The sequence below is a fragment of the Muntiacus reevesi genome, chromosome 2 (assembly GCF_963930625.1).
Source record: "Muntiacus reevesi chromosome 2, mMunRee1.1, whole genome shotgun sequence".
Classification (NCBI taxonomy): domain Eukaryota; kingdom Metazoa; phylum Chordata; class Mammalia; order Artiodactyla; family Cervidae; genus Muntiacus; species Muntiacus reevesi.
Window position 1 is genome coordinate 173,396,622 of NC_089250.1, and position 72,089 is coordinate 173,468,710.

General features: G+C 41.8%; 1 protein-coding gene and 1 pseudogene across 4 annotated transcripts; one reads left to right on the forward strand and one right to left on the reverse strand.

Moving 5' to 3' along the window:
- Window positions 1-4,562: 4,562 nt before the first annotated feature.
- LOC136160236 (frizzled-5-like) lies at window positions 4,563-7,070 on the forward strand (annotated as a pseudogene).
- Window positions 7,071-12,019: 4,949 nt separating this feature from the next.
- LOC136160237 (cyclin-Y-like protein 1) lies at window positions 12,020-49,501 on the reverse strand. 4 transcript variants are annotated; one of them, XM_065923621.1, is made up of 10 exons: window positions 48,906-49,501; window positions 40,595-40,669; window positions 38,759-38,793; window positions 33,322-33,422; window positions 30,165-30,200; window positions 27,969-28,020; window positions 27,007-27,126; window positions 23,016-23,182; window positions 19,545-19,707; window positions 12,020-16,061 (listed from the first exon to the last, which is right to left on the reverse strand). In XM_065923621.1, exons 1-10 carry the CDS (start codon window positions 49,129-49,131, stop codon window positions 15,978-15,980), a joined length of 1,059 nt encoding a protein of 352 aa, XP_065779693.1. In that variant the 5' UTR covers window positions 49,132-49,501; the 3' UTR covers window positions 12,020-15,977. The 4 variants fall into 4 exon arrangements, with proteins under 4 accessions (XP_065779693.1, XP_065779692.1, XP_065779691.1 ...); XM_065923620.1 differs by lacking the exon at window positions 12,020-16,061 and adding an exon at window positions 16,346-18,422 and having other exon boundaries at window positions 40,595-40,663; XM_065923619.1 differs by lacking the exon at window positions 12,020-16,061 and adding an exon at window positions 16,346-18,422.
- Between the last annotated feature and the right edge of the window lie 22,588 nt (window positions 49,502-72,089).

The window sequence follows — 72,089 nt, forward strand, 5'->3', positions numbered from 1 at the left end:
TCTCATGAGAAGAGGAGTGATTAAAAATGCTCTAGGACATGAAAAAAACTAGTCTGGAAATACCCAGTTGGCTTATAGGTATTTGTTCTGTGCCAGCCCTGTGCAAGCTTGCACACTTTCGGGCTGATTGCTGATGTCAGGTGAATGTACTTTGTACTTTGATCCAGAGAAAGTGAAATGATCCCTGCTTTGGCATAAAATCTAGCTAATATCTAAATACTAGAGACAGTTGGTGACAGCTGGAAGTGTGCTTGGACATAAAGTACAAGCCTACCTCATTTTACTGTGCTTCGCAGATATTGCTTTTCTTACAAACTGAAGGTTTGTGAAAGCCCTGAGTTGTCAGATGATGACTAGTATTTTTTAGAGAGAAAATATTTTTTAATTAAGGTATGTGCATTTTTTAGACATAATGCTATTGCACACTTAAGAGACTGGAGAATAGTATAAACATCAGTTTAGACACTATTGGAAAAGCAAAGAACTTGTGTGATTCAGTTTATTATGATATTTGTTTTATTGCAGTAGTCTGGAATCAAACCCATAAAATCTCTGAGGTATGCCTATACATCTAAAAACTGCAACTTTTTTCCCATTATTAAAGTGACACAAAAAAGAAAATAAAGAAGAGCACTGTGCTAAGTCACTTCAGTCATGTCTGTCTCTTTGTGGCTCTATGAGCCTGCTAGGCTCTTCTGTCCATGGGATTCTCTAGGCAAGAATACTGGAGTGGGTTGCCATGCCCTCCTCCAGGGGATCTTCCAGACCCAGGGATCGAACCCACGTCTCTTATGTCTCCTGCATTGGCAGGTGGGTTCTTTACCACTAGCACCACCTAGGAAGCCCAAAGAAGAGTGGAGAAACAGAAAAATACAATAAAGCCAGTAGAAACTAATAATAGAATTACATAGCGTTCGTTACAAGGTGCAAGGCATGGTTTTAACCCTTTACTACGTAAATGCATTTACTCCTCTCTACAGCTCTAAGAGGTAAATAACTATTTGTGACTCCACTTTACAGATGAAGAAAGAGGATCTGGTGCTGTGTTAGGCGACTTGTCCAAGGTGGCACAGCTAGTAGAGGGAGAGCCACGGTCTGGACGCGTGTTGCATTCACAGGGCCTGGTCAACCTCAGAGACAGCACATAATATAAGCTTTATTCACGAATTCAATACCACTTGCTAAAGTTAAAAAAGTTACTCTCAGTTGCCATTCACTCATCCATTTATTTCACAAATATTTATGGAAGGCATCTATGGACAGCATACTGTTCCACACTGGGTTATCAAGATATTGAAGAGTAACAGAGGCTAATCGTCCAGTCATCCCTATAGCACTAAACTCTCAAGTGTCTCCCCAGAATAATTACACAGTTATAATCAACAAAAGTCTTAAGATTAGAAATGCAGTAACTATTCCCTGAATACAAAATCCAACACTGATAACTTCAAAACTTTTGGAGTGTTACTAGATGGAATGTTTAGCTTACTAGACGGAATGTTTAGCATGACCCTCCGTATTTTCATCAATTAATAAGTACACCTGGGACAACAATTTAAGTTGAATCTCATAAATTTCACTTTGGAGTAACATGCTTAATATAGCAGTAGTGTCTTCAACTCAGAAATTTGATGCTTTTGGATGGATGGATAGATGAATGGATGGTTAGATGGAAGACAGATAAGTGAATTAATAGGTGAAAAGGCATGGCAATGTTCTAGTTGCTTAAAAATTGCATCTTTAAAAATAAAGATGTGTTTTCCAGTTTTGTTAAACAGTAACTATTACTCAGGAGAAAAATCAAGATTTCTGCCCTTTCCATGGACTAAATATGTAATTTCAAGCAAGTCATTATGGTGCCAATTCCATCAGATTGTTGTGAGGATTAAATGAGCTAACTGAAATGAATTATGTAGCACCTAACTCATGTTAAACAGCATATTTTAAACTGCCTTTAAAGTGAGGTAATATAGGTGAAAAAGCAAAAATTCAAATGACATGAAAAGCTATACAATGCAAAATAACTTTCTTTTGGCAAAGTTTTCCCACTGTTATTACTATTATAATACTATTATTAGAGAGCTCCAAGCAAAAATAACACCCTGTTGACTGAAAAGGGAAAAGTTTACAGACCAGGAGATAACATCCTTTGAGTCAGAACCAAGTGAAATAACACATGTATTCTGGCTAAATTCCAGCATGAGTGATTAACATTCTCCAACTTCAGATAATTTTTATTATTAGCCAACACTTGTCCATTCCCAATAATACACACTTTGCATAAAGCCCACAGAACGAGGCAGCCTCTCTTGGCATGTTCACAATCTGTGCATACTTTCCACTGAGGGTTTCCCTTTCTTTTGGATTGCTATTCCATAGCTGAAAACTCCCACTACTTTCACTCCTGGGATGTTTGCCAACACTGACTGCCAAGTAGTTCCCCAAAACAAACAAACAAACAAAATATAAGCACAGGTACAATCACAGGGAATGAAATAAGTAATATACATTTTAAACATATTTATTAATAGTTTTGATGTTTGTGAAGCGATTGATATTTAACTTTGAGGCTGGAATTAACACACATATTCTTCATTACAAGTCTTGTTGATAAGCAGGGAGGAGAGGACTGTTCTGCAATTTAGTTTCCCAGTCTACGTAAGTAGGATCCAGGACATAAGAACGACAATAGCCGTGGTGGGTCTCGGTCCTTTAGTCCAGTCCTGAGTATTTTGAGAACTCAGGCCCTCCTGCCCTTTTTTTCAGCCTTCTTCCCAGTAGAAGGAAGGGGCTGGGGAAAGGGAAACAATTCAAACCCTATTTGTAAGCGTGTGAATGAATTTCAAGAATGCTAAACACCTCAGTCTTCCAGCCTAATTAGAACACGTAGAAAAGAGGCATTTTCAGGACATTTAAAACTTGCAGCATAATAACCCATCTGGAGAGCGCCACAGTGCATCCCAGTGGTTGGGGCGCCCAGCAGGTCTTCCCGTGGGCTCCCGCTGCGCCGTGTGCCCCGGATCCCTGGCGGCCAGCGGTGTAGGCCGGGGGAGCGACCGGGGCTGGCGGGGTGGGGGTAGGGGGTACAGCCCCGCGCATTACACCGCCGGAGCCAGTGTTGCTTTTCTCTGCAGGCAGCTTCGGAACTGCCTGGATTTTTAACCCAATAAACTGATAAAGGACTAACATGTTTGGAGTCTTCCAAAGACGGAAAGAAAATCACTTTCTTGTTGCAACAGTAAGATTTTGTTACGAAATGCAAAAGTAAAGGTTAAAGCCTGGGAGATAACCGGTAGAATATGAGGCGGGGGGGGGGGGGGGGGGGGAGGAAGAGGTGGTAGAAATTGTGGATGTCGCGGCCCAACTATCTCCATTCGAATCCCGGGTTTCCCATTTGAGCGCCTACTCTGCGCCAGGCGCTCGGAATACTGTGCTGAACAAGATTATCTACGTTGTGGTTTTCTTGGGGGGCATTAACATTAGCTCGGTTGCCTTGGTCAAGTTTCTAAACTGTTTCTTCACCTGTAAGGAGTGTCTGATTCATAGAATTATTTTAAAGATCTGAGACATCCTGTATTAAGATGTGAATGACAAACGCGCTGTCCGACACATTTAGGACTCGGTAAGTGTTTGTTCCTCTTTAAATCTGAGCTCACCGGGTGTGAGCGTGGCTCAGAGTGGAGACAGGTGACACGGTTAAGAGTGATTCTTTGAGCAGTCTTCTAAACAAGCGCTGGACTGTAAGGATACTTAGCTGCTGAGAAGAGATCTGGTAGGTGCCCTGGGAAAAAGCGTTCATAAGCTAGAACATTACGGGAAAGTGAGCCCCGCATAAAGCGGGAATCAGCAGAGAACTCTGGAGGGACTTCTAGGGTTTCCCGCTTAGGGTCTCAAGAAGGCGTGATTAGCATTCGCCCCGCCCCCCATAGCTTCCCGGCCGGCGATTGGCCCGCGCTCCTCGGCTACCCGCTCAGGGCTGGACCCGAGGGCTCCTGGGGCGAGGCCGAACCGGCGGGGCAGTGGGCGGGGATGCACGGAGAGTGTGGCGGGGCGGCCCACCAACCTAGCCCCAGCGCGAAGGGGCGGGGCCAGGGCGGAGTCTCCCGGCGGGCATTAGAAGCAGGTGACCCGGGCGGGGCGGGAGAGGCCAGTCCGCCCGCGACCGTGACTCTGCTGTGGCCACCGCTGCCGCCGCCGCGTGCAGTTCAATACCGGGCGGAGGTGGGCGAAAGGGTGTTAGAGTGCGGGGGAGGAGCCGAGCCCGGCGCGTCCTGGGAGCGCCGCCACCGCACCCAGGAGTCCGCTTGGAGCGCGGAGCCCCCTGCAGGGGAGGAGGCCAGCAGCCGGCGGGCGGGACGCGGCGGCGGGCGAGCACCGTGCAGTCCCGGCAGGGCCAGCGCTGGCTGCTGGCGGTGCTGTGAGGCGGCGGGATCCGCCAAGCGCCTTCCTCTCGCCCAGGTGCACCAGGCGCACTCGCCCCTCTGTCCACCTCTCGGACCCTGGTGGAACACACGGCCTGTCCCCGCCCTGCCCTCGCCCGGATCGTGCGGGGGACCCCGGAGGAGGAGAGGGCGAGTGACTGGTCTGCGGCGACCTCGATTAGGGGGCGACCCCCCTCTCTGAGACGCCCCCACCTGCTGCCATGTGCTGCTTCCTCGGATACCCAGCCTCTCGCCAAACTTTCCCGATGCCAGTCCCTCTCTGAGAAACGCGGAGTGTCCAAGAGACGGGGGACCCAGGCTGGCTACGGACTATCTGCTTCTCTCGGGATTCTAGGAGGTGAGAGCCCGCGCCTTCCCCTTCTCCTCCTTCTTTTCCCTATCCCTCAGCCCTTTTCCTGGGGGGCTGAGCGCTATGACCTCGGCAGGCCCAGGGAAAAGGGAGGAAGGGTGAGGGACGGGGAGTCTGTAGTTGTGTTCCAGGAGGTGAAGGGGAGGGAAGGGAGAGAGGTTAACTTAGAGATTTGGAGACCGCTTGCGGGATTGTACCATTGACGCCCCTCTAATTGGGAGTGGTTGCCATTTTTCTTCTCCCCCACTTTTTTTTTTTTTTTAAGAGTACTTTCCCCAGAATCGGAGCCTAACCGTCCCTCTCCAGCCCTGTCCAGCGAAGAGCTGAGCGCTCCCTGCGGAGGTAGCATCCTCCCGAAACAGTTGGTCTTTGGACGGATTTCTTGAAAAAGAAACCAACAGGTTGCCAGCCCCGGCGCCACACAAGTCCGCGGAGAGGGAAGCTCCGATCCTGGTTTCCTCCTGCCTGAGCTGGCCCCGCGCGGGCTGCGGGAGACGCGGGGAGGAAGGGGGCTATGGCTCGGCCTGACCCGTCCACGCCGCCTTCGCTGCTGCTGCTGCTCTTCGTGGCGCAGCTGGCGGTCCGGGCGGCCGCCGCCTCCAAGGCCCCAGCGTGCCAGGAGATCACAGTGCCCATGTGCCGCGGCATCAGCTACAACCTGATGCACATGCCCAGCTAGTTCAACCACGACACGCAGGACGAGGCGGGCCTGGAGGTGCACCAGTTTTGGCCGCTGGTGGAGATCTACTGGTCCCCGGACCTGCGTTTTCTCCTGTGCTCCATGTACACGCCCATCTGCCTGCCAGACTACCACAAGCCGCTGCCGCCCTGCCGCTCGGTGTGGGAGCTGCCAAGGCTGGCTGCTCGCCACTCATGTGCCACTACAGCTTTGCCTGGCCGGAACGCATGAGCTGCGACCGCCTCCCAGTGCTGGGTCGCGACGCCGAGGTCCTGTGCATGGATTACAACCGCAGCGAGGCCACCACGGCGCCCCCCAGGCCCTTCCCGGTCAAGCCCACCCTCTCCGACCTGCCGGGGTCGCCGGCTTCGGGGAGCGACTGTGCCGCCGGGGGCCGTCGGTGTGCACGTGCGGCGAGCCCTTCGTGCCCCTTCTGAAGGAGTCACACCCTCTTTACAACAAGGTGCAGAAGGGCCAGGTACCCAACTGCGCGGCGCCCTGCTACCAGACGTCCTTCAGCGCCGGCGAGCGCACGTTCGCCACCTTCTGGATCGGCCTGTGGTCTGTGCTGTGCTTCATCTCTACCTCCACCACAGTGGCCACCTTCCTCATAGACAGGGAACGCTTCCGCTACCCGGAGCGCCCCATCATTGTCCTGTCAGCCTGCTACCTTGCGTGTCGCTGGGCTTCCTGGTGCGCCTGGTGGTGGGCCATGCCAGCGTCGCCTGCAGCCGCGAGCACAGCCACATCCACTACGAGACAACGGGGCCTGCGCTGTGCACTGTCGTCTTCCTGCTGGTCTACTTCTTCGGCATGGCCAGCTCCATCTGGTGGGTCATCCTGTCGCTCACCTGGTTCTTGGCGGCCAGCATGAAGTGGGGCAACAAGGCCATCGCGGGCTACGCGCAGTACTTCCACCTGGCCGCGTGGCTCATCCCCAGCGTTAAGTCCATCACCGGGCTGGCCCTGAGCTCCGTGGACAGGGACCCGGTGGCCAGCATCTGCTACGTGGGGAACCAGAACCTGAACTTGCTGCGCGGCTTCGTGCTGGGCCCGCTGGTGCTCTACCTGCTGGTGGGGACGCTCTTCCTCCTGGCGGGCTTCGTGTCGCTCTTCCGCATCCGCAGCATCATCAAGCAGGGCGGCGCCAAGATGGACAAGCTGGAGAAGCTCATGATCCGCATCGGGACCTTCACGCTGCTCTACACGGTGCCGGCCAGCGTCGTGGTGGCCTGCTGCCTGTACGAACAGCACTATCGCGAGAGCTGGGAGGCCGAGCTGACGTGCGCATGCCCGGCCCGGACTCCGGCCAGCAGTCCGCCAAGCCCAAGTGCTGGGTGCTCATGCTCAAGTATTTTATGTGCCTCGTGGTGGGCATCACGTCGGGCGTCTGGATTTGGTCCGGCAAGACTGTGGAGTCGTGGCGACGCTTCACCAGCCGCTGCTGCTGCCGTCCGCGGCGGGGCCACAAGAGTGGCGGCGCCATGGCCGCGGGGGACTGCGCCGAGGCAAGCGCTGCGCTCACGGGCAGGACCGGGCCCCCAGCCCAGCCGCCGCCGCCGCCGCCTACCACAAGCAGTTGTCCCTGTCGCTCGTGTAGGAGGAGGCGGCCAAGGGACCAGGAGCCGGGCGGGAGTTGAGGGAGCTAGGTTGTTTTCCTTTGGTAGCTTTGCCAAGGTCACTTCCGTTTTACCTTCATGGTGCTGACGCCCCCTCCTGGGGCAACTTGGAGAGGAGGGGAAGGGGCTGTTTCCAGGGGGCACCTGTCCCAGGACTTCTCAGAGGGGCTCAGCTGACGTCTGCTCTATCTTCCTGCCTTTTTGAGGGGAACCATGTTTTTAATTTATATGTCCTTTTCTTAATTTTTAACTTTGTTGCATTTTGGCAACAAAATTTACCTTTGCTTTGGGGGGGGGGGTGTTACAATCCTGAGGTTGGCATTATAATGAAGGTCCACTTGGTTCAGGGCTCTGTGAACTGTGTGTCTCAACTTGGAAAATGTATTTCCTATACTTGTGTCTTTAAAAATAATGTGAACAGTGAAAGTTTAGGTTGCTGTGAGCGGGAAGTTTCCCGTGGGCTTCTCCAGCTTACTTCTCCTTCCACTGCTTAAAGTGTCCCAGATGCTTTAAGATGAGCTGCTTGGCCCTTTCCCTAACTTTGGGGACACCCTAAGTCATACTGAGGAGGGGGAGCATAATGGGTTTACGCCTCCGGAAAGTGACAAGGTTAGGAAGTGTCGAGAGTTTCTGTGTGCGTCCTAGCTTTGTTTAGCAAACTTGAGTTTCTTTTCTGTAGTCCTTGTAATCATTCTCATTCTTAACGGTGCCAGCTTTGCTTGAATGACTTAGAGGTAGCATTGTAAGTGTCCAAAATAAATGTTTGGAATAGTGCTAACCTAAGGGATGGCGATTGGTTGAACTTCAATTCCAGACTGTTAAGATGGCAGCTTTGTGCTGGAGGAGTGGGTGGTTGTTAATAGACTCTAGTGATCTTACTTAAAAAAAAAAAAAAAACGTGTTATATTTTGGTAAAAATGAGCCCACTTCCTTCTTCTGAAAGTACTTAGTGATAGAGCTGAAGGGGTCTCCTTTTTACATTTAAGGACTAAACTGGATATACCTCCTGTAATTAAGTAAATTTCCAACACTTCTCTTATCTGCTCCTCCCCCATCCCACCTCCTTTATCATGTTAAACAGTCCTTTTGCTTTTCTTATTCCTCCTCTCCTGGAGAGCTGTGATTAGAAACCACACCCATCCTTGAATGAGGTGCTTGAAAGGGAGGCTGGCTACCTGTGAACAAATATTGGCAGCAATGAGGGAAAATGACTGTCCCTGGACATTGGACTAGATTACAGCCAGATATTTCAAAAGCAGCGAGACACTGCTCTCTGCAGTCTTTGACAACAAATGAGACCCATAACACACTTGCTTAAGCTTTTGAAATGTGAATCAGTGTAGCAAAAGGAAAGCCGTTTTCCCCACCCCACCTCAATATATTTTTCTTTTCCTCCTCTTCTGAGAAAGCCTGTATATTGGTGAGCACACCCTCACACACTTTACTGTTAGAGAATTCTGTTTGCTTTTCTAATCTGTTGAACCATCCCCTCATTCATATATGAAAGCCTACGTATTGTTGAATACACACGTACACACACTACACACACACACTTTACTATTAAAAATGCTGTTTGCTTTTCTAATCTGTTTAACCATTCATTCAAGAAGAGTGTGAGGCTATAGTTGGGGAAGGGAGTGACAGTGCATTTTCAGGTAAAATACTGGGGACTAAATTTAAGAAGCTAAAATGGCAAATGCAATTAAAATTTGGGAAGGCCTCTCTAGAAAAATGACAAGTATAACGATTTGCACTTCATTTATACCAAAGTTGGAAAAGTAAGATTTAAGCCCAGGTCAGCTTTTACTTTATGGATATTAAGTAAACAAGTGTGTATTTTCCACAATGGATTTAATCACTATGCTGATGGAAAGAAGCATGATGTTAATAGTTTTCATGAACTTTCAAAGGCTGTTCATGTTTATAAAAATGCACTGCTCTTACACACTCATCTAAATCAAAATTAAATTTCAGTATATTTGACAAAACATGGTACACCGAGCTACAGAACTTTCTGCACATCTAATTCGTCTGCTTTTTCTGCAGCTGCTTAGAACCTTGAAATAGATCCCCTGCCTGAGGGCCAGTTCCTCTCCTGTTTTTCAAATGAGGACCTTTTCTGATCACCTTGACCTCTTCTCAGAAAGTACATAGATTATTCTGCTGCCTTCAGGCATTGTGTCTAATTTGAGTTGTTCCTTTTCCTTTTTTTTTTTTTTTTTTTTGTGGAAGAGTGTAAAGATGATGCAGAATTTATCTAAAAGTTGTGAGAGGATGTGGTTGAAGTGATTTAATTCTTACTTTTAAAACAATTATTTTTTTATTTCGGCAACATACCAAACCTAAAAAGAACAACCAATTTACTTTAAAAACAACTTAAGACAGTTAAGAGAAAGGATACTAAGGCAAGAGCAGTAATAGAGGTAATGCACTGGAGGTTTTTTAGGTTCATCCCAGTTCTTAGCGTTGCCTGTTTTCAGTCTATCTCTCTCTCTCTCCCCTGCTCTCCCTTCCCTCAAAGATTAAGCGCACCTGCTTCCTGAAGTCTTGCATCAACCACCCCTCCCCCTACCCAGGCAGAGAAACCCATCTATTTATGCTCACCCCCTGTTTCCATCTCATACTCAGTTCTCTCCTGATTTTTATTTTCATTAGGCAGACCATCCATACTCATGAAAGCAATGATAAAATGAAAGGTTGTGAGGTCGTTTACCAGCTTCTTTACAGCCAGCTCTGATTTTAGTGAGGATTTAAGGCCCCGTTTAGTCTCACACACAGCTTTTGGGCTGTCCCTTTCGTGCTTCAATTTTAAGCAATGGCTCTCAGCATAGATAGGAGGGTGAAGATTTAGAAGGAACTAATATGCGACCTATCAGTGAATCAGCTAACAAGAGCCTTAGGAAGTCTTTTTACTATGTATTATTAACCTCACATTCTGAAGCTGTCTAAATTGACTGGAAGAAAGTTCTCTTGGTGCCTTATTGGTTTATCCCTGCAAACCTCTGTCATACTTTCTTGCCGTCGCTTCCAACGACGGGCCCATGTGTGTGTTGTGTGCCACTGTGCACATGTACAGGCTTAAATAATGTGCCAGCAGCCCTGTTTCCAAGTTGGTATTCATTAGGCCCTTTCCTCCTGGGCTAGGGCTGCACTAATCCTGACACCGGCTGCCAGGAGAAAACCTCGTGGATCCCACACCGAACCTTAGTAACAGCATCCGTGACCTGCAGTCTCAAGTACAGAATGGGAACCCCAGAGCTAGGAGACGTAGTTGTATATTTTAATGAACTGCCACCCCTGCTAAAGAAGCTTCTTTCACTTTTGTGCTCTACAGAAAGACCAAGGGGGGTAGGAGGGACAAGTGTTTGAATCACTGCTTTCTAACACCGAATGGGGCCAACAGGACAGAGAACATCACAAATCTAGGCAGGTGTGAGGTACAGTGGCAGAGAATTGCCTGCTCCCTCTGCGTGCCCTTTCTTGCCTGCAAAGTCCAATCAAGTGATCCTGGGAACGAAATCTGCCTGGGTTGAGGAGGGTGGTTCTGAAAGAAAAAGCTACCAAGACATGAAAGCAGGGTGAAGGGTAGGCAGGATGAAAGTAACTAAGTAACCCGACTCAGAACTCTGAAAAGCTTCTGGCAGCTTGATGACAACTACAGGATTTATTTCAGCCAGGATAATGTCTGTGGTACATGATTTGAAGACAATATTACTTCATGTTGTTAAAAATTGTATGTATAGTATGTATGTGTTGTGGGTGTATATAATTTATATATATGGGAGATTTAGTGACTTTTGATATGGGTTTGGTGCAGGTGAATTTATTACTGAGCCAAATGAGGCACATACCGAGTCAGTAGTTTGAGCCCAGGGCATTCACTACTTTTTCTGATTTCCATATATGTGTATTGCCTGTCCCATGAGGTATTGTCGATGTCATGTCAAATCCAGAACTCATAAAGCAATGCCAGTGGTATTTTATTTGTAGACAATCAACTCAAATCTATAAATTATTACTGGCAGATGATTATAATATTGAATCTCTTAACACTAACAAAAGGAAATCCAGAGCATCTTGATAAGAAGTTTTTTGTTTTGTTCCTGGAAGTCAGTAGAACAGCAGTTGTATGTGGTTATGTTAGTTTCAAGGTACTTAATTTGCTGACACTATTTCAGATAAAAAATCTGTATGTATTATATTTGTGGGAAGCTAAAATAATGGTTTGAGGTTTTATCAAATATGGAGAGTAGTTATTTATGAAAAACCAAGAAATGTCTGTTTTTGTTTCTTTGTTCCCAATTAATAAAGATAAATTTTAAAGTGCATTAAAGCAATGGTAAAGTAAGTAAAAAGATGCTACACAAGTATTTTTCTCTTCATGCTTTTACAAAGAGACACACTGCTTTCTAAGTGATTCCCTGGAGTAGGAAATGGCAAACCACTCCAGTATTCTTGCCTGAAAAATTCCAAGGACAGAGGAGCCTGGTGGGCTACAGTCCACAGCATCTCACAGAGTTGGACATGAATGAGCATGGGCTGGCTGAAAGCGCTATGTGGATTCTAACTTAATTATCAGATTTCTCAGATATGAGTGGCAACCTTTTTATTGATAATGAAATTAAGCAAACTCCAATCACAGAAGCAGAACTAAAGAAAACATGTTTTACTTGAATATACTTCTTAGGTTTCTCCTGCCAATCCTGTGATTGTTTTATGATTCACTTGAAGAAGGGAAATACACAAGAACAGAGGCACTGCCTGACATTGTGTTGTTTCGTCAGCTCTGTCTAGACTGCTGAAGCAATTTGGATGGAAGTGGTGCTGTTCTGTGTGTGTGCTTGGCAGTCATGAACTCCCCAAACTTGATCATTCAATTTACAACTTGGTATTTAGGCCTCCCAGGTGGCTCAGCCTACAATGCTGGAGACCTGGGTTCAATTCCTGGGTCTGGAAGATCCCCTGGAGAAGGAAATGGCAACCTACTCCAGTATTCTTGCCTGGAGAATTCCATGGACAGAGGAGCCTGGCGGGCTATAGTCCATGGGGTCACAAAGAGTTGGACATGACTGAGCAACTAACACCTTCACTTTCATTAAGGTCTAAACACCAGTCAAGGAGCCCAGATAAGGAGATATATATTCTCCCTCTATATTTGTGGAGAACTGGTTCCAGGAACTTTCCCTCCTGCAAATACCAAAATCCACAGATGCTCAAGTCCTTTATGTAAAATGGTGTAATATTTCCATATAACCTACACACAGTCCTTCCGTCTTCCCCCTGCATCCTCCCATATACTTTAAATCATGTCTAGATTACTTCTGTCTAATATAAATCCTCAGTAAGGAGTCGTTTTAAGTATAATGCAAATGGTTGGTGGTATGCAGCAAATTAAAGTTTTGTTTTTCGGAACTTTCTTAAATTTTTTCCCCAAGTATTTCCAACCCATGGTGATTGAATCCACTGATCAGAACCTGTGGATACAGAGGACCTATTGTAAGTTGATTTAAAGTTGCCACTTCCCTAACAATATGGACAGATGCTTAGCAAGCCTGAGAGAATGTAGTGTCAAAGTAAGATGAGCATTGTTAGATTGGTACACATTAGGGCATTTGAGAGAATAGAAAATACAGCAGTTGAGCTGGATCCTGGTAGAAGAGCCACTGTGCCTTCCCCATACAGGTCTCCATAGCTGACACATCTTCCTGATGCTTTCTCATTGCTTATTCCCCACCAGTAGGAAAGGGGCCTGTTAGACTTGGGTGGCTAGAGAAATAGGTCATAATGCATTGTTAGTGGTTTAGTTGCACAGCTCTTTAGTTGGTCACATCCAACAGAAGGAGAGGCAGTATAATTGTTCTATGCATAGATTTGGGAGCTAGACTGACTAGGGACTCAAATTCCAGCTTCATCAATCATGGGCTGCTTGATCCTAGACAGATTGCTTAACCTTTTAGTACTCTCATCTTAGTACTTTCTCGTCTATGAAAGGGCAATAATGATAGTATTTATATTTTAGAGTTGAGAGGATCTGAAGGATTAAACCAGGTTAAGGTAAGTATCAATAAAATGAGGAGGAAGCAGCCATTCAGGCATGGGATGGGAGAGAATTGAAAGACTAGTTTTCAAGTTTGTGTCTGTGTAAGAATCATTGGGGGTTCCTATTAGAAATGTAGATTTCCTGGCTTCGCTCCAGGAACTGAGATTCGTTTAGTCTAGGGTCCAGGGAGTGGTTCTTTTTGTTTTGTTTGCTTGTTTAAACTTTTAGAATTACTTTAGGTTTACACAGAAGTTGCAAAAATGTATACATCTTGCCCTAATATTAACATATTATCATAGCACTTTTGTTAAACTGAAGTCAAGATTATCATATTAACTCCAGACTTCATTTGGATCTCACCAGATTTTCTACTACTGTTTCTTTATCTGTTCCAGGATTCCACTCATTTCTTACAGGTTTTCAGCCCATGAGAAGCAGATGGTCTAGGGGCCACGTCTTGTGAGATACTGGGACACGTAAAGGACCAAGCAAGGTCAAACTGCCCTATCCTCATGTTGGGAAGATGAATGCAATTTTGAAGCAGAAGGGAATAAACTGGTGAGGCTCTGGAGGGGATGGGGGTGGATATAGCAGTTTGATTTTAAGCCTTGGGATGGAATTGCCTCCGTTGGATGAGAGGGGTTACCTTAAGAGTGAGGCATCTGTTCCTAACGCCAGGTGAAACAAGTTGTGGAGTCTGGAACGTGGGATTGCTGCTTAGCCTGAGGTGATACGTCTAGAATTGTGGGCAGGTCAGGGGACTGAATGCAGCAGATGGGGATCAAGCACCTTGAGGAGGGCCCAAGTAGTTGATTAAAGGGGATCACAGGGACAAGTTAGCCTGTGAGCCATATAAATCCTGTACTTCCTGGAACCTGCTAAGGCTTTGGAAGTGGATCACAGTAGTAACCAGCATCAAGCACTGCCACATTTGGCACTAGCAGAAAGTTAGAGGGTGAAGCTGAGATGATCCTCTTGAGAGAGGCCAGTGGGAGGTGACCAAACACTGAACCTTTGCCCTTGGAAGAGTCAGTTCCCACAGGGAGGAAATACAGGGCAACCGCCTGGGGAGCCAGAAGTAAAGGTTGGAAATGAGAATGCTAGGATGAAGGAATAGATGTTTTAAGAAAAAGTTAGGAGAACAATCTGAGTAGATATGGACACATTCTTGAGTACCTTAGGTTCTGAGGCTGTCGCTGAATTTTTCTAATATTCAAATTACTAGCTCCCTTCACATTTACCTGGGCCTTTTTTAAACAATGTTAACCACTTTTCATTTGACTCTGGATTCCTCTTAATTTCTATTTCACTTTCCTAGTTCTTTCTGCATCCTAGAGTTCCCTAAACCACAAAATGGTATTCTTAAAAATTTGTTTCACATTAAGTAAATTGTTCTCTCATCTGCCAAACCCATTTAAAATAGACTAAATTGCCTCAGAAACCAGACTGCACCTGTGTACAAGGGACCAGACTTTGCTGAAGGGCTCCTGGGTTTTATTTTTGCTGGCAGTGTCAGGCTGGCCAGGGTGGTAAGTGGCCAACAGTTGAGATCTTAGGTGATCTAATCCTTGGTAGATGCTAGGGATAATCGATAGATTCTGCACAGAAACTAGCGCTTGCCTGAGAGAGGCTCTGCCAGCCATCAGGTGCTTTACCTAGTAGCTCTGAACTCACAGACCACAGCTTCTGGGCGAGGAACAGTCCTAGTCACTCTACACGTGGTTAGAAGGCTTGTGTGATCAAAGAGTCCAGGTAACCTACATGCTGTATGGAAACACTTCCCAAAACATTGCATAACCTGAAATATAGACTGAATGATTTTCCAGTAAATACTGACTTCATCAGCACTTTTAAAAAATCAAGTAATGGTATAACTTATAAAATGGGAAAACTAACAAATGAAACATGAGTTGTTATAAAACCAGGATTTAGTAATGTTGAATTTCAATAATGGGCATACAGGGTACTTTAGATGTGATAGAATAGGGTCATGATAGAATCTGATACAGAATGGAAAAAACTTCTCAGAAACACTGGGCCCTAAGTTGTCTTAGGGTGAACCACGTGAATTTAATGTAGAAAAATGACAATTTCATTTGGTTCAAACATAGATTTGAAACCTTTGTCTTGTCCTTATAAAGTTCATTCACAGTATTCCAGTTAAAATTGCACCGTCAGTATATTCCAAAAACTAAAAATGAAAATAAATTTGAGTTGAGGTATTCTTTTATAGTCTTAGTACTTTAGGGAATAAACTCTTCCTAGGTATAAACTCTCAACACTACCCTATGGCCCCTACTAGGAACTAGTTTTCATGCCCTATAGTACTTATGAGAACCTTTAAGTTTTCCATTTATCAAAATGGCTGTAATTGTCTCTAGAATTAACACTGAAAGAGCACTTTTTAGTGATTCTAACTTGTCTTCAAGCTACAGTCGTGTCCAAGCAGTGTTCCTACCCCCACTTTTTTTTTAACCTTTGACCACTCAAGATGTGACAGCATTTCTGCTTAGTAAGTGGCATATTATTACATGGTACAAGCTATCTTAGTGATTTGTCATAGTTTTTCTCTCCTTCTGCACTAATTCAGATTATTTCTCCTAATCAACAACTTACCAAAAACAAAGTTAAAAGATCTGACCTTAGGTAGTGAATTAAGGTGGATGAAGACACAACAGTACTATCAGGAGTGATGGAATATTGCGAGAGTGCAGTGACTAGGGTCTTAAAGAAACCTTATGGTGATCTGGTATATTACATGGCTTGTTTAGCAGTCACCCTCTTTATAACAACCGCAGTTCTACCTCCTCTTCTTCCACTTTCTTTCCTGTTCAGTGGCTTGAAATCCTCAGTAACTCACGTTCTGATTCACCAGTACTTCTGTAACTCTTTCCTGTGTTTTACCTTTTATCTTCCAATGTGCTTTTTTCCCCTGTTGGTACAATAACACACAATTCCAAAGTGCCATCGAATGCACTATGCCACTGAGCGCCACAGCCAGTGATTTTAAGTGTACTAAATTATCTTCTGGTTGAAAAGAACATAAGCCAAAGAAATAAATGCCTCTTAACTAAAGGCAAAGGTCAAAGCGACTTTTGAATGCGTAGTCGGAAAATGCTTTCAGGCCTGCCTATCAGAGCGGATTGAGAACATTTGCGCTGCTAAGCAGAGCCGTGATGTTATGTGAGCAGTGAGAAGGTGCACAACAGCCACGTATTTTAATTAAAATAGAGTTTATTAGCTTTTCTTTTAATATAAACATGAGGAAGAAAAACCACACAAGTTGGAGCATTCTTTTCAAAATAAAACTGCAATCGATACTTGACTCTCCAAGCTCCATAAACAATATTTTTTGAGGTGGTAGACTGTAGTATTTTATATCCATTATTTATCATTTATGTCTCTGTCCTTTAAAAATGATGGAACCTGTGGCACTCAATATAATGCGAAGCCTTGCTATAAAGAGAGAAAATATTTCTGGCCCAGAAATGCTTTGTTTACAGGCAAAATTCCTAGGATTATGTTTGAGAAGGTAGGAGAAAGATTTTACATAGTTGAGAACACTTTTTTGTTTTTAATGTTTCAAGTTTAGGTGACATCATTACCAATTTCCTAAAAGACCAATTACTGGACCTTCCTGTCTTTTAATGGGCTTCCTGGTGGCTAAGGGGTACCCTGTGTTTTAAAAAGCCTGAAGTAAGGGTTCCTAAGATTTATCTTTCCTCAAGTAACAACTTGAAGTGACAGACCTACAGCCAGGTTAACAGGCAGAACAGAAAAGCTGTTTCATGTCGCTTACTTTCCTTTCACCACTACTAGGGTCCAGTTCCTTTCAGTTTATTACCGAGAACTCATGCTATTGTTCGTAATTCCTTTACCAAACCTAGAAAAAAGAAACTTCCGTGCTCAAGCAGATCAACAGCCCAGCCAGGCAAAGGACTATTTTAAAAAGAGGAGGCCAGGTCTATAAAGATCCAAGATATCCTCCTGAAGTCTTTGTGCAATTTGAAGCTGTGATACTTGTAGAAATATAAATGCTACAAACTTACAAAACATCACCTGAGAGTTTACTTGAATTTCTTCTAAACTCATTTAGTTTTGTAAATTTTAAACATTAAGCTCTTAATTTTAATCTTTTGTTTCAGCCTATTTTTTGCCATCTTCAAGAGGGACTGAAACAAAAAATTCAAATTAAAAGTTTAACATCCAAGATTTACAAAACTAAATGAGTTTAGAAGAAATTCAAGTAAACTTTCAAGTGGTATTTTGCGTCTGTAGCATTTATACTTCTGCGGCAGTGTCCTGGAGTGTCCAAGCACACTGTATTAAAGCTTAAAATTGCACCAAGACTTTTGGGACACCTTCTATTTCACTATCTGCTTATTCCTGGACTAACAGGTTGGCTGTAATTACGAAAACAGCCTTTAATACAAGTATTTAACAAAGAGGAAAATAATCAGAAAATGAGAAGCACCATTAGAGTTAACAAGAAACGCAGCACGGACCCAACAGAAGTAGGTAGCAGCATGCTTTCTCTGCTTATGATCCCAAACATGCTAACATGCTAGTAAGCAGTGCTTACAAAAGACTGAATGACAGGTGTTATTCAGCAGCTTTTTGGTTTGAACTGATTGCCAAAAATGACTAGCAGCTTCAATGAAATAGGGAGGAAGAATCCTTCAAAACCTAACAATGCTACAACAGGCTGTTCCTAAGTGGCTTTATGAGTTGTTAGGAGTCCCATGTTTGAATGGTAATACTGCATTGATTCTAAAGGATTATGTAGCAATATGGGTGAGAAAAATAGGAAAAAGTAAAAGTTATATAGTTAGTGTCTTTAAAGTCTAAAAATTTAAACTATTTAAAAAACCTCACATAGTTCACAGTTATGGGCCTACACAGTAAGCAATTATCTGTGGGTGGGTTGGGAGCTTTTAGCTTTGGAGTGGTTTTTGTAACTCTGTTTACATTAAAAAGGACAGAAGAGTGTGTTGCCTTGACAAGGTCCAGTTTTTTCCTATGACCATAACCTTTGCTGTCTGCAAGTCTCTTGAATTCAGTGTCTTTCTTCTAGGTGAAAATACTAACTTTGCTGGTTTCTCAGCAGGAGAGGTGGTATTTCTTCAGTCCTTGTTACGAGGGGTTCATGATCTTACAACCCCTCACCTCTCTCTGTTCACAAGAGGATGGCATTGGAGCGCTGAATACCAATGAAATTATCAGCGCTGAAAGACCTTCTCACAGCAACTCTGCCCAAGTCTTTGTATTCGTCTTCACACAGTCTGGAGATGGCCTAAGAAAGTCAATCAGATAGAACATAAGTATAATTGGGGGGAAAAGTTCCAACCTTAAAGAAAGCAGCATTGATAAGCCACACATCTGCATTCATTTAGGTTGACAGTTGCTGCTACTTTGGATAGCTCATATCTATACTGCTGATTCCCGAAGATAATATTCTCCAAGGGCTATGATGAGATTGCTGGGGCAGGGAGGAACATATTTAAAAACTGGGTTCCCAAAATAGGCCCCATCTAACAGCAATATGATGTTACCTACATACTAGAGCCTTAAGCATAATGAACACACCTGAGCAAAATCAGTGTTTACCCAGCTCTTCAACCTCTATTCAGTCTTCACTATTTACTTCGCACTAAGAGCATTTCAATGAGGCAGGTGTGTGCTGACGGCAAGAAAGGCCTAGTGATGAAGCACTACAAGGTGCTATCTCACAGGCATGTAAATTATCGTGGAAAAATGTCTTATTTCTAAAGTACCAAGGTACCGGAAAAAGTGTCAACTTTCTATGTATTCATTTCAGTTTGTAAATTTTGCTGTATACCCGCCAGAAATCACAAACTACTTCAAATTACTCTTCAAATCACTACTACAAATTACTTCATCCCATGTATGTTACCACTTCCATTAAAAACCCACCTACTTTCTACATCTAGTTTCTGAACCCACATTATAATTTCCAAGTATAGGTCTCACAGCTTAGCCCCTGATGCTTCTGGTCTAATAAACTCATGGGGCTGAACTGTGATACAAACACACACTACAAGCTCAGGCAGTTCAGAGTGGTAAGTAATTATCAATGTACATATGATTGGGGAAACAATTATAAGAAATTATTCCTGTATGGTTAAATGTAAGTGTGGAGGTTCAAATGGAAAACCATTAAGAACAATTAAATCTGATTTAAAATATTCTGAATTATGGTTACATAAGAGATATCTGTAATTTTTAAAAAAAAAATAATGTGAGATCTCTGTCTAACCCATAAAAGACACAGGGAATAAGATGCCAATGGGTTAATAAGCTGTTCAAACTGTTAGTCACTGCGTAGTGTAAGTCAGTCACAGATGCTGGCTTTGGTGGCTGACAGAAAACCCAGCTAGTGAATCCCCAGTCTTACCTCTAGGCTCTGTGCTCTTTCTTTGCTAAGAGGAGCAATTAGAAAACTCAGGTTGTTGTCATCTGCTAAGGAGCAAAGGTCAAAGTAGTATTTGGCATAAACACTGGCGGGAACATGAATATTAAACTGAAGGAGCTCCAGAAAGTGCCTTTGCATCTCATTCCTGGGGGAGGAGAAGACAAACCAACACAGGACAATTTTAGTCAACTGGGCTGTCTTCAGAACCCCATTCTGTGCCACAACAGCTCTAAATACAGCTTGGAAACAAACAATGGCTCCCCAGCTGGATTAACACACTAATGTTCAAACAAGGTACAGCTCTTTGTGGTTCTTCCTGCGTCCTGGCACTTGGAGTTTGGGACAAGGTGGGGAGGTTGCGGCCTTCTTATGCACCCATGCTGCTGACTCGGGGGCTCATTCTTCAGAGTTCCATTAGTGCAGCTGTGCATTCATGCTCCACGCTCACTCACAAGGCCCCGCTATAGTCATCAGATGAAAGGAATGATGTATGCTGTTTGGTAGCTCTGGAGAACTTGCAGACATTTTCACCGATAACAGGAAGGGGCTTATTGAAGTAGAGACACGCCAACAAAAGGAGTAGGCACATCACCACGGCAACAAATGGGGCCATGGAGAGCCACTGCTATTATCTCTGAGGGGAGAAGACTCTTGAGGCAACAAGGATTCATCTCAGATAAATAAATAACTAAGCTACACTCGATGCGAAAGTGAATCCCCTCCCCCCGCTCCAGTGCAGGGGACTGTGGCAAAGGGCAGAATGCAAGTTTCTGTTCCTCTTAACCCCAGTAGGACCAGAAGGTGTTCCTGGGACAGGATGGGATGCACTTTTTAAGCTATGGGAGGCAGTAGGGTTAAGGGGAGACGTCTTGGCTAGATTAAATGCACTGAGCAATGACCCCGATGGAGCAGCTCCCCCTGTGCTCCGTCCGCCAGCCCTGACTAGGACAGAAGGCGCACAGGCACGCAGGGGGCAAATTCAATGAAGTGGGAAAGTAGGGTCCTGGGGGCAGGTCTTTACTGTGGGACCATACCCAGTCATTGCTTGTCTAATGTTTAAGTAAATAAAATCAGAGTAAGTCTTACCACTTTCACAGCAATCACTTTAAAGAGTTAATTATATAAAAATGATAAATACCCAGACAAATGAAAGTGACTTATTTTTCAAAATATTTGTTTCCTGGTTTTAAAGTGTTAATCTTTTATCCATTGGTAAGTCATCAAATGTTTGATGTTCTCCTGCGTGGAGAGCAGAGTGTGAGCAGAAATGAGGTTTCTCATTTGTTGAACTTTAAACCTAACTGAACCTACCTCCAAAATTAATTTCCTGTTCATATGGCCATAAGTCTATAGAAATGTAAATCAGATAATGTTTTGATAATCAGCTAATCAGGACTTAATTTACTACAGGAATAAATGCACTTCACTATCCCTTTTATATTCTCTTCCACTAATACATTTAATTGTGTGGAAATACAGTACTTCATAGGATTAATATGTCTATTAACAGAGCTTTACTTACTGAAGAAACAAGCATTAGGACTACAGAATACGCTTCTGCGTATTCTGATGACTAGATGACTGAAGAGCGTGCCATTTATAGGCGCAGCAAATTTTCTGAACAGCAGCTGCTCAATATATTCAAACAAGATACATGGATGTTAGAAAACTTTTAAGGAAAAGCTGATAGATGCCAATTTTTCAATTTAGACTCAAAATGAGACCATTATAAATAGCAGCCAACAGCAGGGGGATGAGACAAATGTGACTTGAACACTTGGCTGTACTGCTTTCCAGTTTCCAAAGATCATAAACAAAAGCAACCTATTACGAACACAGCTCCTGGTGATTCTGTTGTACACAGAGAAGTGCTGTTTACAATTAGCTTCTTCCTGTAGCTAGACACTGCCATCAGTGCTATTGGGCTCACATCTGTGAACATCCACACACTTCCCTGCATGTTCTCTGATGTTGTACCTGGACCCAGAGCCCCCGTCAGCTTAGTTGCAGGTTCTGAGAAAATTTCAGCTGCCATCATGGCAGACCTGGTGTTTATGATTACACATTTTCCTTCCTTCAAGGAACCAGTTTAAAGATGGATGATAGTGGTGCTCAATGTCACCTTAGTTTCTACAAATTCCAAAAGTACTTCTACTTATCTCAAATTATCTGCCGTAAACACTAAGGTGGCTACCAGCAATATCACCATGACACTTTTTATCATCAAAGTGGACATTTTCACCAAAAGCCACTTTGACAGCTACCAACAATCACTGGTCCCTTCTCTTAGTCACAAGCTTCTTTGCTTCAGTTGTAAATATGCACTTTGGTAAATCTGAATTAAGAGTCAGCGGCAAAGGTAACAAAAACAAACTCTTGCCACTGTCTGCCATGACCTTGATCGTCCTCTGCTGTTCACTATAATAAAGAGATACCCCTTTACGTTTTCCTAAATGCCACCCACAAGGACATTTTTGCTGTCAAGTGAGCACTTCTAGAGTCTGCTGCAAATACCTCTCTGATTCCTGCTGCCTCCCACCCTCGGGGCCCTTCCCTGCAGCCAGACAGCAAGCCTGATGTTTCATGCCCATGGGAGCATGCCATCTGTGAGGAACCCCCCAAGTTAATTCGAGGCCCCACCAAGTACCACTGTGGTTGCTGAGTGCCCCGGGTGAGGCCCCACTGACACTTCCTGGGCTACCTGAGACAAAGGAGTTTCCTAACTCAGCAGACCTACTTCTAAACATGGGGAACACTCCTGACAGTGGAGGAGACGGAACACAGAGATCTGAAACCTTTCTATTTGGTCATCTGTACATCATGGTTTCTGTAACAACAGAACCTTAGAGACAACCTCAGATTACAAAAGAAGAAAAGACCTGCAAAAACAAACATACAATGTGTGACTCAAGTTGAAGTTATAACTTCAGTAGTCTGGCGGTGCTAAGACCTCAGCAGTGACCACTTAACTTCCAAGGCCAGACATGTGTCTCTTAAAAACAGACTGGACCTGGTAGACAGCTTTAAGAAAGACGTGAAGTTATTTACTGCATCATGCTGTTCTGGTAGTGAGCCTGTAAAATGGCAAAAACCACCAGAAAAGTAATTTCAATTTATCAAGCAGAATATTACAACAGTAACACACCAAGATTTAACTAATCAATGATGGGAAATACAAATGGTTATACTACAGCTAGACAGAAAGAACTCTAATTTTATATTTATACCTAATTCAGCTCTCTGCGCAATGTAACCTTTCTTAAAATGTAACATTTCTTAAGCTGTAGCTTAACATTTAAGAAATGTAATTTCTTAAATGTAATTTCTTAAATTTAAGAAATGTAATTCTTAACATTAAGAAATGTAACATTTCTTAAGCATTTCTTAACTTTATGGGAGCAAATAAGGTATTGGAAAATGGTTAGACAGTTCACCGTAACCTTACAAACTCACATGTCCTCAACTGTAATGTCCTTTAGGATCTGGCAGTAGTCCACATTCCAAACAGCCTGATCGTCCCAAACCTTGGAGGCAAGAAGAATGGCTCCCAAAACAATTCTTTTCCAGTTAGTGGGGCAAATGTCGATCTCAGCATAAGTTAAAAGCCTTTCTAGGTAAACCTGCAAAAGTAGAGGACTGACCTTTGATTTTAGTTCAGTTTAAGGGCTGTGATAGAATTGTTAGGAATGATAGGTTTCATCTGTTTTTAACATGTCTTTTATTCTTTGGTTCTACAGAGACTTTTGCTCGGCCAGTCAAGGCCAAAGGCCAGGTCACAGTTGTAAGGCAAATATTTCTGTCAGTCTGGTATTTCTACTCTGCCCATGTGAATTTCCAACCCAATTTTGGTCGCAGGAATGAAAGGACATCTCAGCATTCTAAAGACAGGCATTGTGTTATTACCTTCCCACTTGTAAAAGGTAGCACGTATAGCCCAGCATCGATTCAAACGTTCAGTAAATGCTTGAGTGCCTACCGTGTGCAATGTACCTACCATACTGGTGGTGGGTACGAGGCAATTTTATATAAAGCTTGAGTATGTAAAATTCTGGTAAGACTGAGCAGTTCTGTATCTTCTCTTCAGAGGGCGAACCTGAAGATAATAACTGGTGGTCAAGAGAGCCTCCCAGTGGCTGCTGCGTGGCAGAGCAGGACAGGCAGCACAAAGCAGCTGTGCTTTACACTTGGTGCCTTCTTAGGGAAGATTCATGCACAGAAAGAGCTTTTTGTTCACATCTCCATTATTTCCTAACTCATTTGTCTTACATATTCTGCAACTTAGTCAATTTGTTTGGTTCTAAGGTGGTTAAGAGCTGCCGGTGTCTGAATCCCTGGGGCTCCTCTAAATCTGCCAGGTAGTCTGTGGGATGACTTCATGGCTTCTTTTATGTGTCAAATGGCTATTCTATAAAGAACCAGACCAAGTTAACAGCTGAGTAAAGATTAAAGACATAAGTTGTGATGGTGCTACCTTTGCAGAAGAAAATATATGCCATTTGACAAAAAGAAAAATGTCCCATTATCAGACTGACAGCTCCGATCTGCCAAAGCTCTCCAAACTCAATTGTGTTCCAAACACGGTTACTGAGATTATATACCCTTAGTGAACTTCTGCCCCCCACTCCCCAGAGAACTCCACGTGCGCCAGTACTCTCTAAGAACGAGTCTTCCACAGGGTCCACCCCTCTACTGTATTATGGCACTGATAGAGGCAGTTCAACCTTAGGGGCAGTCCCTCAGCTTCCTCTCAGCTTCACTAAAGGCAAACCTGGTCTCATTTACACCACTTGCCCTCCTGTCTCAGTGGAAGTGACATCTCTTTCTTTTCCCTAAAACTAACTCTTCTATGAATAAAGTCAGTCCCACCTCTCATTTCTGCAGAACACTGTTCCCACAATTCATCTCTTCTTGAACAATCCCCCTTCTCTGTCAGAGATTTTCTCCAATGTTCTCTTACATGTTCTCAGCCCATCTGTCACCACCCCTTAGAACACTTCCTTCAGGAAATGTTCCGACACTGGCTACTCATGACCCATCCTCTCCTTAGCCCATTTAGTCTGCCCCTGGCCGCCACTGCCCCGCCGAAACTACTGAGGCATGGTCACTGCTGCCTTCATGACAAACAGCCAGCACTCTTCATCACGAGGCCCCACTCCCCAGGCCTGCCCTCAGAGCTGAGAGAGACTGCCACACGCCTGGCTGCCGGGACCAAAGACCTCCGCTTGAGTTATCGCACTGCCGTCTGCTGGGAATTCTTATCTCCACTTTCACTGGTCACCTGCCGGCTCTGCTCTTCTGTCCGTCACTTCTGGCTTCTATCACTGCCATTGCCTCCTAACTTCTCTGCTTCCACTGACCGCCAACCACAGTCTGTTCTCCCCAGAGCAGCCAGGAGAGCCTCTCAGATTAAGTGCACTTCACGGGCCTGCTCAACATCTGCCAGGGCTCTCCCATCAAACAGGTCACTTCTGTGGCCTGCTAGTTACGAGGCCCTGTGTGAGATGCCATCGTCCTTCTGTGACCTCATCGCCTGTGCCTTCCCTCATTCCCTACTCTGATCACAGGGGCACCTTGCTGATCCCTCCGCACAGAACCCGTTCCTGTCTGCGCCTTGTGCTCTGCCCCCTGCCTGTGCTATCAGGCCCCTCATCTTCCTCAGTCCAGCCAGGTCCTGGTTCAGATCTCACCTCTGTAAAGAGGCTCTTCCTGGTCTTTCTAGCGTGCATGCATTAAGTCACTCAGTCGTGTCTGGCTCCTCTGTCCATGGGGAATTCTCCAGGCAAGAATACCGCAGTGGGTTGCCACTCCCTTCTCCAGGGGATCTTCCCAAACCAGGGATGGAACCCAAGTCTCCTGCACTGCAGGCAGACTGCTTCCTGTCTGAGCCACCAGGGAAGCCCCTCTAATCTCTCCATGCCTTTACCTTGCTTTCTCTTTCTAGCTTTCACTACTACTTCAAACAGTCATCTTTTTAAAAATACTCATTTTAAAAAGTCTTACACTCTGTGGTACACCCGATACTTACACACACTGTAAATGAACCATACTCCATAAAAACTAGAGAAAAACAAAACCCTTATGTCTGCTATACTCACCTCAGAAAGGCAAGGACTCTCCTCTGTGCCCAGCACTTAGAACCGTGACACAGGCAGGCATCTGGTGCCTGTTTATGCCCTAAGGAGCTCCTTGGCAGCACTCGGCACGTGCGCCATGCTCTTCCTCAAGCTCTCCTGGCAGCTCTTCTGAGTCTCTCCTGGGTTTCCTCCCACTCCGGCCACTCCTCTGGGGATGTGTCCTCTAAGTGCTGATGGTCCCCACAGATCTATCTTCTCCTCAACTTGTATTTAACGTACTTTCCCTGCATTTGAACAGCCACATGTAATTCCCTGCCTCTTGCTCAGCTTCAGGCTCCAATCCCATACAGTCAAATGACTGCTAGACACTGTCACTCTGCTGTCTCACAGGTCCATCGGGCTTAACTTGTCTACAAAGAAATGCCCCTCTTCCAACCCACATACTCTCTCCTGCCTGCATTTCCCAGCTCTGCATGTGCCAGCGCCACTCCTGCCTCTCTCAAGCACACGCCAACTAAGCACCGTAACTGGCTTGCAGCTCCAAGAAAAGGCCTGCGTCTGACCCGGGGCCCCCTGAGGGGAGCCTCCTCTCCTACACTCTGCCTGCAGGGGCGCGGGCAGCGGTGGACGCAGGCCCTCCCTTCAGACCATGCAGCTGACTTTCCCCTAGAGGTCTGCTACAGGGAGGAGCTGGGCAATCCCCACTAGCTCTCAGCTGAGCATGATGTGTTACTCAAATGATAAAATCTTACCAGAGGAACTCGGCATGGATGACAGAAAGGTCCTCACATAGCTGGAGCTCGGCAGGCTAACTTGAGTAAAGCCTTTCCAAGCACTGCTGACACCCCAGGCCTGGGTACCTTCACACGCAGGCACCAGAGGACAGTAGAGATGGTTAACACTGCCGTCCAAGGCCAGGCAGGTGAAGGCAGTCGGTCTCAATCAAGACACACATCACAGCTGCCTAGGCAACACAGCCTGAGACTCAGAAACACACTGAATCTACACCTGCCGTGGGCCAGGAAGTGCAGTGACCGCCTCCCTCCCACCACCCAGCACACTGTGCCGGTGTGCACCTGTGTGCACTGTGTGCGCATGCGTCCTGAGGTGTGGAAGGAGATACCAGAAGTCTCTCCTGCTGCCTTTAACATCAACTGTTTTGTGATGAGAAAAGCAATGGCAACATTTTAAATCATGATGATTATACTAAAGCTCAAATCTGTATGTTTTAATTCTTTTTGATACATTTCTCTTTAATAAAGTTCTGATGATCATTTCAGGAACCTACTTTCATTTGAAAAACAGGCCCATACCTTCTGTACAAGAAAAAAATTTCTAGAGATGCTTCTATTAAGAGAAAAATATATTACCAAAGTCACTATTGCACATTCAGCAGTGAGCTGGGCGGCACTGAAAAGAGTATGAACAAATCTGTAAATGAATTTGTGTTCAGGATCATGCTTAAAGTACTCCTCCGGAACCCTTTCTCGCTGAAAGAAGAAAAAACACAATGCTAAGTATCCACTGAAGAAAAATACTTAAAAGTACCCTCAAGATAGCAATCTTCACACGTGGGCCCACGTGCTACTTAAAATAATTTTGACTAGGTGACATATCTTGTAGTCTTTTAAATATAAACAATTGGATCCTAAAGTACCATAGTGATTCAATACTCACTACCATTCATTAGAGAAAAATGCAAGCACAACCTCAGAAAATGTATTTTCACCTTCTTCCCCAAAGAATTCTAACCAAATGCAAACTATTTTTAGGCTCAAAGTCTTGCTGATCATTGTACGTCATCATACTTTTCTGCAGTCAACTATGGAAACACCTCTCCAGTGTCCTGTAACCAGAGGCTCTAAGAGTGCTCTCTTACACAGCGGTCACCAGTCACATGTGTCCACTGAGCACCTGAAGAAGTGAGTTTTTAAACCCTATCATTTTAATTAGTTTAAAATTTAAACAGTTTCTAAATTTTCTCCTTAGAGGTCTTACATATGTGTTAGGAAATGTTTATATTGTGTGATGCTATGGAAAATCATCCTTTAAAAAGCTACATTTTCTGTTACTTGGGTATGTTTACTTACCTGCTCATTCGTCATACAAAGCGTAACTTGGTTCTTATCAGTCACACCCCTGGCACAACATGCTTTTGGTAAAATTACTTGACATAATATGGGGTGGGGGAAGAAGACTTAAACGAAGACAATCTTGGCTTTGAGCTGGAGGCAATAATTTTCTTCTAGTAATTAATTTCAAAGCAAATCAGCATGAAATAAACACAACTGTAATAAGAGAAAAATACACCTTCAATAAAAGTGACACTTACTGTGAGTGGATGTGATCTCTCATCAAAAATGTCCAAGGATCTGTTGTCATCTCTATAAAATAAGAATGTGTATTTTAAAAATTAATTCAGGAGTTACTAGCTTAGTAAAATATCTGCTAAAAGTAGAGAGAGAGTAGAGGAAGCTTAACCTTAATAAAGCAAACAGTTTTACATATTCTCCTGGATTCTGCCCTTAGAAAGGTTTTCTGACCTATTTTATACTCAGCACACCAAGTTGCATGAAATCTCTTCTACAACCAGCCAGAGCTGCCTTTACCCACACAGACCCCTTCTAACAGGCAATGTTCGTAGACCAATACATTTCCACTTCACTAACCTCACAATGGAATATACAAGAACATTTTATCAAGTGGTAGTAGTGGGCAATAAAGTCTTCTAACTTCAATGAATGTAAATATGAGATTCATGATTTTTTCTTGTCTCCACCCCCTTTTGTTCTTCATATTATATTCTTATTGTTTATTTCTTCTTGTCTCTTTTAAATAGTTTGAGTTAAAAATTTTAATTGTCTTTTAAGAGAGACCAGGCTTTTTCTTTTAAATTCCACCACACTTTTCTGCACTGTGCCCATTTAAACAGCAGTTCTGCAAATGTGGTCTATAGGCCTCTGGGAATCTCCCCTGGCCCCTCTTCAGAAATCCTGTAAGTCCAAGACGTCAAAAGTTTTTTTATAAGAATACCAAGACATCACCTGCCTCTACACTGCTTGACACTTAACTATGATTGTATAAAAGCAAAAGTGGGTAAAATTGCTCATTTCTGAGTGTGAATCAAGGCAGTGGTATGAAACTGAATTAGAAGTCATTCACTTATTCCTGGCCAAATGAATGTAAAAAATCTGCTTCACTTAAGAACATCCATGATGAAAGAGTAAAAATTAAGTGTTCTTAAACCTTTACACTTCTTCTTCATATTATGAGTAAGTGGAAAGTATGCATTAAGCACTTGTATGTACTGAAATATGGCTGCGCTAAGGAAGAGCACTTGTAACTTACTGGTAACCAAGTCACTTTTTTCCCCCTAGAACATCATATTTAAACCACTTTTTTCATGAAACACCAATTGACAGTCATTTTTTCAAAAACGAACAAAGTGAGCCTGTCACTTCAAAGAAAACTCTAAACTATTTGTTGCCAATGATAAAATTCAAACCATCAAGCTAAAAATATTAGGATTTTTGGAACATTTGTACCTTTCATTGTGAGCTTTATTTATGGTGAGCTTGATTTACCAATACTTAAAAGATTTTTCTGGTAAGACTGGTAGTGATACTAACAAGAGTGAGTTTTTGACACTGTCTGAAGACATGTGAACCAATACTTTGCAAATGACAATGTATAATATTATAAAATCATGTACAGATAAAAAGATCCACTCAGTATGCATGACAGATCAATGGGCATTAATTTAACATAGTATCTACCTCAAGTTCACTGATAATGACTTGGAACTCCATCTTAACTAATTTAATAAACTGGCACATGTGGATTTTGGGGACAGTATCAAAGAATATGTCAAATTATCTCAAGGCTTTAAAAATTCACCTTTTCCCAACTATATGTCTACATGTAGCTGGATCTTCATATTGCTTCTTCAAAGCAAATGACTGAAGACAATGTTGACATGAGAATCAACTGTCTCCTATTAATGAGATACTATCCTCTCCACTATTTTGTTGTGGAAAACGGTTATTTTTCATTAAAAAAATGACTTATGTTAAACACTGGGGTCCCCAGTCAGATGGTGATCTCATCTCTCAGGAGACAGTTTTCCTGTCCTAATGTGGAGAGAAGCAGATCACCTTACTTGCACCTACAGAGCAGAGGCCGGGATGCTGCTAAATACTCTGTGACACACAGGGTGGCACCCCACACCAAAGCCTCATCCAGCTCAAAACTTCAGCAGTGCTAAGGAAGGCCTGTTTTAACATACAGTGGATTTAATTTTTTAAATTTTAAATTTCAGTTTCTAATACAGTAAATATCCATATAAACCACATAAAACTTAAAGAATTAAGAGTCCCAAAATAAAAATAAATGATTCACTTCAATACTGTAATGAAAGCACTCTAACAGTAAAAGCTTACTCTAATACTGTCTATTGTTATTAACACTAAACTTGATACTGTGTAAATTAATTAGCTGGAATAACAAGACAGGTTTTAAAAGAGTTCACCTGTTCTTTATGTGGTAATATATTGCTGAGATCACACTGTGGAGGAAAAAAACATATTGTAATAATTGGTTTTTATCACATTAGGCCTGAAGACATTTTAAAGGGTTGGCAGAGAGGTAAGACCATCCAGATGCCCAGTGGCCCCCAACCCCCTAATTCAGAGCAGTACCCATAGGTGGTATCCCCCATGTTTTAGGTTCTTTGGCTTTTAGCAAAATTAGGAGACCCAAAATATAGATGTGCTCTTAGAAGACATGTTTGGGTTGATTATTACAATATATAAATTATTATACATTTCCCTGGTCATTTGTCCTTCTCTGCACAGAATCTCTCATCCCATACAAGTTACATCATCTATCCACATGGTTAAATTTAAGCCATACAGATTTTGTGTGTGTGGCTTTTTGTTAGGCACTACATTTCAGTTGATTCAGTTCGGTATTACCCCTAACACATCTATTTTCCATTATTTCTCTAAAAGTAAGTAATACAAGTGCTCCACATCAAATAAAATGGATTTAAAATCACTTTCACACATAACTATTAGGAAATTTAATAGCAAAATTTTACAGTCACAAAACTGGTGATAGGCCTAGTTACCCTGAAATGAGCACTGCTATAAGGCAGCACAAGGCAGCACAAGACACTGCTCATGACAGGCATTTCCACACTATTTTACATAAAGTCTTAACCAACCAACAGGCGCCAGACCTCAGGTAGTTTTTACATGACTATAGCCCTAAGCTATTCACGGATGCTGTGTATTAGGCAATTAAGGGGTTCCCTGGTTAAGTTATTTGCTTCCCTTTGTTCTCAGTATCTAAAATGAAACTCAAAATAATAGAGAGAAGGCAAATCTGAACTTTGTAACTGGTCTATAGAATCTTAGCATTTGCAGAAAGACCTGTAACACTGTTAGCATCAAAGATGGATACTTCTATACTGCTTCAAAGTTTCTTCAAATTGATTTTAAAGTCACAGAATTAAAAGTTACATGATAAAATGGGCAACTGAACCTAATATGATACTTAACCCATTTTACAAATAAGAGAATCAAGGCTTAAAACTGACTTACTCAAGGTCCCACCATTTATCAGAAGTAGTTCTCTTTCTCCTACCCTCAAAGCAGAGAGTGGTTCCCAAGGTCAGCTGCACACTGGATTACCCGGGACGCTTTAAACACTGCCTGGCTTCTGCTTCAAAATGTTCTGATTTAACTGCATTAGGTACAACCTGGGCAACAGGATTGTATTTAAAGCTCCCCAGGTGACTGCAACGTGCAGCCAAGTCTAGGAATGAATGAGTCAGGGTTAAGATCAGAATCTCTCAGGATGCTTTTGTCTATGAAATCACGCCTCACACATCATTCCTCAGCTTGTCAAAAGGGGTGTGTGTGTGAGAGAAAGAGACACAGGGACAGAGAGGCAGATAGACCCACAGACTGTGTCTTGAGGGCAGGGAGGAAAGGTGGAATTCATGTATGTGTTCGGAGACATACATTTTGAAAAAGTTGCATAAGTGATTCTAATAAGGCTCACCTACCCCAAATGAAAACTAATCCTATCATATTTTTCAAAATCATTCCTAAAAGCCAATTTACCCTATTAATTTCTCAGTAAACCTTTATTTCATCAATAATGAATGTGAATGGTCATTTTTAAAACTTAATGAGAAAAAAATTTACTGTATTTCCAAACACTAAGACTAGGTTGAGAATAAAAAGCATGAAACCTACTTGTCTGAGCAAGGTTAATCTTTAAAACTACTTCTAAATTATATACTGGAACATCAGGCTCTTTTGAATTCAAAAGAAGCTGTGAGTCTAGCCACAGTGAGAGTAGTTTTTAACCCACAGATTTAGAGTCTTGGCTGAATAAAAACATTCAGTGATTACGAGAGAAGTGCCAAAACTCAGGACTTTAAAGAACAATGGGGCTCAGTTTTTGTTGAAATACGATTTGACCGAAACTAATATTATAAGAAAGTTACATTATTATGATTGTGAACTGATTGTTTTTTAATTCAAGTTAGAAGTTACTGATCATTTAAATAGCTAAAAAATAAAAGCCTTGCACATTAAAAATTAAATTTATAAGCTAATTATATTTTTAAGACAGAAAAGTAAAATTAATGATAAGGATACTAATATTTTCAAGTAGCATTTCCCAAACTGTTCTGGAAAGTCAACATTCATATGCTAAGAAGACATTAGTTAATGTTCCATGGACAACTCCAAGGGAGGTAGGAAGGTCTGCATCCTGTTTGGTTTTTAATTCTCTCTCTTAAATAAACGAACATTCCCATGATTAGGGTGTTTTGAACTGTGCATCTCAAATTGTGGACTATGAGGGGCTTCCAGAAGTTGAGGAATAGTTTTCGTCATCGTAACACTGTTTGTGTCTTCTTAAGTATAAGCCTGGCCACAGCCTTGTTTCTGAAATTTCATCTCTTTTTTTGTTCTCTGCTTTGATTGATACAGTGTGTTAGAGATACACATATATAAACAAAAATTTAAAAAAAAACAAAATTAAATGTGTCTATTAAGTTAAAATCTCAGTTAAACAAATTTCATCTATGGAGAAATTAAGCTTGAGAGTATGCCCCTTAAAACGGTTTTGATATATTTTCCCCCTCTTTGGGGGAGAGGAAGGAGAAGTAAAATTTCCTACAGAAATATTGCAGGAAAAAAATGCACGGTGGGATAAATCTGACCAAGTCCAGTTAAATTTAACTGCAGATTCGCCAGTAGGGGACAAGCTGTTCCTTCTTCTAATGGTAGCTTCCAAACTAGTATACATAGTTGTAGGACTCTCCCAACTCATAAAGAAATCATTTTTTTCTAGAAACATACAATAAACAGGTACTTCTGTTTCTCATTATGTTCAACATTGTCTTAACAATAGAAATGAATCAAATGAGGTTTACATTTTTCCTGGGACTTCTCACTTGCTGACTTTCCCCTCTATCATGTACTCTATGATTAACATGGAAACTGAAGACTCATATTGAGAGGTCCTTGAAACCAACATAGAGTTGACACGTTTCTTAACCTGATCACTGAAAAGGACAAACCAAACGAATGAAATTATGTATGGCGAGGATGCTTTCAGCATGAAGGGGGTCTGCCCCTCAGCCTTGGCAACCTAGTTGTACTCACCATTTTATTGTGGTTCTAAGATTAGGCTGGCTGACCGTGCTGTCATCTAGAAATATGGTTGGGCATGAGCTATACTTTTTAGTAAGCTGCCCTGGAGATACCTGAAGGGGAAGGGAGGTAGAAGAAAATGTCACAGTAAGTTAAACCTATAAAAGTGTGTTTTTTCCTTGGTTAAAATGTCAAACGATAAAGCATTAAGATTTTCCTTATACTCCATGAACTGCTGAGTGTTGCATCACGTGCAGCTCCATGGGAAACCTCTGTACTCTAACTTCCACAGGCAAGATCTGAGAAATGTGGTATAAACTGCTGCTCTTGATAAAGGACCCACAAATGAACCTGGCAAGCACCTATTATAAATTGCCTTTATAGTAATGAGAAAGCTTTTAGTAAGACTTCAGTGTTTCTTCCTTAAGCAATGAAATGCAGCGGAGATTTCTATTTCTATTCATTTACTACAATAAAATGCAATGCTTTATATAGTATCGATGTGAGAGCATTTCACTGCAGTAAATGAGCGCCAATCATAAATGCATTAGTTTGGGAGACAGTGTGAGGAAACAAGCGCTTTTGAATCAGAGGCTGGGCGTGCCAGGGCTGCTCCATCACTAGTGACCTGAAGGCCATAGATCTCTTTCAGCCTCAGTTTCCTTATCTGGAGGATGAAAGGGTACAGCTTTAAGATTCTCTCACAGCCAAGAAACAGACAAAGCAGCTCTGAGAATTTCACGGATAAGTAAGACTGCCGTTCTATTACACAAGGGAGAGCCTCAGAGAATACTTTCCACTCATCTCAATTTTATTAATTCTACTCTACATGTTATCTGCCACTCATCATGGCACTCTGCTGCCTTGCGCATGCTGCTCTTTGCCTGCAGTGGCTTCTTCCTCCTCCTTGTCCCAGCAAGCTTGAACCCATCGACCTCCAGCAAACCTCAGCCAGCAGCCAGACCACCAAACCTCTACCTTTCTGCACACTTACACCTCTGTTTCACCACCTGTTACATGGGCTCAACTGCTTGCCTGGTATCCCCCTCCTAAGTAAGCAAGCAAGCTCCTCCAGGTGACAGATTCTTACTGCTCCTCCTCCAGCTGCTGAGAACAGAATCTGGGACAAATCAGGAATCAAGAAGCGTTTGACCAATTATTTAAGATCGATTACAACTGGAAGGTAAATCATGCTAATGATACACATTCAAACTATCTGCAGTGGTGCTGGGTAGGTGACAAAGAGCTTTGTCAGACCCTCTAGAGAATAAGCTATCTTTAAAACACTTTAGAAGTATCCATTTATTTGTGAAGAGCCCAAAACACAGTCATAGTCAAATACTAAAACAGCCTGAACTATGTGAGGACAATTCTCTTCCTTTAAGTAAAGGCCAATAATCAAATCCCAGTCACTGTCAGTAGCTCTGAGTAATAGCATTCTTTAATACCACAGAACACAAACAGTTTTAACACTTGGTTTTGTTGGCTTTTGTTTACTAATTCAGATGAGCCTTCCTTCCTTCTATTAAAATAAAGTAGTTTTCACCACGCTGTCACACTCTATCAGTGTCCTCCACAAACGCATCAAAGGTGAAACAAGAAGAAAATCTAGTCAATGTTTTTTTAAAATACAGAGCTAGTTAAATAAACATTGCTAGTAGCCAATAGTAAGAACTATCCAAATGGGTGTATAAGCCACCGTTTTGCTTGTTTCAGGTATTTTATGGCAAGGCCACTGACTCCTTATTAACAAAAAGTTCTACACGTAACATACCTGAAAAGTACCACTATTTGGAAGAATTTCTCCTTCAAGCTAGAAATGATTTAAACTGAAACTCATATATTCCTTAAGTCATCTGGTTAATGTGTAATTTTAGAATCTCAAAAGAGACACAGCATGAAAACTGTTCATTCAAATAGTTATATTCTAAATGAAGTTATCTTTTAAAAGGTCACCACTATTAAGAGTATGACACATTATACACAGTAAAAGTCAGTTCTGACTATAAAATCTATCTATGAGGGGAATAAAAATAGTAAGAAAATGCACCAAAATAAAGACTAGTTTGTAGAGCTTTGACTTTGGGTAACATTTATCCCGTTTTTCTACTATTAAAACTTTTTCTTTATTATGAATTATATCTGTTTATCTTTGGAAATATTAGTGCTGAAATGTTTAAGAAGTTTAATCAGACGTAGCCCTACAGACTATGGGTGCTCATTTAGTCTATCAGTAACCTACAGACTACTGGCTAGATCCTACCAAAGAAATAGTGAACACTTCTCCAGGCCTACTCCTGAAGCGATTCAAACTTTTGGCATCTACTATTCACTAAAGGATGGCAGAATTAAAGCCTCTGAGCAAAGCCTGGATGTATTAGCTGCCAACAGGTTACTTTCCCCTCATCTCACTTTAAAATTTAAGGTAACTGTCCTTTATGATTAAAGCCTTATCATCACTGGCTCAAAACCTCAATAAACTACACTGACAAAGATTAATGATATAAAATGCAAATACAAAAATCAAACAGCAAAACCCACTCACTGATAGTGTAATGTTCAATGAAGAAGAGTATTTACCTTCATTCAGAGCTAAGGACAGAACAGGTGGACTTCTACAATCTTTACAAGAAGGGAAAAGGCTTACTTAGTAGACTTCAGGTTTAATGGCAAAGACTAGAAAATCATCATACTGGAAGACTAATAAGTAACAATCCCCCCCAAAACTTATCATTAAAAGTCAAGCACCTGTTGAAATTCTGCCTCCACCCAAGTGAATCTTCCCATCCTGCCTACTGCCTCTGAGTTTAACCCATCAAAAAAATTAAGCTGAAATTCACTTTTTTCTTCCCCTTTCCACAAGCTTTAGATGTGTTTATTAATAATTATTAAGACTTTAACTTAAAATTTTGTAATATTCTATGCATTAGCGTGGGGCTTCCCTGGTGGCTCAGTGGGTGAAGAATCCACCTGCCAATGCAGGAGACGCAGGTTTGATCCCTCAATCAGGAAGATCCCCTGAAGAAGGAAATAGCAACCCACTCCAGTATTCTTGCCTGGAAAAGTCCATGAACAGGGGAGCCTGTGGTGGGATACAGTCCCTGGGGTTGCAAAAGAGTCATGTCTGACTTAGCAACAAAACAACAAGAAGTGCATTAGTGTAAACTACTCCATCCACATTACTGCACATTAATGGACAATGTGGCAGGATGAGTAGTTTGAACAGGATTCTTAATCAAGGTCTTAGTAGAAATGTACAGTATTTTAATTGTAGGTATAATAGAAAGTATTGTCTGAATCAGTATCATTAATTATACTGAATTAAAACTTTTAAACTTAGAATTTACATTCAAAGTATAAATCCAACTTTGAGTGGACCAACCACAAATCTACTTCCTTTCCCCCTTCTTTCAGAGATATCATCTCATTAGAATTAAAAGTATTTTTTTAAAAAGCTGTACCCAAGACAGGATAAAGTGCAGATGATTTTTGATGTTTGAAAGATGAAAAAATGAGTTAAGGAGTAGTAACTGACATGGCATAACAGAGGAAGCACAACCTTGGAACTACAGAGTGACTGGGCCAGGAACAACAAAACCAATCTGTCTTACAGAACCCAAGGCAGGTTCAAAATTCAGAGACGTGGTCGCCAAATCCGTGCAGTGAGGTCTATCAGTTAGCAAAGTGATGCTTCCAATTAGATCTTAACAGACAGTGAGGGACCATCACATGTTTGAGGGAAACCTCCAAGAAGTCACAGATCAAAGCAGGGAGAAGAAACTGATGGGAATGATAAAAATCAAGGAGCAAATAAAAACTTAAAAAAAAAATCTTCAACATCTACAGAAAGATGAGAAATTGCATCAGTGAAAAAAACAATGAAAGGATGGAAGAGAACTCTAAAAAATAAGGTAGACAAAACAATATATTCAATAGAAGGATTAGAGCAGAGTCAAGGAAACCTCCATGAAGTAGGACAAGAAGACAAAATGTAAAACAGAAGGGGAAAAAAATCTGTGCAGAAATATTGCTCTAAAATTTTCAACATCTAACAGGAATCCAAAAGAAAAAAATAGAAAATACCAAAGCAGCACACAAAAAAATTCACTAGAAGAAAAGATGTTCTGCATGTTTAAATGCCCCAATAGCGTGACAAGGTCTATAACAAACCATGTTATGAAATTTCAAAACCCCACAAAGACAGAGGGTACTACAAGTTTCCACAGGAGGAAGGAATGGAGAAAAGACTAACTTGGTAATATACAATGTATCAAATTCAATACATTTAAGAGCAACACTGTAAATGAGAAGACAAGAGGGAAATGTCTCTAAAACTGCAAAAATTAGTTTCAACCTAGAATTCTACACTTTATCAAATAGAAGGAGTTTCACAGAGGCTAGGTCTTTATAAAATTTTTGCTCATGTGCCTTTTTCCACGAAAATGTGCTCCAGTAAAACAAGACAGAGGGAAACAGAATCTAGGACATAGGGGATCCAACATGAGAGAGCAGTGATGTGAGATCCCAGGTGACTTCACACAGATATCCCAGGAAAACAGGCACAGAGCCAGTCCAGGAATCATTAGTATATAGGGGGTAGGAAGACAAAAGGTTGGCGAAGAGTGTCTCCAAGAAGAAATGGAACAGATGTGGTTTTGTGGATGGTAAATATTTTTGATAGGCATGTGACAAATGTTACAACATTTGGGGGAAAAAATAACTGTTAGAAAACAGGCAAGTGAATATAGTCAGGAAATTCCACAGAAAAAAAATGAAAAATGTGAAAACAGGGAGACTGGCCAGGGAGCTGCTCAACTATGTTGGGCTGTGTGAGATCATGTTTGCTAGAAAAAGCAGAACTGGATTATCCTGAGAAGTGTAGAAGTGCTCAGATTTCATTAATATTGAAGAAAAAGAATGAAAGGTGTATAAGGAGGTGGCACAGAGAACTATATGGCTCAGCAATGAACAATACTTGCTTAGTCATAATAATGTAAACAGTGATTCCGATTTAATAAAAACTGATGCATGTAAAGGGAACAGAAGGAGGGAAATAAAATCATGGTGGACGAGGAAGTTAAGCTTTCACCTGTTGTGCCAAGAAGTCAATGGACGGTGCTAAAAATTAAATCACCTACTACACTTTTATTACTTTGGTTAAAAACTAAGATAAAAAATTTAAGGCAAAAGAATTTAAGGTAGATCTTTATGCTATAACCATATTATTGAAATTTAACTTAAATGTCAGGACCCTTAAAAAAAAAGGGTACTACTAAGTCAAAAACCTTTCTGAATATACTTGATAATTAGGAACTAGAGATTCAGAAATTTTATAAATAAGAGGTTAATGCTAACAGTATTGGATCCATCCTACTTTTTAGGAATCATGGCAGACATGCTTTTAATTAATCAAACTATTGATTTCTTAACTTTTCACCTATTTACTTACATGGTTTAAATGGTTGCTCTTCCTCTTTTCTCGCACTAAGAATAAAAAAAAATTAACTGATAATTCTGATAAAACTACCATAGAAAAATAAGTCACTAAATATCTGATGGATTACCAATATACACAATGAGTTAAAATTTCATTCTATTTTTTAAAATAATTTCCAACAAAATATATAATTTAAACCACCCAGCAAAATGAATCCTATAAATGATATCTAAAAACTTAGTTTTACTATTTGACTAATACTAACAGATACTCTGTATTAGGTACAAATCAAAGACTCTCCATTTACAAAAGAAAAGGACAAAGCAAATTAGGCCAGGTGAGATATTTAGCTAGTAAAACAATCTACCAGCTGCACAGTATGCAGTATTTCCTAGTTCTACGTGTACTTTAGTCCCCAGGATTACCAGAGGACAGCTCTAGGCTCCAGGTTCTGGTCAAGCACCCGCGTCTCTGGAAGCATCCTGAACCGCTTACTGGTCACCTACTCAAACACCCAACTTAAAAATACAGGTTCTTTACACACTGGGAAGTAATCTATAAATTCTAACATGTGTGCTGACCTCACTGAACATACATCGACAGCACATAGAACTGTTTTGTTCCAACAAAGGCCAGAAGAATATAAGCTCCAAGAGGGTCTTAGGCCATACACTTTCCCATGGCATCACAAGCACGAATTCCTTTAGACTGGGGAGAGACAGGGGCATGGGATAGTGTTTCTTTTACTCTCTCCACCATCTCTCTACAGTGTGAGCAGCTCATGAGTCTGGAAAAGACTGAGAAATACAGTAATCCTAACTAAAAACAATTGCCTCAAGGCAAAGTACACACACTTTAAGAAAATGCAAACTAGAAACCCCAGGAGCTCCCAGGTTGGAGAACATGTGGTACACTCTGGGCCCTGCCCCCATGCCTGGCCCTCTTCCGTCTGGCTGTTCCTGAGACAGACCCTTTGATAAAAACCAGTAATCTAGTGAAAATAAAAGAGGAAAAGAACCCTCTATTTTTTACTGTGCTGCATTACTTCAAATATTATAGAACGTTCACTTCTGGTATTCCTGCTCTCATAAACAACCGAAAAACCTGATCATATATGGTTTTTTAGCAAATAAACTAGGATTTAACATATATTAAGGAAGACAAGCAGGCAAGACAAGCAGGAGTGCAAAAACTTCTGATTCTCATCTTAAAACAAGCAGGACACTAGAAATTTACACAAGGTTTCCCGTACTGAGGATAACCTTCTGGAAAATCCCATATGGCAGGCACACTGGTCTGATTACCCTGGCCCAGCCCTATCTCAGGGTGAAAGAACTTTGAAGAGCTACAAGTTCTTATAAGAACTTTTAAAAGAACTTAAAAATTCACATGAATCTGGATGTGACAGAGGTTCACCCGGTTGAGCACTGTGCAAAATGGTGCCGAAATCACAAGCCTCGACTCCCGTACATAAAACTGATTATGAAAACCTAACTGTGACCTAAACCGTCCCATTCATCTTTAACTCCTGTGCTCCTGGAGCGAAAGGAAAAGGACGAAGGAGCATGGAAGAACAGACCACAACTAATCATGTGGCAAGCTGGCTGCTGATAAAGAAATAGCGAAGGGTATAAGCAGATGGTCCAAGTGTTTCTCCTCATCAAAACAGTGACACCTAAATGAAAAATGCATCATCACATATTAAAATAAAACATCACATATTAAAATATTATCACATATGAAAAAAATATTTAAACCATTCTAAGTGCTTTTCTGTATCTTCCTAAAATACACAAAACAAAAACAGTTTTCAATCTTTTTCTCGGCGGGGGGGAAACACTGTCTTACCGTCCATTTCAGATTTGCTCAGGAAAATTGTGCTTGCCCTTGGGTGGTCAGAAGGGTTTGATTCCAAAGCTAAGTCTGCACAGGAAAAAGAGAAAAAGGTGTGACAGTTTAGTTGAGTAGAAAAAGACATGACTTTTAAAACAGCTACACGCTGATTTTAATCAAGTTTAATAGTCTTAAGAAGAGTGTTTAGTAATGACAAGAAGGAAACTGTAGTAAAGGCAACAATACAAAAATTCTATTGGGAAACAGAAAAATTGTAGAAATTCTCCATACATGTGGAATAAAACCAGGGCTATGTCTTAGGCTTTCTTTTTTTAACTTGCACCTAATCTATGCCACTTTTAGGCGAATCATGTATGTGATTCCCCTCCTACGTATTGATTAAATATTCAGTCACCTCTCTTTAAGCTGATATTACTAGCACATTTCAGGAAGTCTCAAGAAGCAAGTTATGCTGTAGTCAATTACTATCAGATACCAGCTCAATCAATCAAATATGCTATAACCAAATGAGCTGCTTTTGGCAAACGTTCTTCAGACAATCTAATGGCTAATTCCAACTACACTCAACAAATGAACTCATTTAGTTGGCTGCCGTTTATCTAGGGGCTATTCATCATGGCAGATTTAAGAGGATTACATAAGAGTTCAATGTTCTGATCCATAGGAACACTTCCAGGATAGTGAGTTTTAACTTTGGCCTATATAACAATTTTCTATACAACTTGCACTTTTTGCCAGTGAAAACTACATCACTATTTAATAATAGACTTGACAGGTAAGCCATTAGACAGTAAACTCATACACACACACAATATTTCTGCACACTCCATTAACTGTTTTGCCAAGAGTCTAAGGAGACGATGAAAAAAATCTACCGTACTCTTCACTGTCACAAAGGTAAGACTGTCAACTCTGAAGCAAAGCGTTACCACCCACACTTCCCCTCATCCCCTCTCCCACAAGCACACACAGTAATGTTAGAGGTATTTTGAGAAATTACTGTGCATTTTATATGTGAATTCTTCCTAAAATTACTTCTTTAGCAATCTTTAAGAATGTTTTAACCCAGGAGAAATATTCTTGAGCTTATGATTAGGGGTTATCATTAAAGTTATATTTTAAGACCCATCACTTTTATATTACCAATTTAAATTGCAACTTATTTGACAGCATGATAGACTTATGTGGAAAAAGGATGACTAAAAAAGTTTAAGTTCAGGTCTTAATATAAACACTCCCAGGAGGAAACCTGTAAAATACCAGGTCACTGAACATTACTTTTCCTCCAACCTAACATTCTATCAATCGTGAGCTCCATCTCAATTGCAGATGTTAAAAATATGAAAATAAAGGCAACTTAGGACAAACAAGATGCATTACTGAAGCCTAAAAGTGTTAAAATTATGCTGTCAAACTGTCAATAAATGATTTTTCCCTGTCAGAATATCAGAGAGAGGGTAGAGACCAAGAAATTATCTGACAGGAGGAGACTAATGCCAACATACTGACTTCAGTTCAGTTCAGTTCAGTTCAGTCGAGTCCGACTCTTTGTGACCCCATGAATCGCAGCATACCAGGCCTCCCTGTCCATCACCAACTCCCGGAGTCCACCCAAACCCATGTCCATTGTGCCGGTGATGCCATCCAACCATCTCATCCTCTGTCGTCCCTTTCTCTGCCTGCCCTCAACCTTTCCCAGCATCAGGGTCTTTTCAAATGAGTCAGGTCTCTGCATCAGGTGGCCAGAGTACTGGAGTTTCATCTTCAACATCAGTCCTTCCAATGAACATCCAGGACTCATCTCCTTTAGGATGGACTGGTTGGATCTCCTTGCAGTTCAAGGGACTCTCAGGAGTCTTCTCCAGCACCACAGTTCAAAAGCATCAATTCTTTGGCGCTCAGCTTTCTGTACAGTCCAACTCTCACATCCATACATGACCACTGAAAAACCATGGCCTTGACTAGATGGACCTTTGTTGGCAAAGTAATGTCTCTGCTTTTTAGTATGCTGTCTAGGTTGGTCATAACTTTTCTTCTAAGGAGCAAGCATCTTTTAATTTCATGGCTGCAATCACCATCCGCAGTGATTTGGGAGCCCAGAAAAATAAAGTCAGCCACTGTTTCCACATCTATTTGCCATGAAGTGATGGGACTGTATGCAATGATCTTAGTTTTCTGAATGTTGAGCTGTAAGCCAACTTTTTCACTCTCCTCTTTCACTTTCACCTTCATCAAGAGGCTCTTTAGTTCTTCTTCACTTAGCAATTAAACAGGACTGTCAGCATTTTCTGGGGCAACTTCTGGGCTCCAGTTTACTTAAAGGTTTACTCCATTTACTGAACTGCCCTATCACCCCTAGTAGTACAGTATATTAGTTTTATGGCTAATAATACATTTCATGTCTTACAGTCATCCGGTGATTTCATCTGAGTCCACACTTTACACCCTAGCCAAGCAGTTCTTGCCAGCAGATGCTGACCTGGGCTGTCTCACCGGAGGGCACACAGCATGCTCCTGCAACCCCCTCAACTGACCTGCTTCCCCAGTTGCTGACCAACCTGGCTTCCAAACTGCTTTTCAACTTGCCTCTAACGTGGTTCTCAGTCCTGCCTCACCTTAATCCTCAATCAAATGCTGTAATGATGATGACCAAGAGATGATATACAGGTAAGTATACCTGGCTTTATGTATTTCTAAAGAGTACTTAGCTCGGGCTTCTTGGACTTTTAAGAACCTTTCTGGGTTGCAAGCTACGGTGATTTCATTTCACATCATATAATGTCACTGTTTTAACTCTTCAGGTTTTATTACTTTAATACCCTAAAAATAAACAATTTTTCTAAAAGGGGCGAGAAAAAAGGTAGTATTTCAAAGCAGAGCACAAAATGTCATCAATAAATTTTATCCCTATGTGTCATGTATATGGAATTTACAGTCCTGATCTATCAAGGTTTTAAAAATGAGTAAAACCTTGGAAAATTCTATACCTCAGAGAAGAATCCCTACACTGCCTAACTCAGAACATGATAATCAAATGAAATTCAAGAGCAATCCATACACTATAGCTTCACTGAGTTACACAAGCCCCTTCACCATGACAAGGCTGCAATCCATGAGGGGATACACTATATAAAGCATAATAAATGACACATCACAGCTTTCACAAATTAACTCAAAAGCCAAAAGTGAACATTTAGCATTTCATAGGAAAACTGATGTCCACTTATCACCCTCAGCCAAGTAACATCTTAAATAAACAGTGTTTTGTTGTAGTTCAGTCACTAAGCTGTGTCTGACTTTGCAACTCCATGGACTGCAGCACGCCAGGCTGCCCAGCCCTACACGATTCTGTGTGTGCAAACTCATGTCACTGAGTCATGCCACCCACTAAAGGAAAGAGGGTAAGGGTACCCAAGGGCAAGCATTTCTCCTAGTGTTCTTCCTTTTTCTTCTTTAATAAGCAAATGCATATCATTTCTCCTGCTTCTGCCATGGAGATTAGTGTATATTTTCTCCCCATTTTTTTTCAGGTTAACATCCCCTGGAGATGAAGTCATTAACAGTGGAGAGAGCTCCTTCACAGCTCCCTAATTCTTCAGTGTCTGGATGTGCTAGTTTACCAGTCCCTTACTGGACATCTGAAATATTTCCAGTATTTTGCTACTGAAGATAATGCAACATATGCAGCCTATACCTTCAGAATAAATTCCTTTAGTAGGACCTCTGGATTAAGTGAGACTGTGCAAACTTCCCCTTCCAGGGTTGACCAATTTCCCATTTTTACCAGCAATATATGAATGTAATTTTCTTCAGTATCACCAAAGAATGCAGTGCCAAGTTTCTGAATTTTCTCCCAACACAAGCTACAGTAGTTGTATTTTCATTTCTCTTAAGTGTGAGGATATGCTTAAAAGCCATCTGCATTTCTTTTTCTGTGACTTATCCCATTCATATTGTTGGTAGCCTACTTTTAGATTCACTCAGTTTCTTCAAGTCAGCCTATTTTAGGCCCTTATTAATGTTGCTTTTCTGTTCAAACCACTGTTGGCTCTCAGCTGAGTGACTACACCAGCCTCCTAGCTTGTCTCCCTGCTTCATTCTACCCCTGCCCACCTTAGACTAGGTCGTCTGATCTCCCTCCCCTCTCCCCACGCCTCCTTCCCCTTCTTTAAGAATTATCACCATTCCCTTGCATATAACCTTTCAATGGTTTCCCATTACAATTAGACTAAAATCCGTATTTTTTCTTGTCAAGGTCTACTAGACACAAGGCCTTAACCCCCTGATATTCCTCCTGGCATTCTTTCACTCAGCTGCAGCCACCCTCTTTCTGTCCTCGGCCTACACCGAGCATATTCCCTTCTGAGGGACACAGCTCCCCCTCACTCCTAGGATGCTCACTGTCACTTAAGGAGACCACCCCCAGTAACACTGCCCCCTCCCCAGTCCATGACCATCATTTTCTTTCTTCTCAGTGTCTCGCTACTTGACATCATTCCTGTGTCAACAGGCCCCAGGTACCTCTAGGAAGTAAAGACCAGAGTTAGGGTTTGGGTTTTGTCAGTATAACCTCTGTTTGTCCTGCCCCTAAATAGTGCCCAATAATCATCCATTTCAGTGTACCCCAAATCATTTATGCTTCTCCCAATTTTCCTTCATCATCTAAGATTTCTTCTAATGCTGTCCTTTGATGTGTCTGTCACCCAAGACCAGCTTTAATTTCAGATCTCTTCGAGTGGTAGTTTAGTTACTCAGACTCAAAGACACCGACAGGTTACCAAGACCACAAAAACCTAAGAGAGGAAATCTACTGTTCAGTGAAAAATCAATGGTAACTTTAATTTGGGGAAAGAACATTTAATGTTAAAATACCTTAACTACAAAATGACTCACCCTATGAATTTAATTAAGTCGTAAGACAAAGCCATAAGACCAGAATTCTACAGGGAAGTACAATACATCACTTTTTATGTCTGTGCCCAGATTAAAGCAATATAGTGAGATTATAAAAGACAACCATAAAGGGTGGGTAAATGAATGATGCTCCAACCATTAAACAGGTGGTAAAAAGCAGACTGTACAGCTACATGCAGCTGCATGGAAATACATCCTGGAGCACACTTCAGGTGTCAGCACGGGTCCAGGAGCTTCCCGTCTTCACTTTACAACAGAAAGTTACAACGTGGCACCCAAAGAACAATCTCATACAATAAACACAACATTCTGTTTATTCGTATACAAAAGGTTCAGGAAGAACCAACACCAAAATATTAATGAAAATTCTGGATATTCTGAGTATGAGTGAATGACTTTTTAGTATTTTACAAATCTTTTACCTCAAATGTTTACTGTTATCAAAAAAGTAAAAAAAAAAAAAAAGAAGTGTTTATAATAGCTACTGAAAGGAGGAAAAACCTGTTGCTCAGACGTTTTCCCCCATTACGTTGTCAATTCCTTCCCTACCCACTCCTTGGAGGATGGAAGGAAGGAATCACTTGAGAGAGCAGCTTGCACCAGAGAATGAGCAAAGTTCCTAAGAGGAGAATATAAAGGCTGTTTGAAAAGCTGATGCATAATAATAAAATCAGATAATAGGACCTTAGCATCTTATTTTCTATTATTGACACTAACATCAGTTACATTAGATACACTGTTAAAGGCAAGATAGCGACAGAATTCTTTTGAGTCTATCTGATATTTATACTAGGTTCTTAGGAGTTAACTGAAACAGCTTGAAGAAATCATGTTCTTCTCAAAGGTTTCTGAAGAAAAAAACACAGCATCATTTATGTTTGGTTTTGTCTAAGTAACCAAATAATTCTTCATTGCAGAAAAGCCAAAATGTTTTATATCAATGCAGGTATTTCTCAGTTTCCAGGGAAACTGATATAAAATTGTCTGAAATAAAAACATTAAGAGCAAACTTCCAATGTGCTTGCACTTTACATTCGTGTTCTGACCTCGTATCTATGGAAACTTAATAATAGGCAAATGCTGAAATTGAGGTTTCTCTCATCACTTTATTGAATGCCTAAAAAGAGAGACAAATTTAGGTAAAATTTTAACAATCATGTCAAACATAAAAAGGTAAATTCTGTGCTCATGAACTCTCTTTTTCTAGTTCCCGACTCAGCACTCCCCCTCACTACATGCTTCGCACCTTACCTGCCCGCTTACCGGTCTCCCCTAATGTCCCTCTGTCCAGGGCATTCTCGGCTTCAATTCGAGTCAGCAGAACAAACTCTTTAAAATATACCAACATGTTTACCTGACTGGTAAATTGAGGCTATTTCACGACTTCTTTTATTCTTATCCATTGTAATAAATGTACAGACACAGAATGGAGAGGTACGTGTTGCTTCTGAGTTGTGAACAATAAACTCAAATGGAAATAACCAAACTGAAGTTGAGTTAGGCCTATCTTATGGATAAATTATAAAATAAAAAGTGCATTCCAAACTTTTTTTTAAGCACCCAACAACTGAATTTGGTGTATCTACCACTCTCAAGTCTGTCTCTTCTGTTCAGTAGCTATGTTACACAGTTATTTCAGAGCTCTAAGTCTTGGCTTCTTCATTGGCATCACAGGGAGAATATTCACAGGCCTTATTTATAGATGGAAGGGTCAGGTGAAATACACCCGAAAATACGTTGTAAATCGTAAAAGAATCATACAGAAGTCCAACTTTGGTCTCCCTACACTAGCCTACTACTGTTTTTTAAAATCACTTAGAGGCTTACCTTACAGCAACAAGCTGAGCAGTTTTCACAGGTATGCACAAGCTCTGTTTTTAAAGCTACAATTAATTTACATTAATTTGTTCTTTCACAGTATCTGACTATTCTGAAAAGGGAGTACTTTTCACTTACAAAGCCATGTCCATCATATGGGTGAGTTCACAGGCTTACCTATTCTAACTTTGAAAGAAATTAAGTAAACCCAAATAAAATCTAAATAGAAGAGCTATAAGACATTTCCTCTATGAAATAAAGAAATACTCTCTGGCATTTAAATGAAACAAGTGGGCCAGTGGGGCTTTAACATCTTCACGGCACAATGTTTTCTACTTTAAAGAACACAGTCTTTATTAATAAGCCACAGTGTTATCCAGAATCTTTTTTTTTTTTTTTAAACCTAGAGCCGTCCAGTTTCAAAATTCTAGAGGAAAAAAAAAAATCAAACATTTCCTCTCCTCTCTCTCCTCTTCTCCATGACAACCCACCCCCACCCCCAGCCACTTCGTTTTCAGAATTTTACCTGAACATTATAAAAGTTGAATAGGATTCCACTGGCAGGAGGGGGTTGGAAGGAGAGGTAGCCATGGAGACAACTTTCCTGCAGGATCTGCCATCTTAACTGCCAAATCTTTGTATTACAAATTAAAGTCTGAATTTCTTTTTTCTCCTTTGAAACTTTTGACCAACAGTCTCAGGAACCACTCCCAATCCTCCCTTAGAAGAGGCAACATGCAAGTGAAGTTAGTTAAAGCTGGGGAGCTGAAGACATTTTTGTGTCAAAGTGGGAATCTTAATCAGAGCTCCGTGGGATCGTCTTTGGGTAAAGACAACAACAAAACTATTCCCTGCAGCCGTTGGAGTAACGTTTCACACCGTTCAGTTATTTTAAGACCCCCTCTAACCTTTTTCTTTCTTGTCGTTTTCAGATTATAGTTAGAATAAGGTCGCTTCAATCAGGACAACTCTAGACAGAATATTACTTAACGCCACACTAACTCTGTCGATATCAGTTTTGATTTTAAATAACAAACCCTAAAATCTATCTTAATTGTCCCGAGTATCAACTATCCTAACGAGTGGAAGTGTATCTAGATCCTTACCTCGTTCCTTCTCTTAGGTACCATCTGAATAGGTAAGGATAGGAAGATGGGATGGATATCACCGAAGTTGGGAGTATTTAAGTTTTCATTGATAAAAGAGAGAATACATCAGAAAGTCTTTACAAAGTCCCACGAGATGTTAAACAGAATTACGAACAGGAGCCACAGACTTGAGGGTCTTGGGTCGGGTTGCGAAAAGGGAATGGGGAAGAATTGGGCGTTCGGGTAGAGAAGAGGGAGAAAGGCTGGCCGGACGCGACGGAGAAAGAATAAGGGGTTGGGGACGCCAGGCAGGGCCAGCCTTCGTCCCCGGTGCCCAGCCCCGAGAGAGCCAACTCCAGGCAGGAAGGAGCCCTAGGCGGCGGCTTCCTCCCGGGGGACCTGGGAGTCGGCGGAGGCCAGAGGTAAGCCCAAGAGCAGACGGCGCCGGCCCCGCGAGGGGCGAGGCGCGCCGGCCGCTTCCTTACCTTCGGGCATCTCCCGGTCGCTGATGTGCTGCAGGTGGTGGCCTTCACCCGCTCGGAAATACAACTCGGTGGGTTCCACGGCAGCCGGCGCCGGTGCTACGGCCACCGCGTCTCCGGCCGCCGCCTCGTAGACCTCAAACTCGTAGTCTGGCTCCGCCGGCCCCGCGCGCCGGCCCCACTTGGGGCTGGCATTGGGGCACACGCAACAGGTCAGCGTGTTCCCCATGGGGCGCCTCCGCTCCTCGCCGCCGTCGCCTCCGCTCGGCCCCGGACTCCGCCAAGCTCAGAGGCCGCCCCCTCCCCCAACAATGGCGCGGCGGGCACCGGCAGACCCCGGCTATGCCGGGGCTGCGCCGCAGATGTAGACGCGGCCTCGCCTGCCTCTCTCCTGTCCGCCCCGCCGCCGGGCCCGGGGCAGGGCCCCGGCCCGGCCGCACCCCCGCTGTCTCGCCGCCGCCGCCGCCTCCCCGGAGTCAACTAGTCTGTGAAGGCGGCGACCAGCCCGGCTTATTTAAAAGGGGTGGGGACCCGACAAGCGCTGAGACGCACAGCCACTGCCGGGAGAGAGCGTGGTCGGAGCTCCTCCTCCTTCCGCCGCCGCCTCCCGACTGACAGCCGCTCGCCTGGCTGGCCCTTGCCAACCGGAACGCGTCCTTCGGTCACCTGGTTACGACGGACCAATCACACACAGAGTTTCCTCCCAGCGCCCGCCTCAGAGAGCAGGCACGTGCTCACAATGCCCCGCCCCCACCCCGCGACTGCTCCACCCCGCGACTGCTCCGCCCCTCGAGTGGCACGCGCAGGACTCCTGTTTCCGTTTATCCTGCAGCACTCGGAGCTTTCCGTGTCCTTCGGGAAGCATTGCAGGAGTTTGTGAATCGAAGCTATAGAGTCAGTGGACTCTATAGAAGGCTTGTTAATAAAGAGTCAGTTCCGTTAAGCAACTCGGTTTCACCGGGTCTGACAGCTGACTCATTTGATGCATTCCTCAACGAACTTGGTTACACCCGAATTGTTGACAGTTTTTTGTAACTAAATGCTCCTCTCAAATTGACTTCGAAAGAGTGTTAGTTTCCGCCTTCAGTTTAACCATAGCAATCCCCCTAGTCCTCAATAAAGAGCTGTGTCCGTGTCTTGAATGAGACTCGAGATGGGAAAATTGACAGAACAAGGTCCTCAAGAAGGCAGAAGTGGATGTCCTCCAGGGCAGACATAGATTAGCTTTGGATTGAGAGAAAAGCAAGGAAGGAAACAGGACCTAGGTGACAGATGCCTGTTCTGGGTCTGTCAGAATAGAGACATTTCTGATAGAGAAGATGTTTAAGAAGAGCTCATCTGATGACCTCTATTTTTCTCTGTTATAATAGGCTTCTGCTTGGAAAGCTACTCCAGGAAAGTGAGGATAATGTGTAAAGAAGTTTAAACATTAGAAAAGCTTGATATACCTAATAAAAAGAAAATGATAGCTTCCCTCAAAATCAGAAAAGTTGAAAATAAATTTGAGCAAAAAACCAAGGAGCTAGGGTATAAAACAGGTATGTCACAAAAGTGAATGATGGGAACATTTGTTCCTCCAAATAGTAAAAAGAAATAGCAACAACTTTCAAGGGGGAAGAGTTTTTTAAAAATTAAGGAATTACATGTAATTGCCAAAAATGTGAACTTTTACAAACCCTTTCATCACACATAAGACCAAAAGGAAAGGAAAAAAACCCAGAGGGAGTTTTCTCCTTTGTTAAAAGGATACCAGGATGGAAAGGTCACCTCAAAAATCAAGGAAGCAAAGATGATTAATATTTAATTGTTTAAAAGATATAAGTAATGTTTGGATACAAAAACAGGCAATATATTGAAATGTGGGAAACCATGGTAGAATGGGAAAGGATTCAAGGAAGTTCAGTTTCAGTGAACAACTTCTCGTTAAATCCTTAGGACCTAGTGACTACATTCCATGACAATAATATATTGTCTGAAGTCCTAGGAATGTCATTAGCTACCATTTTGGATGATTCTTATAGACTTGGGACAATGCCTAAGATTAAGTTTCAAAACACTGCCTGCATTTAACATCAGGCACAAACAGAAATAGATATGCATGACCTTGAAAATTAAAGAATTTTAAACTTGCTAAGCAGAAAAAATATTCAGAAGCACCATTATGAAAGTTTTAATAGATTTGAAAATATTTTGTTTTAGAAGAACATTGGAGGACAGTGAGAAAAAAAACCTTATCCTGTTATGACTGTGGCAAATCTAGGAGAGAAAAGGGAAGCAGAGCAGTAATGACGTTTGAATTAAGCTAGAGTCTGATTCTGTGATAGAACCTGATATTTGCATATGCCAACTGATGTATGAACATTCCCTGTTTTACATGGATCTAGAGTAAATGCATTCATTAATTCAACTTATTCATTTAATGGCTGTTCAATACCCTGATGACTCAGAAGGTAAAGAATCTGACTGCAATGTGGGAGACCTAGGCTTGATCCCTGGGGTGGGGCAAAGAACCCATTCCGGTATTCTTGCCTGGAGAATCCTCATGGACAGAAGAGCCTGGCAAGCTGTAGTCCATGGAGTCGCAAAGTCAGGCATGACTGAGCAATTAAGCACAGCATCTGAACTCTTGGGCTTCCCACGTGGCGCTAGAGGTGAAAACCTGCCTGCTAATGTAGGAGATGCAGGTTCAATCCCTGGGTCAGGAAGGTCCCCTGGAGGAGGGCGTGACAACCCGCTCCAGTATTCTTGCCTGGAGAATCCCATGGACAGAGGAGCCTGGCAGGCTACAGTTCATATGGTCCCACAGAGTGGGATACAACTGAAGAGATAGCATGCACGCACCCGAGCTCTTACTATAAGCCACACTTTTTAGGTTCAGATTTAGGTTGCTTTGACCAAGAAAAACAAGGTCCCTGTTCTCATGAAATTTATCTTCTGATAAGGGAGTCCACAAACCAGTCTTATCCATCACCCCTCAAGCTCATGGCCCAGGATGTCTATTTATCTCCAGCTAATGTGTCTTCATTCTAGACGGTAGGGTGGAGGAGTAGAAGGGAGATTTTTTTCAGAAATCCACATAGCACAGTGCTTACATATCATTGGCTTAAAGCTTAGTCCCATGGGCATACATAGCTGCAAGGGAGGCTCAGAAAATGTAATTATATAGCTGAGTAACTAATGCAGAAGGGAGAACTAGACATTGAAACTAGATATTGAAAGCACGCTTTGTAAGGAACAATCTGTAAGGAAAGATTAGAGAAATTTCAACTTAAAGCAAGAATGATCATGATAAAATTTCATAGCCTTTTGCAAGCATATTTGAAAAAGTTTTACAAGGAGTTCTATAATGATCTTTTCTTAAGTTAAAAGGACAAAAAAAATGGAGAAAGACAAACTGTAGAATGAAACTAGGTCAGATGCAAGAAAGAGTCCACAATGTTCAAGTAAACGGGATTATATATTATATGTGTGTGTTGTGAGTAATTGGATTCTATCCTAAGTATTACAACTTGTTGGTCTTATAAAAGAGGATTTTGTGTGTAATAGGTACATTTTTTTCTGGATGCAGAGTCTACCTTATCATCATATTCTCAGTGGCATGTGTGAACAAAAAAATTGAGAATTATTATTATACCTGATTTCATGTGGAACAACTTGACTTCTCTCATTCCCGACTTCAGAACATTATAATCCAGATTTTGGAGTAAGTGGGGGCACTAGACAATACTGGGAGTCATATTGTAATAAATTACCCCATGTCTGTTCCAGCTTTCTTCCTTTCCTACTCCTTCTGAACCGTTCTCCCACCTTGTTTCTCTTCTCACACCATCTAGGTTTCCTTCTGCCAAGTGAGTCTGTTGAGAAGAGAATGCAAATTTAGCTGAAATGATGCTCTAAAAAAATGAAAAAGTCGTTAGTTTACCATACCATCAGGGCAATGAATGCTCACTGGACAAATCACTGTCCCAAATATTGAAGCATTTTCTCAGACAAGTTCTAGGAAAAATCTGCAGTTCTAGAAGAGTCAAGGGGGTTCCTTTTGCCTTCTTGGGGCCATTACTTTCCTCTGCCATTTAATGGTTTCTTTACTTCTAGTTCCATTTGTCTAAGTATGATAGGAAATCTCAAATCTTTCTCAGCCCACCAGTGCTTCCTCTGATCACCTCCAAGCGAAGGGAGAGGAGCCGTTCTCTTCTGGAAGTGCCTTGTTCAGGCTGCTGGTTTCCTAAAGCAGATGCCAGCTGCTCCCAGCTCCAAAGACTGGAACAGTATGTGGTCTATACTTAACTGGTCTCATAAGAGAGCTCCTCCCCTCTATACTTACCCAGGAAATAACTCACTGCCAAGTCCACTTAGAACAAGGCAGAGTGATTTTTAAAAACACTCACAGTAGATGCTTCCAGTTGTTTGTTCTTAATCATGCCAACGCTCTTTTCCCCCAGCATTTCCAAATTTCACTATTTCCACTTGTTTCCCTTGTGTGTTATCTTGGGATGTTTAAGACGTTTATTCTCTGAACTTCCATTTGATTTTATACACTTAAAATGGAATCCTTGGCCAAGTTGCCTTATTGAAGTTAGAACCATCTTCTTGCAGTGGTTCACCATGTTCCCCTCAGTTTCTCCTAGCCTTTTTGACAACGGCCTCCTGAAACAAAGTTGATGTTAGAAACACTGCAGAAAAAGGAGTTTCATTAAACTTGGCAGTAGGGAAAAGTTTGAAGATGTCTTTTTCACCAAGTTTGTCTCCTAGAAACAAAGCTCATGGATTTTTAGGACATGAAATATTACTCATATGAATCTATTGCCCTTTTCTGGAGACAAATCAGTTTTTATCCTCATAGCATGGCATTCACCCTGAAATACTTCTAGAACTTTTCTATCAAAAGGGATGAAGACAGCAAACTGGAAGGAGGTAGGGGCCAGGGAACTTGTCTGAAGAGTCAGATTTGAATAGACAGCGCACTTGGAAAAAACAAACAAACAAACCAATAACACAGATTACATTGGGGGTGGGGGTGTAGGGGTTAGGGAGGGCTAAAGCCTTGTCCCCTATGTTAAGTAAGTTTAGCTTATGTAGGGCACTTGTTTGACAAGCCTAGGTTGAGTAAGGCCATACACCCCATGAGCTGTGTTTTTCCAGTCATACTTATCATGCAGATAAAACCAAATACTCATCTGAAAGTAATACTCTGGTTATGCAATCAGTGCTTTGCCCAGGAGATGCAAGGGAAAATCAAGACCACAGGAACAGCTGAAGCTACTGTCCCCAAAATGAATTCACTGTTCTTTGTAGTCATAGAATTTGCCCTGTCCCACCTTGGCCATCTGGTAAACCTCTACTCATTCTTTTGAGGCTTATCTCAAGCAGAAACTTCTCTGCAGTGCTCTCTGACTATTAAAGCTGGGAAACCTCTGCATCTTCAGGGCAATCAGTTCCTTCTCTAAAGCAGCCTTGTATCCCATTGTATGGTAATAGCTTGACATCCTCATTAAACTAGCCGTTCCCCTGAGGACAGAGCTATTTTGTTCAGCTTTTTGGTATCCCCAGCACAAAGTATAATGCCTGGCTTGCAGCAGGCTCAATATGTTTTTTCTTGAATGACTAAATGAATGATAAAAGTTGGAAAAATGAAAAAGCTGGACTAAGTGTACCAGCAATCACAGTTTGAGAACTGATACAATTATTCTTTACTTTTCAGCCTTCTCTATTTTTTTTTTTGTGTGTGTGTGTGTGTGTGTGTGTGTGTGCCTCTCCTTCTAGTTTCTGTTCTTCTAGAGCATTTCTTAAAAACAATCGTCATTATCTAATGGTATAGATGACTATATTTACAAGGCAAAAATAGAAACACAGACATAGAGAACAGATGTGGGGACGCCAAGGGGGAAGGGGAGGTGGTGGGATGGGTTGGGAGATTGGGGTTGACATATGTACACTACTGTGTGTAAAATAGATAACTAACGAGAACCGACTGTGTAGCACAGGGAAGCCCACTCAGTGCTCTGTGGAGACCCAAATGGGACAGCAGTCCAAAGCGAGGGGACATATGTGTGCACGTAACTGATTCAATTTGCTGCACAATAGAAACCAACATGGCATCATAAAGCAACTGCACACCAATGAAAATCTATTTAAACAACAGTCATTTTCTAATGCTCACAATTTTGTGGGTCCTCACGGGCAGGGCACAGTGGGGACCACTCTTCTCTGACCCAGGAGAGTTCGGGCCCCATTTGGAATGGATCTAGCTGCTGGACACAGTTCGTGCAGGGCCACGCAGCTGGAGGGTCTGTTCTGGCTGCCAGCTGGGGTCCTCACTCTCCCGTCAGATCCTAGTCTCCGAAGGCTGGGACATCTGGAACTGGCCAGACAGCCATCAGCGCATGGTGGTCTCAGGAGAGTCATTCTTACTGGATGCAGGCATGTAATCCCACTGTATTTTGCTTCCCTAGTAAGTGTATTAATCTAAAAATACAGAGGAGGAAGGGAGAGGTATGGTGAGCAACATTCTTTAATCAGAAAATAAAGACCTCAAAGTTAACTTATTCACTGAAGTTCATCAACCTCTGAAGATCATCCAGGCCATCACCTTATAATGTATTATGCTAAACTTATACTGTAACCAAATCTAAGTCTTATGCACTATCTGCCATTCAAACAATTCCTTTCCCCACTTGGTCTCTGAGTTTTTTGGTAGCTAGAAAAAAAAATACAGGTTTGTGCAGAAACAAATTTGCCATAGGTTATGTTCATTTTGTGATGTCTCCACTTATGTGTTTGAAAACAACATGATGATAGTGGTTAGTTGCTCCGTCGTGTGCAACACTTGCAACCCCCATGGACTGTAGCCCGCCAGGCTCCTCTGTCCATGGGATTCTTCAGGAAAGAATATTGGAGTGGGTACCCATTTCCTTCTCCAGGGGATCTTTCCCTCCCAGGAATCTAATCTGGATCTCCTGCACTGCAGGCAGACTGTTTCTTGAAAACAACATATAATACATTAAATGGAGAATAGTAGTAGGAGAAATTTCCTAAAGTTTTTATGCTAAGAATAGCTTATTTTTCTAGCAATTACCTTGACAGAGCAACTTAGAATCTATGGTTTCAGCAAAAAAAAAACAAAAAAGTGTCCTGTAAAACGAAACCACTGATGAAAACAAAACTCCAAACATTATTATTGCTGCTACTTTTTCCCCTTTATTTACTTCTGACTGTGCTGGATATTTATTGCTGCCAGGCTATTTTATAATTGTGGCTAAGAGAGCTACTCTTCGTTGTGGTGCATGGGCTTCTCCTTGTGGTAGCTTCTCTGGTCATGGAGCACAGCCTCCAGGCACACGGGCTTCAGTATTTGCGGCTCCCCTGCTGTAGGTACAGACTCAATAGCTGGGGCACGCCGGCCTAGTTGCCCCATGGCATGTGGTATCCTCTGGAGCCAGGGATCAAACTCCTGTCTCTTGCTTTGGCAGGTGGATTCTTTACCACTGAGCCACCGGGGAAGCTCTACAGCTGCTCCATTTAACTAGCGATTTCCATGTGAATGTATACTGCAAAGTGTTTGATGTGCAGAAGAAATATCCACAAACCACCCCCATAATACAGTAATATGAAAGCCCTTCAGGGAAACTCTCCACTTGGGACCAATGGCCCATCTGATCCCATCTCACGAGGATCTTCCCTTCTCCAGGGAAGTAGGTGGAATGAACACGCTGTTTGCTATTGCCTGTTTCTGAAACAAGGTATATGCCAAGGTCTGTGTGCCCTTCCCCAGAAGCATCAGGGGAGGAGTTTGCAACATCTGCAAGTTCTGTTTAGCCCTCTTTTAGGTAGAAATCCTGCTTTGCTGGCATTTTATGTTTCTATAAAAGAATAGGAAGAAACTCGCCCCTCAGGGTCTTCAACAAGATAAGGTTGTGTCTAGGTAGCAACTGTGATGAGGTATCTACTGAGGAGAAAGAAATAAATAGGATCAGAAAAATACACATTCCTTACCTTAGAGTCACAAAGAGTCAGACAAAACTGAGTCACTGAAACACACACACACACACAGGTAACCTTACAGGGCCTTGACTGAGGGCCAAACAATCACAAAAAGAGCAGTGCTCGTTCTGAGACTCAGGACAATTTAGATAATTAATTATAATTAAGTAGCAATTAATAATGATTTGAATAATTGAAGCTCCCCCACCCTCAGTCTGTGGGCTGGGAGCAGTGCCATGCTGAGCCATAATGGAGCCTGAAACAAAGGAGGAATTAGCAATGCTTATCTGTCTCTGTTGAAATTGTTAGCATGTTGTTCATTATAGATTTTTGAACATATATTTATTAAAAATACTTCATCCAAATATTATTTCTCTTGATCAGTGAGTGTTTTGAGGTCCTCTTAAAACTTTGGCACTTGCAGGAAGTGCCTCATTATTTCCGGCTGCCTGTCCTTGCCCAGGCCTAGAAGCAGTGCATGGGGTACTCTGGATATTGCCTGGCCTGTTCTTAACCAGAGACTAAAGAAGAGTCAGATCCTTGGACTGGTCCTTGACCTTTGGTGTCTAATCACTGAGCTCAAAAGAACCAAATTCCAGGCTGGGCCAGCGATGGAAGGCAGCCCCAAGCCCTGTGTGTACCACTGTTGGCCCATTGTACAGACAAGAAGCTGAGACTCAGTACAATTGGCAAGTACGCCTGAGATGACAAATCTAGAAAGTGACACATTAGGCTTGAATCCAGGCCGGGCGGATTCCATGGGCTGTGCTCTCAGTCACTGGGCTCCAAGAGACTGCCCATTCACTGTATTTCCTACCATTCCCCAGTGAAAAGGACAAATAATGTGTTTTTTTCTCTCTTAATATAACAGTCAGTTATAAGTTACAGGAAAATATGTTCTATTAACTTTTGATAAATATATTGTCTTTTTTCTCTTACAGAGGTAATACATATTCACTAAAGAGAAATTAGAAAATACATATATGTGAGAAATCAAAATCTCACCTCCAGAGCCACCCACTATTAGTATTTTGTTGCATATCTTTCCAAGATTTATTTATTTTTGTTCTCTAAGTTTTCTTTTAATAAAGATAAATTACATGTGTATGATTTTAAAATGAAACCATGCTAAGCAGGAAGCTTTCTAAAGTGTGCTTTCTTCATTTAACAACATACCTTGAACATCGTTCTCTGTCATTGTTTTTTGCAGAGTAATTTGTAATGTCTTCATAATATACATTCATCCTTTCATCAATATTTATTGGGGGCCTGCTACTTTCCAACTAGGCACTAGAGATACATCGATTAACAAAACAAAGAATTTGGCCCTCTAGGGGTGACACTGAGGTAGAAGATGACCTTTAAAAAAAAAAGGAAAATAAATGTATACCACTTAATAAGGACACTATTTTGGATGTATCAGGGAGTCTTCCATGATAAAAGGCTTGTGTGGATGCATACTAAGTCACTTCAGTCCTGTCCGACTCTGTGTGATCCCATGGACTGTAGTCCCCCTGGCTCTTCTGGCCCTGGGATTCTCCGGCAAGAATACTGGAGTGGGTTGCCATTCCCTCCTCCAGCGGATCTTCTTGACCTAGTGATCAGATTTGCATGTCTCTGACATCTCCTGCATTGGCAGATGGGTCCTTTACCACTAACTCTATCTAGGAAGTCCACGTATGTGCTTATTAAAGAACAAAAAAATAATTAAAAAAAAAAAAAACACTGGGAGAAATGCTTCTGGTTGTATATTCTTATCCTGCATCGCAGGCAAATTCTTTAACGCTGAACCACAAGGGAAGCCCATTATGGGCTTAACGGTTCCATAAAACTGTCTCCCTAAAATCTGTATGTTGAAGTCCCAACCGCCAGTGCCTCAAAACATGACCATATTTAGAGATAGGTTCTTTAGAGTGGTGATAAGCTACGATGAGATCATTAGGGTAACCCCTAATCCCTTAGGACTGGGATCTTTTCAAGAAGAAGAAATTTGGACATAAACACATAGAAGGAGGACACTGGGACAAGTCGGCCACGTGTAAGCCAAGGAGAGAGAACAGGAGCTGATCCTTCCCTCACAGCTCTCAGAAGAAACCAGTCTGCTGGCATCTTCATCTTAGACTTTCAGCCTCCAGAATGGTGAGGAAACTAATCTCCATTATTTAAGCCACCCAGTCTGTGGTATTCTGTCATGGCTGCCCCGGGAAACTAATAAATTTGGAGACAGAGGCCAGAATGAGTGGGAGGGCACAGGCCCTGTGATGTCTGGGGATCCCAGGCACCAAGGCTTGGTCGCTTGAATCAGAGAAAAGCAAAGGAGTTTGGGGCCCTGAGGGAGGCTGAGGGGAGAACGGAAGTCAGGAGAGGCAGCAGGGCACCGCTGGGTCCTAAAGCACCTCAACTTCAGGTTACACTTTGGGGAAACAGGAAAGCCCTGGAGGACAGTTGGACCTGACACTCTAACAAAGGTCCTTGGCTCCTGGGTGGAACCCAGAAAAGATGTATCAAAAAGTTTGCAACCCTTATATTTTTTAAAGTTTTTATTTTTGTGGACCATTTTTAAAGTCTTTATTGACTTTGTTATGATTTTGCTTCTTTTTATGTTTTGGTTTTTTGGCCCCTAGGCATTGTGGGATCTTCGCTCCAACCACTAAGGATGGACCCCTTGCCCCCTGTCTTGGAAGGCAAAATCTTAACCATTGGTCCACCAGGGACATCCTTGTAACCTTTTTAGGGGTCCATAAAATGATTTATCAGTGCATCTTAGTGACAGCAATGGGAGGCAGTGGAGGGGGGGGGGGGGAGCTTCTCAGACATTGGTCCCAAGCCCTAAGCCTTCTTTGCACTCTCAGCACCTCACCCCCCAATCTAACAAGCTGTAAACTGTCGCTGTAAACCAGCCTCAGATTTTGCCATGAGTCCTTCTCTACAGGCCTCTGGGGCCTCTCTTCCCCCAGGCTGAGGCCAGCTCGTTGCTGGCTGCTTCCTTCCCTGGTGTCTGTTCCTGCTCACCGGGTCTCATACCCAGGGTCCCCATCCTCAGGCTCCCTCCACCAACTCAAACCTCTTAGATCATGGGCACCAACTGCCATCTGCCAAGATTCCATCTTACTCTTCTCTCTGTCTCTGTTCCTCCTCCTCTCCCTCATTCCTAGTTTTTCCTGGACAATGGAGACAGGGAAGCCACCTCTGATATCTGCAAATGAGATTTCACAGAAGTGGACAATCCGCAGGTGAAGTCACAGCTACTCAACTCAGTTGGAAACTTTGGGCCTTTCTAACAAACCAGAGGTAACAGCTGCATGGGCAATAACAGTGCAGGTTGGACCAAACTTTGATCAGTGTGCTGAGCACACTCAGGAGGTTTTCATCCATTTCCAGACTCCTCTTACACTATTGAGGGGTCCTCTCTCATAGAAAGAGCCCCCATCAGTAACTTCCTTTAAGAATACATGTGTTTATTGTTACCTTCTGCTCAAAGTCTTTCCATACACTCCACTACCTCCCACCCAAGGCCTATGGACTCCATCAGTGTACACTCGTCATTCTATTTTGGCTGCATTTTGACTGTTATTCATTGAAAATAAAGGATGAAACGGATCATCTTTCTCAAAGCACAATAAACACATAAAACTGGAGAAAAAAAAACAGATTCCATTAGTAAGTGTGCCTGTGCAGCCCAGACTTGAAGTTTAAGCCCCTCTTTGACCACAGGAGAGAGTTGACATTAACAGGTGGATATATAAGCTGGATATTCACCAGTGCAGATGCCCTGAGCCTGTAGGAAAGGGAAACACCAGGAGGGTCACTGGCCCTGGTCCTCTCTGTCACAAAAGAGCTCAATGCCACCCAGTTATACCTATGATTACAGAGAAGCATTGGCACGTTTGAAGAAAGAAGACATAACTTCTCAACCTACCTCTGTGTCTCATTACTGGGCCACATCTGTTGTGTATCATGAATCAATATTTTAAATAAATCCCCTAATAACTCCTTTAATCATCTTGGGAATGGCGTAATTATACTGAACTGAATAAATACACAGGCGCATGTGTGGGTTCAAACAGTTCACTCCTTAGATACTGACATTCAAAATATATCACAACTTTTGTAACTGTTTTGCATTTCTTTTCCTCCTTTTTCTTTCTTTCTTATTTTGATTTGATTTAATATGGAAGTGGCCTGTGCCTGTCTTGAACTCTGACAGGCCCCATGAAAACCTGAAGCCGAGGGGAGGTGACAAAGTCTGGTCCCTCAGCACTAAGGGCCTCCTCATGTTACTTCTTTACTTAGAAAAATAAAATGCTCTCACAGAAGACCCAGAGCCACAAATATTCTTCCCAGGCAAATTTGTTTCCAGAATTCTTAGCTTTTTGGTTAAATTTAGCCATCAGGGAATTGTCTGGACTGGAAATATCTAGGCATGACCAAAACAAAATCTCAAGTGTGCATCCGTCTCCTCCAAGCTGAGTTAGCATCAGATATGCCTTTGGGAGGAAGCAGGCGAGGGAACTCTTCCCACCACACACAGTCACCTCAAAATCAGATGGAAGGCGAGTAAACAGTTATGTGTCTGTTTCCACATCTTACCAGAGTCCCATTTCTACTTTTTTGAGCAAAATCGCAAAAAGTATCTAATACATATCATTAAATAGATTTGCAAAGCTATAATCTTTGTAACTACCATTGCTAATCAGACACTAGCATGCCTTTATGCTCAGAATTAGAAATGACAGCATGAAACTTTTTAGGAACTCCTTCTATTTCATAATGATACTGGGTCATCTTTAGTGTGAGGGATCATGACACCCTCTGTATGTAGTTTTAGGTTCGCTAGTGATACCAAATATATTCATGTCAACAGATACCATTCCAAAATACCCGAGTTCTATCTAGCTGAATACCAAAGGACTGACTCGAATTACTGCAGAGAAAGTAAATATATCTTTAACTCAGATGGCTAAACATTAAAAACTCAGAAAATTTATCTTGCAAAGAGCTGGAAAGTAGTAAAGTAAGACCTTTACAGAAAGGCAAATCAATTTTGTGCTTTCCTTAACTTTAACTATATTATAACCCTTTTCAATTCACATCTTTTCTTAGCCATATGTGAAAAACTGCCTTTTTTTTTTTTTAAGTTATGATAGCACCTAATTCAGTTCAGTTCAGTCGCTCAGTCATGTCTGATTCTTTGCGACCCCATGAACCACAGCACGCCAGGCCTCCCTGTCCATCACCAACTCCTGGAGTTTACCCAAGCTCATGTCCATTGAGCCGGTGATGCTATCCAACCATCTAATTAATGAATAAGTGAATAATAAAATATTAATTAATTAATTACAAATAATAAATCATTAGAAATGTAAAAATCTGTTTTATACTACTCGATACAGTGGTGGTGGTGGTGGTGGTGGTTTAGTAGCTAAGTCATGTCCAACTTTTGTGACCGCATGGACTGTAGCCTGCCAGGCTCCTCTGTCCATAGAACTCTCCAGAGGAGAATACTGGAATGGGTTGCCATTTCCTTCTCCAATGTACTCAATATAGTACAATCCCAATAATCATAGTAATAATAATCATTGAAGTAATATGCAACTCTGATTGAGCACTTAGCACAAGCTAGAAGCTTCGGTAAGTACCTTTGTGGATGGTCTTATATTAATCTCCCAACAACCTTGAGAGATAGGTAAAATAATTTACTAATTCCTACTGTGTATGTGTGTGTGTGTGCATGCATGCACACGCGTGCACACACTCAGACATATTCGACTTTTTGCGACACTTTGGACGGTAGCCTGCCAGGCTTCTCTGTCCATGAGATTTCCCAGGCAAGAATAGTCGAGTCGATTGCCATTTCCTCCTCCAGAGATCTTCCCAACCCAGGGATCAAACCCATGTCTCCTGTGTCTCCTGCACTGCAGACAGATTCTTTACCTGCTGAGGCACCAGGGGCTCACGGCAAGGAATGGCTAAGATTTTTATTGAGAATTTATGGTGTGTCAGGCACTGTACATGTATTAGGTGTTTTAAGTATAAGTGTTAGGTGCTCAGTCTTATCTGACTCTTTGCGACCCAACAGACTGTAGCTTTCCAGACTCCCCTGTCCATGGAATTTCCAGGCAAGAATATTGGAGTCGGTTGCCATTTCCTCCTCCAGGGGATCTTCTCAGCCCAAGGTTTGAGCCCAGGTATCCCACATTACAGGCAGATTCTTTATTGTCAGTCACCAGGGAAGTTTATTTCTCACAGCTTCCCACAAAGTACCTCATGAGGAAACTGAGGTACAGAGTTGAAGTGACGTGCCCAGGGCTACTAAGCTGTAGGTGATGTAACTCAAGCCTCCAACTCCATTCGTCTAGCAGCAGCTCTTACTAAGCAGCTGCTCATCACCTGCTATATTTTCTTTGAACTTTTTGCATGCCAGCCACAGTATCAAATGGTCTTCATGTGTTAACGGTCTCTCCTCGAGGAACTCATTGTTTGCTCATTTTTCAGATGAAGAAAGGAAGGCAGTTGCTCAGGGTTTAAAATCCAGTCTTACCTGACTCACAAGGAAAGTGCTGGCCCCAGAAACAGAAAGTAAAGAGGCTGTCATCTTCAGCAGCCAGCGCTCGATAGCACCCATCAGTCTCGAGGCAAACCAGACTTTTTATGGGCATGCTTAGGCTGAGAGATGCAGGGTCAGAATCTACCCTTCTGGGTCCCGATTCCAGTCCTTTCTTAGATTTTTTGAGTTGGTTGTTTAGGCCAGTGGGTTTGAAAAGATTCAAGTCACAGGTGGGGAGTAGAAGCACAAGCAAAACTATTCTTGTCAAGTGAAAACCTTCAGCTTGTAGTTTTTCCTGTTATTCATTTTGAGCTTCCTCTTCTCTACATTGAACATTGTTTGAGGAAATATTTCAGTACTAAATGGCAGTAATTTCTATTTTCTTAAATTTCTTCTGACATAGGTTCATAGCCTCAAGCTATTTTTAAAAATATCTTGTGCTTTTCTACCGTATGTATTCTTATATGCTTATATTCCAAATCAACTCCAAGCTACATGTATTCAAGATCTATATCTTACTCATGCCCTTAATCCTTATAGAACCTCACATCTTATATTGCACAAAGTGGGTGTTTGAGAAATATTTGGTATCAATATGAACAGCATATTTGGAACTTCATTATACCACCTAAAACTATCCTAAAGGGCTTGCATCTACATTCCCAGCACATAAAATCACATATATAAAGATACAGAATCCATCTTTCTGATACATAGCTTTAGCTCTTGACAGCCACTGTTCAAAAATTTGGTGATGGTTCCAGCTCAGCCTGGTGCACTGTGCAAAAGACACTTCCCTTGCAAAAAGGTGTTTCACTTTCCTGAACTGTGTGCAGAATTGTCACTTTTCTTTGTTTCTTCAGAAATGAGTCCCTTCATACAATAAACCATTGTCATTTCTTCTCTCTGAAGTCATCTCAATCTATAATATTTAGTAGATAAATATATATTCACAAATTAACATAATATAAAGATGTTGTTTTTATATATAGATAAATACATAGATATGTGTGTGCTAAGTAGCTTAAAGAGTAGCTTAAAGAGTCTTGTTCGACTCTTTGCAACACTATGGACTGTAGCCCACCATGCTCCTCTGTCCATGGGATTCTCTAGGCAAGAATACTGGAGTGGGTTGCCATGCCCTCCTCCAGGGGATCTTAATGACCCAGGTATTGAATCCGGGTCTGCTGTGGCTCCTGCATTGCAGGTGGGATTCTTTGCCACTGAGCCACCAGGGAAACCCAGATACATAGACAAACACAAATAGTCTTACAGAGCTTGAGTCCTCAACCAGAGCTCACTGTGAATGGCACCCCCTAGGAATATTCAGTGCACAAATGCATAACCACACGCAGTGCCCTTGAAGTTAGAGCTCTGTGCTAGAAGAATTCTGTCTTCCCTGATGGCTCAGCCAGTAAAAGGAATCCTCCTGTAATGCAGGAGATACAAGAAGCATGAATTTAATCTCTGGCTGGGGAGGGTCCTCTGGAGAAGAAAATAGCAAGTCACTCCAGTATTCTTGCCTGAGAAAGTCCATGGACAGAGGAACCTGCTGGGCTACAATCCATAGGCTCCCAAAAAGTCAAACAAACTGACCAATTAAACACTAGAAAAATCCAGCACTAGAGCAGAGAATTTAATAATAGGAATTTACTGTCCTTTGATTTTTTTCCCCTCTGCTCTATCCACATAATCCTTTACCTTATTTCCAGATTTTAGCATTCTGACTTTTAAATTCTTTTCTCTGCAATGCAGAACCTGAACAGACAAGCAGAACAATATGTCTACCTATATGTAAGACAGAAATTCAGGTGTTGGCCTATTTGAAAGAGGTTCAAGTTAATTTTTTTTAATTTGGATTTTTCAGGAAGTTCTTGCTGTAGGATAAATTTGATTCATTTTATCACATTAGGTTAGTGTTGCTTCTCTGAGTTGAAATGTAATGAAAAGCTTAGAGTTTATGTATGTGGCTCTGATGGGTGTATGCTTCAGAAGAACAGATATCTTGGTAAGCTAATATCATTTTTGAATGTGGCTACAAAGGTTGTCATCAAATCCAAGAGTTATGATGGGAGAAATTCTGGGAAGGAAGTAATCTAATTTACCTGTTGTAGTACAGATATATTCTAAAGATTGGGGTTTCCCAGGTGGCACAGTGGTAAAGAATTCACCTGCCAATATAGGAAACACAGGAGACTCTGGTTCAATTCCTGGGTGGGGAAGATCCCCTAGAGTATGAAATGGCAACTCATTCCAGTATTCTTGCCTGGAAAATTCCATGGGCAGAGGAACCTGGCGGGCTACAGTTCTTGGGGCTGCAAAGAGTTGGACACGACTGAGCATGGGTAACTGAGCAAGCGTTCTAACTGGAGTTTTCTCTTTGCTGGCTTAGATCCAGGGAAGTAGGTGAATTCCCTTATACATCCTCTTTCCTACTTTGTCCTTTTACACACACACATACACACACTTGCACATGTGTGTACAATTGCCAATTTTTCTACAGTGCATGTGATAATTTTGACAATTAGGAAAAAAAAAACATAGTAATAAGTGTATGGTTATCTGGCACACAGTAGATATTCAATAAATTTTATTGAATGGAAAACATACATTTGAAAATATGAATTATGAAATCAAGACTTGTCCCTTGATTCAAAAAAATCATAGATATAACCTCAGGATATAACCCCATAAAGCAAGATTCATGCACAAATGTTTAATGGAGAGTTATAGCAATAAACTGGAAGCAATCTAATAGGGCAGTAATAAGAGAATTATAAAATAAATGGTATATCCATGAGGAAATATTATGCAAGTCTTTAAGCTATGTTTATAACAATTTTAAAGAACATGCACAAATGCTTATGATATAATGTTTAATTTATAAAATCAAGGGCTGGCTACATTATATTTTGATACAAATATTTTCAGGGTAGTGAGACTATTAGAATGTGGTGGGGGTTTTTTTTGCCTCTTTTCCATATTTCAGAATTTGTCTCAAATATGAAGATGAATTGTTTTGATAATGAGAAAGGAGTTAAAAACTAAAAAAATGTTTATATGAAAGAAAATTTATTCATATACCAGCTCAGAAATCAATGAAAAGTTTATGTAATTATAATCTAAACTCAAACTTTTTGATGATTTTAATATAATTCTTTGAGAGTCACATAATTAAATTTCTGTTATCCCTCTAGGTAATCTATTCTGAAGTATAATGATCAAAATATGTCAAATTTACTTTTAATTCTTTGGCTTCCATTTGGATCCCTTGTGACCTAGTGACTTGCTAGGAATATGTGTGCTTATGTCACATTCTAACACATTTCTTTTACTAAATAATCTATTTCATCTCATCTTCTTTCCTTGATTATTTTATCCCTGTTATCTCAAATTCCTCAAGTGCTAATTCTCCCATTTATTGTCTCCTGACTCTCTCCTTCATCAACAAAGTTCTGTCTAGTCAAATCTATGGTTTTTCCAGTAGTCATATATGGATGTGAGACTTGGACTATAAAGAAAGCTGAGCACTGAAGAGTTGATGCTTTTGAACTGTGGTGTTGGAGAAGACTCTTGAGAGTCCCTTGGACTGCAAGGAGATTCTACCAGTAAATCCTAAAGGAAATCAATCCTGAATATTCATTGGAAGGACTGATGTTGAAGCTGAAACTCCAATACTTTGGCCACCTGATGCAAAGAGCTGACTCATTAGAAAAGACTCTGATGCTGGGAAAGACTGAAGGTGGGAGGAGAAGGGGATGACATCACCTTCATGTCGGAGAAAGGTCAATGGCATCACCGACTTGATGGACTTGAGTTTGAGTAAGCTCCAGGAGTTGATGATGGACAGGGAAGCCTGGCATGTTGCAGTCCATGGGGTCGCAAAGAGTCAGACACGACTGAGTGACTGAACTGAACTGACTGACTCTCCCTCACAGTGGATCATTTCCTCACATAGTTTGTAATTTTTAATTGTGAGCATGTCTTTAGCAGGCGCATTGGTTCTTTAGATGTTCCATGAGCTTTGCATTATAAAGGTGCCTCAAAGAAAGATTTTGCGTTTGCTTCCGGTCTAGCTCTCAGAGCTTCCATCCCACTGAGGATTCATTTTCATACTGGTTTCTGAGCTTGAGATTCTCATACCTCGTGGACAATATCAATTCAGATCTTACATCTCTGCTTGGGGTTTTAGTTTCTCAGTGGAGACTCCTCTTTATGCACAAAGCGCCAAGGGCACTAGCTTCCTTGAGGCTGCTGGTGTGTTATGTCTAATACTCTCTTCACAGAGGGACCAGACGTCTAGGACTCTGCTCTGAAGCAGCAACCTTGGTTCCAGTTCCCCACCTGGTGTGAGCCATCAATCATGACCTTTATTCCTATATGGTTGCTAAAATGCCAGCCCACAGCCATTAGGACTTGTGTCTGGCCCCAGTGCCCCAGGGGCTTGGATGTCATCCCATACACATATAGCTCTAGTTTTGAGTTCTATCTTCTGTTCTAATGCCTTAGTATTTCCTTTTCAAACTTATATATATTTTAAAATTTTTTGCATCTTATCCAGAAATTCTATGGTTTGTAAGAGTTCTGTGGGATTCTTGGAACTCTAAAAGGGGAAGAGTTTGTCTCAGCTGGATCTCTCAAGAGATTTTCTGGACAAGATCATCTAAGACTATTAAATTAACACACCTGGTGCATTTCCCTCATTTTGAGGAGAGTCACTAGAGAGTTGTCATTAACAACAGTTAGAGCATCTAAGTTTTTCAGTTTTCACAGCTCTTCATGTATGATCACATGACCTTCATTTCCTTAAATTCTTTCAGTTCAGTTCAGTCGCTCAGTCGTGTTTGACTCTTTATGACTCCATGGACTGCAGCACGTCAGGCTTCCTTGTCCATCACTAACTTCCGAAGCTTGCTCAGACTCAAGTCCATCGAGTTTAAATTCTTTAGTAGGTAGAAATGCTCTAAGTATGTCACTTTTGTATGTTGAAGTAGGCAAAAAAGCTAAGAAATTACTCTGGACTGTATTCACCATTCTCTTAGGCATCATCTGAAGACACCTTCAACACCAAACAATGGTTAAGGTAATTCTTTAAAACTAAACCTAATGACCAGAAGAAAACTAGATATACTTTTTTTATCTTTCCGAAGATTATGATAAATTCCAAAGTGAAGTTTCATGCAAATGAAACATAATTGGTTAAGTATATGCTATAGTTGCTCAGTTCCCGTAAAGGGAAATGATTTGAGCTTCTTCCCTCACCACAAGTCCAGCCCTGAGCTTAGGCAAAGAGCCCCAAAGAGGAAACTGAAAGCTACCTTAATGGGGCACCTCTCACTCACACCTCTTGTCTGTGGCTAGTGGCCACTGGCCACTCTCACTCCTGAGATCTCTGCCATTTGCACACATGTTCTCCTTGTTGTTGAAAAATTTCAGAGGGCTGGATACAGATAAGCACAACCCAAGGACAATTGACCAGTAGATTCTGATTTTAAGCTATATCAGTAAAATGAATGAAATGAAAGTTGTTCAGTTGTGTCTGACTCTATGCATCACCATGGACTATAGAGTCCATGGAATTCTCCAGGCCAGAATATTGGAGCTGGTAGCTGTTCCCTTCTCCAGGAAATGGCAACCCACCCCAGTATTCTTGTCTGGAGAATCCCAGGGAGAGAGGAGCCTGGTGGGCTGCCGTCTACAGGGTTGCACAGAGTCAAACACGACTGAAGCGACTTAACAGCAGCAGCAGCAGCAGCTGTTCCCTTCTCCAGGGGATCTTTCCAACCCAGGGATGGAACCCAGGTCTCCCACAATGCAGGCAGATTCTTTAGCAGCTGAGCCACAGGAGATCACTAAAGTGAATTTTCCTGAATTATACGATGCCTCAACAGAGAGTAATGGTAGGAAATCTCTTTTTAATAAAGATATAAAATTTGTTTCCTGTTGTATAGGACATCACCAAGATTTGTGTAAGATCTTATTGTCACCAGTCATCTCATTGGCTTTGAGAGAGTCCTCTGAGTAAAGGAAAGGGAGTTATTATTCATCTCACAGCAGAAGCTGCCTGAAGAACTTCTGGTGTCCCCCGGGCAAAGCTGGGGCATCTAGGTTAGCAGTGACCTGACAACTTCCTTGACTCAAGTTGCCTTTTGCAGCTGTGATCTGGATTCAGCAGTTCTTTCTAAACTTTACTTCTCTCAGCCCAATAGTTGGGTCTCACCCTCTCATTCTGATCCCTCTGCATCTCAGCTCCACAGCAGCTGAAATTCCCACACATATTACTGCCTTCTCACCATAAATCTTCCCCATTACTCCTGAAATGAACCCACAGGGGCTTTCACACGAGCCAACTGCACATTTATCATTTCGATTATATTGACCCTTTGCTGCAATCTTCTCAGTCATAACAGACGAGCCAGGGTGATTCATGCAGGAATGGTAGGAATGAATGTGACAAATCTTTGGAAAGACAAACATTACATGGTACCTCATTTGTGATGGGAAAATGTCCTAGCATATAAAAGGCATCTGAATTTGTTAGCTTGGCAAAGCTATAATGTAGTCAATAATATATGGGACATTTTTTCTCACAGTCTGGTAACACCTTTAATTGCCTGTGAGTCTTTATCATTTATTGCTTCCTATGACTGTAAAAAGGGGAAAGAGCATGCTATGCCTTGACTGACTGGCTTAGATTCATTATTTATTTGATCAGAAATGACCCCTCTAACTATAGCACTTCAATTGATGGTTGCTGTTGGTTTGACAATAAATGAAAAACATAATTAGAGAGCATTTAGAAAATCGAACTGCTTCCTTAAATTAGAGCTTCTAATTTGGTCATTATTTTAGCGCCAAACTCTGCCTGAGTTTTGATTTTTGCCCTATAGCTTTATAAAAATGATATGAATAAATCAAAAGGGCTAACTAGGTGATGAAAAGTCTTCGCTGGTGGCTCAGTGGTAAAGAATTTGCCTGCCAATGCAGAAGACGCAGGTTCAATCAGGAAGATCCTCTGGAGAAGGAAATGGCAACCCACTCCAGTATTCTTGCCTGGGAAATCCCATGGACAGAGGAGGCTGGCGGGTTACAGTCCATGGGGTTGCAAAGAGTTGGACATGACTTGGCGACTAAACATGACAACCACAGATGATGAAGAGACCATGAAGTCGCTTTACATTGTTTCAGCCTGAAGAGGAGGATCTGTCCAGGGTCACACATTTGTGTGTGAGAAGCAGGAAACAACAGAGAGACAAAAGGCAAGGGGCTGTAAGCAACAAGTCTGTGGTACAAAGATGATATATGAGATTTCTTTTAAATCTTCCCCACTTTTTTTTTCCTTTAATCAAAGGATTGGTTTAAAATGACAGTTGTGAGAAAAGGTGGGAAATTTAGAGTTTGGCACTTATGGGTTCTTATTCAGAAATCTCGCAAAAATCCAGAGTAGACACATATAAAGAGATGAGAGGCACTAACAAAGACAGTAGTGTCAAGCCCATGAGATCAAGAGAAGGCTGAAGCAACATTCCAGTATGTAGGACACTACAGAGGCAAGACAACTGCATATAATACCTGACTCTGAAGTGGAGACTTGCTCTAAAGCAGTTATTAGAATAATTGGCCAACTTGAATGGGTACTATGAATTATTAGATGGTAGTCGTGTATCAAAGTTAAATTCTGGACTTGGGTTTTTATTTTATGGTTAAGTGGGAAATGTTCTTATTTTTAGGAAAGCACACAGAAATATTCAGGGCTGATATAGCATCGGGTACATAACTGACTCTCCAATGATTAAAGAAAGTACAATTCTTTGAACTGTACTTAAAACTTATCTGTAATTGTTTCAAAATTTAAATCTATTTCAAAAATTCTAAAAATTAAAAGTACAGTCAGGAAAGTCAAAGTGTTCATATCTGTCCATTGCAGCATGATTTATATCAGAAAACCAAAAACAATGAAAATGTGTAACAATTTGTACTGATGATCTCAACTGTGTTTAAAAATATGGAAGAAGCGATTATAAAGAAATCTGTGAAAGTGTTATAGTTATGTATATCTATGTGGAAGACCTATGATTTTGTGTTTTTTGGAGGGGCATGTATTATCTACAAAGGAACCTTATGGTTCACTACGACTAGATGGTAGAATTTAATTATAAAGTAACAGAAGTGAGGAAAGGGATTAGATGACATAGTATTAAGTAAATAGTAGAATTGAATCATACAGAGAAATTGCATATATATGTCTTTAGTTTCTGACAAGTCAACTGTGAATTTTCAAATTGTAGTTTTCATGTAACCTAGGCCTTAAATGCAAGCCAACAACTTTATCTATTGCCCAACAATAGGAATGGTGAAGGACTTCAATGCTGTGGGAAGAACTGGCAGTGCTGGATTCGTTAAGAAATAGGAAAGACTAAACTAATACTGAATATTACTCTATCCTGGGCAATTCATGGACTTTACCAGAGTAATTTTCATTTGACATGCTGTGTAGGATGTAGCCTTTGTTTAGAAAGTGACTCTAGCTTTGATTTTAGGTTAAGTTCATAACATTTAATTTAATCCTTCTAGGGATCTTAGCTGAATCATCTTATTTTTTTTTAAACTGAGGTGGCTCAGACAGTAAAGAATCCACCTGCAATGCAGAAGACCTGGGT

Bases quoted from the DNA above. Each gene is read 5' to 3' on its own strand.
- LOC136160237 (XM_065923619.1), bottom strand. From the start codon at position 49,131: ATGGGGAACACGCTGACCTGTTGCGTGTGCCCCAATGCCAGCCCCAAG. The intron at 33,423-38,758 runs GTAAGTAAATAG...CTTCCCCTTCAG, and splicing joins AGAGCAACCATTTAAACCAT to GTATCTCCAGGGCAGCTTAC. The intron at 19,708-23,015 runs GTGAGTTTGTAA...CTCCTCCCCCAG, and splicing joins GACATTACAGTTGAGGACAT to GAATGAGATGCAAAGGCACT.